General features: G+C 44.2%; 1 protein-coding gene and 1 long non-coding RNA gene across 2 annotated transcripts; one reads left to right on the top strand and one right to left on the bottom strand.

Moving 5' to 3' along the window:
* Positions 1-29,525: 29,525 nt before the first annotated feature.
* Positions 29,526-52,195, top strand: LOC133365840 (uncharacterized). Its single transcript, XR_009758324.1, has 3 exons — positions 29,526-29,597; positions 35,340-35,509; positions 51,249-52,195. It is a non-coding gene; the product is annotated as an uncharacterized LOC133365840 (long non-coding RNA).
* SH2B1 (SH2B adaptor protein 1) lies at positions 47,962-65,432 on the bottom strand. Its single transcript, XM_061588159.1, has 10 exons — positions 65,256-65,432; positions 61,865-62,793; positions 61,623-61,724; positions 58,955-59,046; positions 53,668-53,774; positions 51,911-52,099; positions 51,551-51,777; positions 51,272-51,443; positions 50,916-51,024; positions 47,962-48,062 (listed from the first exon to the last, which is right to left on the bottom strand). The coding sequence occupies exons 2-10, from the start codon at positions 62,714-62,716 to the stop codon at positions 48,044-48,046; spliced, it is 1,869 nt and encodes a 622-aa protein (XP_061444143.1). The 5' UTR covers positions 62,717-62,793; positions 65,256-65,432; the 3' UTR covers positions 47,962-48,043.
* Between the last annotated feature and the right edge of the window lie 566 nt (positions 65,433-65,998).

Raw genomic sequence — 65,998 nt, 5'->3', positions numbered from 1 at the left:
AACATCCCAGCAGGGCCCACCAGCAAGGGGTGCCCCAGGGACCTTTTAGAACCATCACTCCGATCATTGTCAGGAAGCTGCCATTTTAATTTCCTTCAGAGCCTCTGACAACTGGTCAGAGTGGTGTGCACCTTGGACAGCACCTTGAAAGTTCAAACTTAAATGTGGAGCAAATTCCACTCCCCCACTGACGTGGAACCACCATCTGCCACTGCTCCTGACATAATGTCACTCTGGAGCATTGTGGGAAATTAAAATGATATCTGCCTAGTACTGATCAGAGCACTGCTGTCACCAGTGCTTGCTAAGCAACCACCCACAGAGGAGGGTACCCCACCAGATAGCACATTGCTGTGATGGGACCCCCTCAAACCAGGGGACATGGGCAACTGCAAAACTACTGTGAATGAACCCCTTCTGGCTATCCTGCTGCTCCTTTTTGTTGGGGATGATTAACAGCTCAGCTACTGAAGATAGCTCACATCAAGAGCTTTTTCTTTAGCCCACTTCCACCCTCTGACTGACTCTTTGCTGCCGCCTCTGCACCCAAAAGATATGTGATTCCGCGGTCTCTCCCCGATGGGAACATTCAATCCTCCGGCCCACCGACACCAAATCCCAGCGTGTGCAGTGGTTTGTGGGCAATAGAGAAGAATATAGGGTTACATGACGGCTGCTGCAGTGACATTCTTTGCTTTAACCTGATGCTGACCCTTCACCGCATCCTTGCCCTGCCTGCAGACAGCTCAGCTCCCTGATCCCCTGTGGCCCTGAACACACCAGGTATTGTCTACCTGCAGAAACACCTAGCATTTCTGCAGGCTCAGGTTGAAAACCATTTGAGCCCACTGCCAAATTGTGTTGTTATTTTATTCATTAAAATGGTTGTAACCCATCTCTTGACTAAAAAGTCTCCAAGGTGCTTTGAAGATCTATTCAAAACAATATGAAATCGTAAAAGGTATAACATTTAAAAAAAAAAAAAAATCCTATGCATACTAACTAGTGCCAGCCGCCAATGCTGTGTATGCAGCCTAAAAGGAGCAGCAAGGCAAACTTCCCTAGAGAGGGTGCCATAGCTTCAGTGCCACTGAGAGAAGGCTCTATCCTCCATCACTATCTGTCATACTTCAGGCAATGGAAGTACATGAGGCATGGCCTCTGTACCTGCCTCAGCATACCAGTTACGGAGAAACCATAGTGGGAGAGGACTGTTGAGCTCATGTCATGCTTGTGGGCTTCCCATGGGCATCTGGTTGGCCACTGTGGGAAACAGGATGCTGGACTAGATAGGCCGGGAATGGGGAATCTTTTTCAGCCTGAAGGCAACCATACCTTCTTGGCAACCTTCCAGGGGCTACATGCCAGTGGTGGGAAAGGCCAGAGGCAAAAGTGGGTAGAGCAATGCATATCAATGTTACTTTTGTACAGTGAGCTAATTTCTACACACACATGCATGCCTCTCTTTATCCTCCATCCAGGCAAACAAGAGTTGCCATCAAAGTTCAAGGACACACTCATGAGGTTCCCTATCCCTGAGATAGGCCTTTGGTCTGATCTATCAGGACTCTTCTTGTGTTCTTCTGTACATGGGTAGATTTGCATCCACTATATATTTTCAAAAGGTTTTTGTTTGTCTGTTTGCTATGTATTTTGTAACAAATTTAGCATGATGGTTACTGAGATAAAGGAGCAGGTTTTTGTCTCTGTCTTGATTCAATTGGATTCAAGATGGTGGACTGAACCTTTCAAAACTGCCTTGTTTTTAACCACTGATTTGAAAACTGCATAGATTATTTGGTTTCTTAGAATTCCCAAGGAACTCTGGGTATGAAACTGCTAGTAGGAGCACACTGTACTGCACTGAATAGAAACTTGCAAGGTAAGCTTTGGGTGGATTGGATTGTGCAGACCCAAAACATTTTCCTGCCTGAAGTGAAGGACAACATTCTTCCCCCACTCCCATTCCACATACAGAAGCCAGTTGTGCTGTAAATTGAAGCCTACTTCAACAGTGGCAATTGGACAGCATCTTCCACTGCATCTAAGGAAAATAAGTTAGTTTAGGGAGTGCAGGACAAGCTGTGTGGGACACATGTAGCTCAATACTCCCACAGAGGGGAATGGCCTGGTGGCTCAGGAGAAATGGCTGGGGGGCTACTGCTGCAGCTGCCCCTGAGTATTTGTTGCCTGATGTTGTCACCTCACTCTGGCTAATGATAGGGCTGGTGCTGAGTTTACAGGATGCAAAGGAAAAAAGGCAGGAGTAACAGAGATGCTTAAAATTTTGTAGAGTAGGTAAGTCAGAATGGCCCCTTTTCTGAATCTATAATCATCGTCATCTGACCTTATTTATATTCATACAAAAACACATCTAAATATGTAGTGCCAAGTCTCACGCTCACCCTATTCCATCCTACCAACTCTTAAAATCTTCTGCAACACATGTTCCAAGGAAGACAGAGGACAAGGGGAGGCGGGCAGTTGACCCATTCAAGGCCCTGGCAGCTTATGTAGCCATTCCATCAGGCTATAGGAGATGGGACTGCAGGACCTCTGCAAACGCTCTGCTTGAAAGATCAGGAACATTTGGCTTGTCCTCTTCAAATCTTTCCATTCCAGCTGGTCATTACAAGAGCTCTGTAGCTAAGGCTGTGTACACACTCCTGTTTACTCTGTATCCAATGAGCTACTACCACTGGTTTGGGAAGTGGTGTACACACATTAGTCACAATCCCTATCTATCCTGTAGTGTCTTATGAAACACTGTATTTTGATGTGTTTTTCCCAAACCAGCTTAGATGCAAATTGAGAAAAAGAACGACCTAGCTGCATTTTAAGCTAGTAATATATATACAGTCATAAGAACTAATGCCTGAACTTGCTTTTTTCCTCCTGCCTGCCAGTCCCTTTTCTTTGCATACCAAGTATGTTAGATTGTAAGCAAGCTGGACTTCAGGGACTGTCTTATCAGTGATATTTGTAAGCTGCTCCGGGAACCTTTTTCAGCTGAATAGAAGGATAAAATGCAATCAATCAATCAATAAATTCTGAGGATTCAGCTAGCTGATCAGGTGAACAATATTATCACAAACACTCCAGTTCTCTGGGCAATGAGAATTCCAGGGGTGCAGTATGGACTCAGTTCCTGTTCCCTTTTAATAAGGTAAATAGAAGCTGACTAGCGTTTTTGTGAAACATGGTTTTATTTACACATACACATAGGTTGATTAAAGATGGTGATGTCTCAAATTCACTGCTTGTCTGCTCCCCATCAGATTTCCAGGGATACCGCTACCATAGGATTCTTGCAGAGAGCAACACAGGTCTTTCTGGGTCTTCCCCAATCTGAACTCAGTCTAAAACCTGCAGCTTCTTCATAGACAGCTTGATGACATCATCTTCTGCAGAGAGGAAGAAGCTGTGGGAAAGACAGACATGCCCCCTTCCAAAAAGAATATCTGGCCATTAATTTAGTTATGCAAAGGCCAACCATTAAGGCACAGTAGTGCCAATATTCCCAACAAAGGGAAATCTGCTAGACTAAGCTTGTTCAAGTTTGACCCAGGGCACTTCCAGCCTGTTCCTATTTTGGAGTGGGATTCAATCACATACCAGCAAATTCAGGATTTGCTAGGTTGTTTTTTTCTCAATTTGCATCTAACCTGGTTTTGGGGAAAACACACCAAAAAAACACAGGGTTTCATAAGAAAGCGAAGGATAGATATGGATTAAAGCAGATCTGGAGCTCTTGTATAATATACCCGCTTCCTTCCTCAAATCAGACTTTTGTGATAAGAAAAAAGAAGGGGAAATGCATTGGAAAATGTGGGATAACAATTGCTTGATGCAACTTGTATATTATCCCTGCAAAAAAAAAAAATGAATGCTTGATAAACAGCTTTCATCTAATGTCCCACAAACGTTGTGCTAACAAATCAGGATGAATGTTCAATAAATAAATGTTCAAGAACAGGTTGTCTGGAAGCACTCTAGCAAGTCTCTTTTTACAAGCAGAGTTACAGTGCTGGGGGGGAGAGGGCAGGGGAGGAGGGATCCTTGGGAGATCATTCATTCAGATCAACCAACCTTTTACAATATTGTTAACTCTCCTTCTGGCTGGTAACTTGGATGCTTTTTCCATCTTGCAAAAAGAGACACCATGCCCTAAATGGCAGGGAATTTCCAAGAAGCCCTGTGCCAGGAGAAGCAAGCTGGGCACTTTCCACATTGGGAAACACCAGATATTTAAACCACAGCTAGGGAGACTTATTTGGCAGGGGGCCTACGCTGTAAAATACTTTGCATCTTTGTTAATCCACTCCTGGTTTGTAATCTGGTCCCAAGTCTCTCCCATCCTGTCTTCTTGTCATTATGCATGCAAACACAGAATACATGCATACACAGTTACATGCAATTGTCATGACTGTGACAGCAGGACTGGCACAATTTCTACATGTAACTAGGTCTTTCTGTAGTTCTATTTCACACACTACTTCCATCAAATAAGGGCAAGCCCAAATCTTAGGACATTCATGTGAAGGAAATTTGGTGGCGGCACTTTGTCCATGTCCCAACACCCGGTTTATGATCAGAGGAAGAGGCCCTTCCCCAAGTAGCACTGCCATGTATGGCAATGAGGGTGCAAAGCAAATGCATGAGAGGGCTTTCTCTGTAGCGGCACCCCATCTCTGGAACCCCCTCCTGGAGGAGATCAAGCAGCTCCCTTCCATGAGCAAATTTCATGGTCTGGTGGAATTTGAAGGCATTTTATATGGCCAAACCTTTGAGGGGGGATGGGTACATATAAGCAATGTAACTTTTGGATAACCCTGGTTTTAATTATTGGATACTGGATATGGTTTCATTGGATTTTATGTTGTTAGCTGTCCTGAACACCTTCTCTAAGGCCCCATCTGCACTATACATATAAAGCAGTATTGTAACAAACAAAACGCCCTAGCCCCTTTTGGGGGTTCTAGTAGCTTGGATCCGCTCCCAATACTCACCCAATAGAGTCTCAGAAACGAACGAAACAAGATGGAGGATGGAGTATATTTATTTCTAACACGTGCACGTGGAGAAGGGCCAAGCCAGTTCTGGCAAAACTCTGCAGTGCTGGCCTTTTTATTAGCTTTGTTTTACTAATTTTGCATGCATCAATATCATAATAACTACATCATAACTACATCATTAGTCCATACCCATTTCCTCCTGGTAACCATATTAGGAGATTGTTTTTCACACTTGTTATCTTGTTATGTTCATTTTAGCCTTGTATATCTGCAACATAGTTTGATACTTTTCTACAGTACAGCTGCACGTTTGCAACAACAACTGATTTTCCCAGCTATAGCTATTTTGCAAACACAGCTTTAAACAAACAATGATAATGCATGTCAGCAAATTAACATTTCTCTTTACACACACACACGTGAATTAACTTGTCAGCAGATTAACACATAAGCAAGTTAACTGTCAATTTACTGTGCTACATTTCTAAACAGGCCCAGCACTTTTTACTTTAAGCAGCAAATAAGCAAAATACATCTTTAGTTTAAACAAATAAAGTCCAGTGTCACAATTCCCCCCTTAGAAGCTTTTTGATATTTATATCATATAGCTTCTTCATTCTGAATCACTTGCTGATACATAATTTTGCCATACATTTGCATGTTACTTTTAGTTACTGCATTATCTATTATGCTACGAATACCATTCATGATTATAGGCATCAAGCAAGGCAAAATCATACATCCCAATAAAATCAAAACAACTAATACAATCATTGTCTTCATTCCTCCTAACCAGTTGAACCAACTGCCCCAATTTCCAAGATTTATTCCTTTCCAGGTTTGCACTGGGACATGGGCAAGTACCTTAATCTTAATGCCAATCTCCTTTACTACTTCGCCATTGTCATCAATTTTCAAACAACATTCTGTCAAATTTAGGAGACCCCTCCTTCTTTGGCTAACAAATAATCCAAGGCCAGCCAGTTTTGGAGTATTGCTTCTCTCATTTGAGTTGACTGATCAGCAAGCAATATTAAAGCTTTAGCTGTTTGATTGGTTATTATCTCCAATACCGCCTGAAGTCTAATAAGACGATTCAAAATGTATATCGGGCCGCGGTATCCCGCTGAACCATCTTGTGCCCATGAAGCAGGATCATAATGTTCAATGATCCGTTCTGGAGGCCAAGTGTCTCTCCAACCATTGTCTTGGCCTTTTGTTAAAGAGGTATCAATGGCCCGCTTCTTTCTATCAGATTGTTCTTCATCAAATACTGGAATTAAAGGATTTAGATTTCTGCCTTTTATGGTATACATTGGCTGTATGATTCCAAGATAACAAATGCCAGTCCAATTTAAGGGGAGAATTGCATAAGCCTTTTGCCCACAAATCCAGTAATGTCCTTTTAGCGCTGGCATGGTACCGTCATGTAGAATTGAAGAATCTTTATTATAAGGAATATAATAAGTATCCTTTGAGCCAAGAGGGCCTGTGACAATGCGGTATCCTTGTCCCAGAACAAAATTACACTTCCATAATCAGGATTCATTTCTGTAAGTACATTTGGTATCATTACTGGTTTGGTTCCAGACTGCCCAATAATTCTGAAATCCCAATATGACAGTTCCATTAAGGTGCTTCCATAGCCAACCTTGATCTTTTAAGACTGTAGGAACCGTTAAATTTCTTTCTTGGCACTCATTCAATTGAATATCTGTGGGTTCACACTTGGACCTGCATGAACTCTGGTTACGTGCATCAGGGATACATGAACACCATGTTCCATTTGTAAGTTGGACATGTGTGTTATTCCATTGGGAGGCAAATGTAGTACAATTTGTGACTGGACAACCATTAACAGAACAATACTCTCACCATCCCAATGTCCAATTACATTTACTGGCTCCAACATATTTGCCTCTAGAAATATTTTGTTGGAGACAATATTTGCCAAGACTTGATCTATACAAATCCCACGTATGAGGCTCTGTCCAGGTGCTTAAATTAATATGCACCTCACTTTCGTTACTCAAGAGCCATCGGGGTGCAATAGGAAATCCAATCCATGGCCATTTTAAAAATCCTTTTGGACTTCCACAAATCCAACAATTTGTAAAATTAAATTCCTTGGCTACTTCTTGAGCGAGTTCAACAAACACATTTTCCCTTTTTTCCTCCTGGAATGAGCGCCTTTGACCTCTGCGTATTCTCGTTTCTTGCGTGGAAAAAGAAGTTGGGAAGCAGATATATACCACAAATAAAGAAATGAAACACAAAATAGTACCAAACATAGGCTTAAAGCCCAGACAGTTGATATCTGCAGAGTTTCTTCCCATTTTGACATAAGATACAATCTAAGTTAATACTTAAAAATGTCTTGAAAACAAAAAAGTCTTCACAACTATATACCACTGCTGAAGTATTTGTCCAGGAGGTACACGAGCTTGATGTACCACCACTGAGGCACCTGTGTTCAATCTTACTGCTGCAGGATTTATTGTAGCTCTAAGAGGAGAAGGACGTATTGAGCCACTCATTACCCTACTATGCTATTTTATGTAGCAATTAAGGGCCTTGGTCTAGAATATATCGATCTGCCCATCTACGCCATACACGTCGTCGGTATGTAAGATTTGCCCTTAAACCAGGATGATAATAATACTGTCTAGGATTATTTGGTATATTGGCAATCAACGGAACATGGGGCAAAGTAACATTTATTGAGACACGTCCCCAGGTTGCCAAAGATTCAAATCTCCAATCTCTAGGGTATGCTTCCGGTGGCAACGTTGGTGGAGACCCTCCCATCTACCACCTCAGGCGTACAGTCCTGAGATCAATATCGGGCGGAAGAACAGAGTTCAAAAAGGTTCAAGCGATGGTATGTAGGTGTTGTCTTTTATCCTTAATACACGTATCTACAAATTGGATTACTGTTATTGGAACCTTCCTTCTAGGATCTCCTGGCACTTGTACACTAACAGCCTGGATGGGAAAAGGTTTCTGTGAACCTCCCATACAATCTCAGTCTCTCTGTCTCTTCAACTTGAGCTTCAGGTTGAAACCCGGCACGGTTTCCGACAACCACTTTTCTTCAGGCGTCTGATCCTTTGCCTCTCCAGGTGGGGAGTCCTTGGCTACTCCCTTCTCTGGTTCCTGGGTAATTGTAGGTTCTGCTTTCTTTATCCTGCTGGCATGGACCCACCGCTTATGGCCTACGAGCTTTATGGAAGACTCAGTAATCAGAATGATCTGCTCCGGTGGTCCCCACGTGGGCTGCAAAGGCTCTTGCTTCCACTTCCGAACTCGTACCCAATCTCCTGGTTGGTATTGGTGGATGGCCACATCCAAAGGTAACCTCTGAAACTCACGATTATGCCTGTGAATAGAAGACAAGACACCCTGCAAGGCAGTAACATACTCCAATAACTGTCTGTTCCCCAATTCCCCATTAATCTCTGTCTGGGGCCCAGGCTCAATGGGAGGTCTGCCAAACAGTGACTCAAAAGGAGTCAATTTTGTTTTTCCCCTTGGAGTGTTTCTCATAATGGTCAAAGCCAATGGCAGTGCTGTTATCCAATTCAGCTTAGTCTCTTGGCAGAGTTTGGTCAACAAAGTCTTAACTGTTCGGTTAGCACGTTCAACTTGACCGGATGATTGTGGTCTCCATGGAGTATGAAGGTTCCACTTGAACCCCAAGGCCACACTTACAGCACAAATTATCTTACTCACAAAGTGTGGGCCTTGGTCTGACTCAAATGTCTCTGGCATAGAATATCTTGGAAAGATTTCCTTCAGTAGTATCTTTGCTACTGTAATTGCTGTCACCGTTCGCGTAGGAAAGGCCTCTATCCATCCTGTCAACTGATCTATTATAACTAGCAAGTACCTGTACCCTGCACATCTTGGCAATTCTGCAAAGTCTATTTGTAATCTCTGGAAAGGATAGTAGGCCCATGGTCTTCCTCCCATTGCTGGCGGTGGCTTTGGAGCAGGATTAGTTGCTGCGCAGATAGTACATCCATATACCGCTCGCTTGGTCTCTTCATATAATCCAGGTGCAACCACTTGTCTGATTAGAAGATCTCCTAAAGCGTTGCCTCCAAGATGAGTCTGTTTATGAGTCTCTAGTACAAGAGCTCGAAGCACTGCCCTTGGGACAAAAATTAATCCTGTAGGTAACTGCCACCAACCACTAGGTAATTTCTGAGCCCCATATTGTACTGCAACATCTTCTTCTTTCTTAGAATATTGAGGGACCAACTCCCTCCATGGAATCATAATGTTCATTAGATTCTTCTCCAATGGTCGTCCACTCAGCGCTGCTTCCTTTGTTGCCTCATCTGCTTGATGATTTCCCTTTCGCCGAACTGGATCCATTTCTCTTCCATGGGCCTTCACATGAATAATAGCTACTTTCTTTGGTAACTGGACACATTCCAGGAATTCCTTTATCATCTGTTGATGCTCAATCCTGTGTCCATCACTTTTAATAAAGCCTCTTTCCTTCCACAACATAGCGAAAGCATGTGCAGTTTGGAATACATACTTAGAATCAGTGTATATATTTCCCTCTTGTTGATCCAATTCTTTCAGGGCCTCTATGGCTGCGGCCAATTCCGCCATCTGGGCTGAATAGGTAGGCGGCAACTTAACACTCTTTACAGGCTTCAGGTCCTCACACACGGCGTAGCCTGCATACCGTTGTCCATCTATTACCTTCGAGCTTCCATCCACATATAAATGTCGTCCTGCTATTGGCTGATCAGTCAAATCTACTCGGGGTTTCAATGAGCATTCCAGTGTCTGGATGCAATCATGTACTAACTCTCCCGGTTGGGGCAGTAGTGTCGCTGGATTCAAGGTATTACAAGCTTTCAGATGTAAGCCTTGTCGTCCTAGCAGCTGCTGTTCATACTGGGTAAGCCTACTTGGGCTGAGAACCTTAGCTGCCTTCTCTCCCAGGATCCTTTTCAAATCATGAGGTCCTAGTACTTCTACAGGAGCTCCCATCATGATCTTTTCAGCTTTCTTCAAAAGAATTCCTGTAGCTGCCACAATTCACAGGCATGCTGGCCATCCTCTTGCTACAGGATCCAATTGAGAGGAATAATAATCTACAGGTAGGTGATCAGGACCCCACTGCTGTGTCAAGACTCCGCTGGCAGTTCCCTTGTTTTCTGAAACATATAATCTGTATGGCTTGAGTCCATCTGGCAGAGCCAAGGCTGGTGCCTCTTGTAAAGCTCGCTTAATGTTTACAAAAGCTTGATGACATTCTTTAGTCCATTTCCAATCAGTTTCCTTCTTCAGCATCTCATACAGGGAAGTGGCATAATTGCTATAATTTGGTATCCATTGTCGACAGAAACCAGCTAAACCCAAAAATGATCGTAGCTCCCTAACATTTGTTGGTGGTGGTAAACCACAGATCGCTGTCCGCCTTTCAGTTGACAACATTCGTCCTTCCCGTGACAATTGGTATCCAAGGTAAGTCACTTTCTCCTGATTCAATTGTACCTTATCTTTGGACACTCGATATCCACAGGCATGCAAATGGTTCAGAAGGCTCACAGCGTCTTGTTCATTACTCTTTTCATCTGGGCTACAAATCAGAAGATTATCCACATAGACCAGCAATGCTGACGTTGGTTGTCGTTTGTACCAAGGTCCCAAGTCCTTCTGTAATGCCTTAGTAAATTCAGATGGGGAACTGATAAACCCTTGAGGTAACACAGACCAGGTCAGCTGACACTGTCGGAGGTCAACCGGATCCTCCCATTGGAATGCAAAAAGATCTTGACTATCTTCATGAAGGGGTATTGAAAAGAATGCATCCTTTAGATCGATGACAGTAAATCGGGCAGTATCGCCAGGTACATGAACCAGCAGAGTATGTGGGTTTGGCACTACTGGAACATCTTCCAGGACCTTTTCATTAATTATTCTCAAGTCTTGTACTAATCTATACTGTCCTGGGCGGCCTTCCTTGAGAACTCCAAATATGGGGGTATTGTGTGGACTAGTGGTCTGATGTAGCCATTGATACTGGATGAAGTCCGTCACTAGTTCCTTCAAACTTAGGCGTACTTCTGGCTTCAAAGGAAATTGGCATACTGGGGTTGGGCCTACCCCAGGCTTCAATCTGACCTTCACTGGTTCAGCATTGACTGCACGAGCAGGATTATTCTTTCTGGCCCAAACATCAGGGTGAATTCCTTCCGGAGGCTCCCACTGTTGTTTCTCTTTAACTTCTGGCTCCCCCCTTAGGATCATTTGGAAAGCGCATTCTTGTTGCTTTGGTATCATCACTTCCAAGGTTTTTCCTCTAAATGTGATTTGGGCCTGAAGCTTTGCTAGAAGGTCCCTTCCAAATATTGCAATGGGACAACCATCCGAAACCAAAAACTGATGTGTAAAATATTGTTGGTTATCTTCTTTTCCTGGAAGGTGTACCTGGATGGGTTGGGACAAAGGGATTCGACTACGCTTTCCTTCTATTCCCATTACATCCTTGGTTTCTTTACTGAGGGTCAAGGGTAGACGGAACATTGCTCGTGGAATCATAGAGAAGGCCGCTCCTGTATCCACTAGTCCTCGGACTGCCGAATTATCCAGGGTAAGGGAAACATATGGTTCTTCCCACGAGCCGCCCTCATATCCCGTCCACCTTCATTCTGATTCCTCCTGTTGCCCCCTGGCAGCCACCATCTGAACATAGGGTGGATTCGGATCAGAACTTGAGACTGTCCTGGATTCCCTGTAGTCATCCCTAGAGCCAGGAACCTCTCTATAGCCATATGGGGCTCCTCGTCCATCTTGGTGGGACCTAGGTACCTTCTCATTTCTACTGTCCTTTGCCCAATGGCCTTTCTTCAAGCACTTAGCACACTGGTCCTTCTCTAATCTCCTCCTTGGCCCTCTTTCTTTGTCTCTTTGATTCACACCAACCACTACCGCAATCATGTCACATTGCTTCTCAATCATACTGTATTGCTTCTTCATCAACTTTCCTTCCTCTCTCTTGCTTGCTTCATCCCTATTTACATAGACCTTGAACGCTATGTCTATTATTTGTCCCAGTCCCATACCCATCACTCCTTCCACCTTCTGCAATTTCTTTCGAATATCTGTAGAACTTTGGCAAATAAACAAAGAAATTAGGAGCCTTTGATTTTCAGCACCCTCTGGATTAAGGGTAGTAAATCTCCGCATAGCTGTAATAAGGCGGTTAAGGAAAGCAGAGGGAGTTTCCTCCTTTTCCTGATGAATTTCATATAATTTTGCCACATTCATTGGTTTAGGAATGGCATGTCTAAGTCCATATAAAATCAATCGTCTATACGTGGTAATTTCAGGGGCCGCTGCTCCTGGGGTTTGAACCCACCTCTGAGGTTCTGCTGTTGGTAAAACACGTGCTGGGGCCAAACCAGGCGCATTGCCACCTTGTCTTTGCTCTTCTAATGCGAGAGCATTAGCTTGGGAAAGTACCAGTGACTTCTCCTCTGGACTAAGAAGGGTATTCATTAATGTCTGTATATCTGCCCAAGTGGGATGGTGGCTTGCAAAAATAGTCTCCCACAATTGACAATGCTTATCTTGGTCTTCTCTCAAACATGGCATCTGGTTTTTCCAATTAAACAAATCAGATGTAGTAAAAGGCACATGTACATAAGCAATCTGTCCATGGCCATCAAGCATTTGTCGCATCGGTCCCATAAAGGTACCATCAGCCAAAACATCTTCCATTTCAGGGTTATTTCTTCCTGCGTTATTGCCTATGGGAGTGGAACTATATGTCCGCCCACTCCGCAAGGTATGTCCGCTTACTCCTTGATTCTCCCTCCTAACTTCCTCAATCATCTGGAGACGTGGATGTATCATTTGGGGCGAAGCTCCCAAACCCTGACTTTGCAATACAGAATGGGTATAACGATCCAACATATCATATTCTTGACTCAGCCGCCCTAAGGATTGACTTAAATCCTGGAACGTTACTACAGCTCCAGACGGAGTTCCAGAACTAGTGGACTGGGTCTGCGGGGTAGTCGACTGTTGATACGTTGGGGGCTGATTTTGAGGTGGTGGCCTCTGAGCTGGTGGCTGAATTTGGGCTGGTGGCTGAATTTGAGCTGGTGGCTGTTGGACCACCTGTGGTAGCACTGGTAATGCGGGTGCTGGTAGAGGAATCACCGGACCCTGAGGTGGCGGTAGAGGAATCACGGGTGGGGCCGTAGGTGAAACTAAACATTCCTCTTCTTCTGCCTGGAGGACTGGGGGCTTAATTTTCAAATTCTTCCCCTCATTAATTTTACATTGAGCCAGTGCCATTTGGAGCACACAATCTTGTGGTGGGTCTAGACAGATGATTCTCCAACCCCTTGCATAATACCACGATGTTACCTCATCTGGTAATAACTCATAAAGGGTGGCTTCCAACTGTCTAGCCCTAGTGATATTGAATGTGCCTCCCTGTGGCCAGCCAATGCCCAGCCCCACCCACTCTTCATCACAAAACATTGACAATTGTTCTTCGTTCGGGACTGGCCCTCCGGAAGAAATAACATTTTTCTTAAATCTAGCAAATTTTTGCAAAACACATTCAAGGGGGGTCATTTTCCAGTCACCCTTTTTCTTTTGACTCTTTCTAGACCCTTTCTTAACTTCCCTGTGTACTGTCCCCTCTGTCCTTTCCTGTTTTGACGCACCCTGCCCCATTTTTCCCGTGCCTAGTCCCCTCTGCCCTCTGCAGATGACGTACGACACTTGGGGGTAGCCTCTCCGTCTAACCTGGGGGGTGTCTGAGACAAAACAATGGACAGATGACGTACAACACTCGCTTCCTGGTTTTCGCGGCCCTTCTCGCGGAGGTAGGGAAACGCGCTACTCACGGTCCACACTCGCTTCAGGGTAAACCGCTGCGGATAAGCCCTGTCTCATGCACACACACTTTCACACGTCACTCTCTTCACACTTAAGCCCACTGGGCTCCTTACCCCTGCCAAACAAAGACGTTGGAACATTCAATCCCCTGCTCCTCTCCAACCTTGTTTCGATTTAAAAGGGAGTCATTATGGCGATCCCTCGTCGCCCCGATCCGCTCTCACAGGCTTGGGCAGGCTGAAGATAACCTGGTGCGCACTTTTCCCAACTCCCTGTGGACCACGCCTGAGGCAAAGAGGAATCCCAGCAAGATGAGTCCCGGCGGAGTATCGCCAGTTGTAACAAACAAAACGCCCTAGCCCCTTTTGGGGGTTCTAGTAGCTTGGATCCGCTCCCAATACTCACCCAATAGAGTCTCAGAAACGAACGAAACAAGATGGAGGATGGAGTATATTTATTTCTAACACGTGCACGTGGAGAAGGGCCAAGCCAGTTCTGGCAAAACTCTGCAGTGCTGGCCTTTTTATTAGCTTTGTTTTACTAATTTTGCATGCATCAATATCATAATAACTACATCATAACTACATCATTAGTCCATACCCATTTCCTCCTGGTAACCATATTAGGAGATTGTTTTTCACACTTGTTATCTTGTTATGTTCATTTTAGCCTTGTATATCTGCAACATAGTTTGATACTTTTCTACAGTACAGCTGCACGTTTGCAACAACAACTGATTTTCCCAGCTATAGCTATTTTGCAAACACAGCTTTAAACAAACAATGATAATGCATGTCAGCAAATTAACATTTCTCTTTACACACACACACGTGAATTAACTTGTCAGCAGATTAACACATAAGCAAGTTAACTGTCAATTTACTGTGCTACATTTCTAAACAGGCCCAGCACTTTTTACTTTAAGCGGCAAATAAGCAAAATACATATTTAGTTTAAACAAATAAAGTCCAGTGTCACAGTATCATAAACAAATATGGCTTCCCCCCTCAAAATCCTGGAAACTATAGTTTGTTAAGGATGCTGAGAGCTACAATACCCAGAATTCCCTGGGAAGAGGGGTCAATTGTTAAACCACTAGGGGAACTGTAGCTCTGTGAAGGGGTCTCCTAACTCTCAGCACCCTTAACAAACTACACTTTCTAGGATTCTTTGGGGGAAGCCATGACTGTTTAAAGTGATATAAAACTGCTTTAAATGTATAGGGCAAGTGGGGCCTGATAGCCACACAAATAGTTCAGGGGAAAATGGAATATTATACATGCAGGTGGGAGTGAAGCATCACGTCAGCAGGCTTTGACACCCCCCTACTAGGGTTGCCAGGTTCATGGCCTGAGACTGATCCTGTATCTTTAGGAGAAGAGAAAGTCAGCCAAGTACAGGTGTTCTTGCAAGACTGTAATGGGAAAAACCACAAGGTGGAATTCTCCCTTCTCCTTGCACAACTTTTAAAGATACTAAAGACCTCTTGGTTGCCAGGCCTGGCCTCCAAGAGGTCTTCGTATCTTTAAAAGTTGTGGAGGGGGGAGGGAGAATTCCACCTTGTGGTTTTTCCCATTACAGTGTTGCAAGAATACCTGCACTTGGCTGACTTTCTCTTCTCCTAAAGACACAGGATCACTCTCAGGCCATGAACCTGGCAACCCTACCCCCTACACATACTCACTTCAATGTCTGAAGCAACCCTGCTTGAATACAGCTGTCTCCATGTTCCTACAACAGATGTTGAAGCAAATGTATGTAAATTAGAGCAGAGTCTGACACAGAAAGATGACACCCCCTGCTACATGCAGTCATTCTGCACATGAGCTGAGAGCAAGAAACCAGTCAAACAATACCAGCAGCCCACCATCTGGGGAAGAGTCAGACTACACATGACGTTATTCACAGTTTTTAGAAAGCTGCTTAAACTGCCCACTTTTATTTTGAAGAGAAAACAGCCACATGGCCCCCCCAAGCCATTTTCCTACTAAATATTTCCCAGGGCTATTTGCCAACAAAAGTGCTATTTGCAGTACATGTAGCAGCCAATGGCAATTTTTGGCAGGAAACTGGGCCACACCACAACTAGACCCCTTTTCCCCTCACAGAGCTACAATTCCCAGAGTTCCCTGAGGTTGGTTGTTAAACCATTCTGAGAACTGTAGCTCTGTGAAGGACTTCTCAGCACCCTTAACAAACTACAGTTCTCGGGATTCTTTGGGGGAAGCCATTATGGTTAAAATGGTATAAAAGTGCTTTAAATGCATGAGTGCAGATGTGGCCTAGTGCAGGATCCTTATCCTGAATTGGATCATGTCCCAGAAAAGGGGCCAACCAGCTGCTTTTCTTTCAAAATCAAAGCAACCAGGTTAACCATGTCTTTTAAAAGTCTGAATGGTGTCACATGTAGTTTGGCCCCTTTTAAAAAGAACAGTTTATGTTACCTCACAGAACTGATTTCAGACAGTCATCGTCAGCAGAACTCTGAGAAGGCCATGCTGGTTTAGAGCAGGCTGTTATGCTACCAATTGAATCTAAAGACTGCCTCTAGCTTAAGCAATCTAAGTGAAGGGGAACATAACATTATGGGTTTGGCTCTCTTGATTACCACCATTTAATGATTCTAACACACATAGTCTGGTTTTGCCTGAAAAGTTGCCTACTGGAAGTCAGGGATTTAACAAAATGATGTTACTGAGTCTTAGGGACTCTTCAGATGACCTATTTCTTGAGCATTCATCCTGATTTGCTTGTGCAACACTATATCCAGTCTTTACTGACCACTCATTCTGATTTGTTTACAGGACGGTTATATAACAATAAGCATTTGTCCTGCATTCATTCCGATTTCCTTGCAAGGGATTTACATGTCTTTCTGTTTGTAATGCCTTCATCCCACGCTTTTCAGTGTATTTCCTGTCACTTCTGAAATACAAAAAGTCATTTTTTTAAAAAAGTGGATTTGTTGTACTAGGGTGACAGATTGCTTTAATCCACTTTAATTGCACAAAATTAAGTATGCACTTGAAACCCTCCTGCAAAATAATGACAATCTGGAGGCACCTTTAATTACAATGGATGTTGTCCTGAACAGGCAATTTATCTGCAAGGCTGAAACCTGAAACCAAAACTCTGAAGTGGGGTGGGGAGAGTGAGAAGTTAGTAGTTTTGAAGTTCTTTAATTTGAGAGGGAGGGACACAGAAAGAGAAAGATCTGAGGCATCTTTGGTGTTCAGTTGTCCCTTTGGGTGAACTGATACAGGATTGCTTGAGAAACTTTTACCTTTGTACCTCACTTTTCCACTACAAGGACCTCAAAGTGCTTATTTTTATAAACTAAAAACAATATCCATAGAATAACATAAAGTATAACAAAAATCAACTCGACTCAAAACATTGAGCAGTGCTCTTTCCTCTATAGGAAACTAATGTACATTTAAAGCACATTCTCCATACACACATCCAAGAATCCTGGGAACGGTAGTTTACACCTCACAGAGCTACAATTCCTAGCATCCTTAACAAACTACAGTTCCCAGTATTATTGGGAGGGGACATGTTTTAAATGTACTTTGAATATATGGTGAGTAAGCCAAAATCCTGTGGTGCTGGAGCATCTTAAGGACCCTAAATCTGAAGGACCCACCACCCAGGGACCTTGTAATAGCAGAGGAGGACTCTGATGAGGACAAGGTTCAGGCTGCTTCTTTGGGGGAAACCATCAGTACCTTATTTGGCTTCCTCATGGCCAGAGGACACAGCTCTGCCACTATCCTCTGCGTCAGAGGATGAGCTTCCTGCAGTACTGCTATCTCCTCAAGCCTTGCAGAAGTCAAAGACTGCAAAATAAGGTGACAGCCTTTAACCAGCCAGCTAGTTGCTCCAGGGAGGCATAGCCTACAACAATTCAGGTCTTGTTAACCTATGATCTGAAGATCACTGATGAAAGAATGTTTTTAACTGTGTTTTAAAATGTTTTAACTATTACTGTATTTTAGAAAGTTTTGTTTTAGAATGCTTTTAGTTGTTTTTAGAATGCTTTTTCTTGTTGTTCAGTTGTTTTTGTTAATATATTTGCCACCATGGGCTCCTTTGGGAGGAAGGATGGGATATAAATTCAATAAATAACCATAATAAAACATAAGGCTTCAATTGGCCCTAGCTCCCTGCTGAGACAACATCTTCCTGTAGCTGCCTTAGGGAGAGAGTGCTTCAACCAGCAAGGCCCCTTTGGAGCTGTCCAAAGTCCTGTTATTGTCTGCTCCCTGACTTCACTGGACACAGCCTGTTTCTCCTATGAGGCTCAAGCTCCTATAGAACTGGACAGTAAAGGCTCTGAGGTAATGCTGCAGAATCTGGTAAATTAATCAGCTGAAGTTGCTAAATGCACAGGGAGGCAGCATTGTGATATATACATGGAGGCCCCAGGTTACAGTGAGAAAGAAAATAAGCAGAACTTATCTATATTCCTGGACCAGGAACAGTTGATGTTTTTAATAGTATGCAACTAAATCAAGTGAAAGGGACAATTATGATACAGTGAACTGGAATTCTGAACAGCTCTGTATGCCAAATAAAAGTGAGACAGTTGAGAAAGAAGTTTCACAAAAGGACTAGGAGGCAGGACGAAAAGTAATTGGGAGATTTTTAACAGATCTGAAGCTGACGAGTCTAATTGTAAAATACAAGTTCTAAGTTCCTTAGAACCTTAAGTTAGAATACATAGCTAGCAATCAAAACCAGTAGGCCAGGATCTTGTGGCCTTCAGACAGCTGGGGAAAAGCACGTGACACAGAGCAGGCAGCAGGAAAGAAAACAAGAAAAAGAATGGAACTCCTGCTACACAAAAAGAAACCATCATCATGAACCAACAGACATCACAAAAAGGTAATCTATACATCTTTCATATTGATCAAGAACTGGATGGGGGGGATGAACTTTTCCATCTTTTGCATCAATTTCATTACTCATGTGGACAGACACATATAAGACATAAACTATGAATGACCATAATCTATCTGGGAGGGGGAATAGTGTAATTGGGATTCCTGCTTTATCAGTGTTTCTCCATGCAGGGCACTCTGACACACTCCAGCACTGGCTTGCCAAAACATGTTAAGCTTTCACTTCTGCTTTGGCTTCATGGCCATTTTCTTCCTTCTAATCTTATTATCCCTCAGAATGCCAACGTATCACATAGCAAGCAGTAAAATCTAGCACAACGTTCCAAGCAGCTTGCACAGAAATGACATAGAGTTGCACATTTTATCCATTATGATAAATCATGGCCACTATACTGTATACTTTAAGCTTACTCTAGTTGCTGGTTCTGCAGGCCCAGCAAGGTCCAGATTAATGGCAAACTATCATTTGTGATTGCCCTCCAAACTAGGACTGGAAATTAGTTTCAAACTGTAGGTTGCAATCCTGATTTGGAGGTAAAACACAGTTTGTTGGTTTGTTTTTCAGAAGCCAGAAAGTAATTAGTTGAATTTGAGTTCACAAGGGCATGAAGGAAGGGGCATCATGCAAGCACAAGACTAATTCCCACAAACTCAAATAATGGTTTGGCATTATGTGTGAATTTGATCCAAATACTTGCCAAACACTTCTGTTTGAACAAGGTATATAATAAATTTACTGGTGACCTGTATCAGGAAAAATATTCTGGTATTTGCAGAAGCCAAAACAAATGGCACCATGCTCCTGTGAATAAATAGCTTTACTAGAAATTCTGACTATGCAGCATTTTATCATGCATTTAAAAGACGTATTTCAAGGGATAGCACACCTCATCTGTTAATGTCAGATAATGGCCTTCAATTTACTGTTTTGTTTTGAGTTTTTTATTGTCAGGGACCACGGTTTTCAACAGATCTGGCTGGCTGAAAAATTGTTCCACAGGAACTGAGATCAGGTTCCAAAGTTAGTAGAAATTGCTTAGAAATACATGAAAGATTTGGAATGAATATAAAAGGACAAAAATAAGCAAAAGCGTGCTATGAGAAAGTCACAAGTCTTGCAATGGCTATGACCTAATGATAAATTATGTAAGCATGATGGTACATGATGTAATGCTGATAGATGGCACAGCTAGGTACCTGTTGAGATTTCTCCAAGGCCATATCAGGTGATGGTCTTTTCATTTAGATGCAACAGAATGAGCTTATTTCAGGAGAGGGTAGAGGAACAGAGCTCCAAATACCATACACCAAAACAAAGTCAGAACATGTAGAACAACACTTTACTGAACACACTACATCAATGCTACAGTATCAACCAATGCAGAGTCTTAAGAGCCCATCAACCAGATTAAAAAGATTTGCAACATAACTAAATCTTTAAAATAATAAATAAGTAGAACTATATGTGTACATGTTTTTATTATTTCTTTTTATTATTTAGTACTGGTTTTCCTGATTATGTGCAAGCTCTTTAAGTCTTTATTTGAAATGGGAAATACTGGAAAAGCAAATTGTTCCTTTAACAAAGACAGCTTATTTTACCACACCAAACTAGTTCTAGCCAATCCTAGCCAGCAGAGCTAGGAAAAGCCTAGACTGATTTAGAGAAGACTGATACATTGAATATTGGAGGAAAAAATCTGTTTCGTTTTAAGATTGTTTAAGCTAGAGGCAATTTGAGAGGACAGAGAGCTGGTGTGGTGCAGTGGTTAGAGTGCTGGACTTGGGATCTGAGAGACCAGGGTTCAAATCCTTGGTTGACCTTGGGCCTAACCTACCTACTAAACTAGGGTTGCCAGGTCCATGACCTGAGACTGATCCTGTATCTTTAGGAGAAGAGAAGGTCAGCCAAGTGCAGGTGTTCTTGCAACTCTGTAATGGGAAAAACCACAAGGTGAAATTCTCCCTCTCCCCTCCACAACTTTTAAGGATACAGAAGACCTCTTGGAGGCTGGGTCTGGCAACCAAGAGGTCTTCTGTATCTTTAAAAGTTGTGGAGGGGGGAGGGAGAATTCCACCTAGTGGTTTTTCCCATTACAGAGTTGCAAGAACACCTGCACTTGGCTGACTTTCTCTTCTCCTAAAGATACAGGCTCAGTCTCAGGCCAAGAATCTGGCAACCCTATACTAAACCTACTAAAATCGCGAGGGAGAGAACCATGTTTGTATGCCAGCTTGACTTCCTTGGGGTAAAGGTGGAACATAAATAATAAACTAGAAGATGAGACAGTGGGAGATCAAAGATGGGATTGCACCTACATTTTATTTTAAGTGGCACATATAGCTGCAGGGGGGGATTCAGATCTGGACCGCAGCACTGCGAGAGGGGGTTATCTCGTTCCCTGCAACATTTTTTTTAAAAAATCCCCCCCCGCAAGCTGGTATTTGCCTCATGGGACTATTTATGAAAACTTGGAGGGGGAAGTCAACTTTGAAAATGACACAGTAGGAAAATATGTTCAAAACAAAACCATCTCCTCCAGTACTGCAGCATTAATCTGAAATGGGTGGCCCCCATGGCTGCTGCATTTTTCCTTTGAAGAAAAGGGAGATTTGATTGTAGGATTTCCTACCATAACATCTAATTTGTACCTGAATTAAGAGGAGCATTACATAGCCGCATTTACAGCAGCGTCAGCAGGTGCGAAGTCCCTGACAAGACAGAATTAGCATTCTCTGGGGCTCTCACCAGAGCTCAGGGCCAGAAATAAATATCCACAGGAAACCATCTTTCAGAGTTCATGTAGGGGCAGGCAGCTCAAGGGTGGGTGGGGTTGGGTACTGAGAGATGAGGGCAAGTCTGGTTTGGTCCTCCGTTCCACTCTTCTCTCTCCCGTGATCCCCTCCAGCCCTTTGCACATAATCCATGGTCGCTGCATTATCCTGAACCTATCCATCATCTTCTTACACCTGTTCCATGGCTATGCTCCACTTTCACCCACAGACCATCACCATTGCTGATCTGTTTGACTGTTTCTGACAGCTGTCACTCATGGGTGTAATGAACAGACCAGTAATGCTTCCAGACAACTTGTAATGGATGCTGTTGAAATCAGGGTTTAGTCTGCAGATTAGCTTTAAAAGCACTTGGAATATGAAATATTAAGTAACCAAGACAATGTCTGTTGTGACTTAACTAAAACAATCAGTCAAAGTTTGATTTAAGCAAATCCATCTTGGCCTCTAAGTCATTATCTCATTTTCCTTTTAGAAAGTTTAATACAAATTAAAGACCAAGAGGTCTTCTGTATCTTTAAAAGTTGTGCAGGGAGAAGGGAGAATTCCACCTTGTGATTTTTCCCATTACAGTGTTGCAAGAACACCTGCACTAGGCTGACTTTCTCTTCTCCTAAAGATACAGGATCAGTCTCACGCCCTGAGCCTGGCAACCCTAACTAGCAGTAGCTCTCCAGAGTTTCAGACATGCCGGGGACCCTGGCCCTTCGGCACACAAGGCAGATGCTCTACCACTGAACTACAAACCTTCACCCACAATAACTTACGCTTTTGTTCAAGTGATGCAAAATCATACTGGTTTAGAAGTATGATGCAGAAATTACTTTTGTGGTAAATTCATGAAGACTTTCAGGTGCCACCAAGTCTTTGATTGGTTTTTTTTCCTGCCTGCAATGGACTAACACACAGCTACCCCTTTGGCATGATTTATAATAACTTTTCCCATCCAGACTATACTTCCATTCCTCTTCCTCCTTCTTCAAAGAGGATGCATACACATTAGGGATGGGGGAGAAATTTGATTCAGTTTTCATTTTAAGGTAAAGTTACCTAACTCACACTTTCTGAAACAAGTTGTGAACACAGACATCCTTAAGAATGTGCACTTCTCTAAATTTTACAGGGCAGTTTGTAAAGTGTACAAAAACACATTATACACACATGCTTGTGTAAAGTGTGCATATAAAAGCATATATCTGTGAAAAAAACATAAAATGCATTACATTAGGGGAAATTGCTTTGCAAAAATGTCTGTATTAGGCAGTACAAAAATGTGTATATTAGGAGAAATTAGGAGAAAGACAAAAATGCTGATGAATATTCATGAGGACTGTTGTTTTTTTTAATTGCAAACTGATGTGGAAATATGGAGAACTGAATTTAAGACTGAAAAAATGAGAAACTAAGAGAAACATAAATTGATATATTCACCCTTCCACAATATAACACATACATATACCAACACTTCTTTTTTTTTGCTTCTGGTACCTTACCAGTCCTCCATGAGTTCTCAAATTTAATAGTTAATAAGAGCTTGGAAAAATTACTTATTTGAACTACAACTCCCATCAGCCCAATCCAGTGGCCATGCTGGCTGGGGCTGATGGGAATTATAGGTTAAAAAAGTAACTTTTCCAGGCTCTGTAATACCCATGAGATTTACCCAGCTATCTCCATCAGGCATCCCTTGGGTGAATGCCATCATACCCTGCTGATGATTTTTTGTATTTTTAAAAAAATTATTTTAATTAAATGTATATCCCGCCCTTCCTCCCAGAAGGAGCCCAGGGTGGCAAACAAAAACAATCAAAGCTCTCTAAAACATCTTAAAAGCAAAAGACTTTAAAACATATAAAAGCAAAACATCTTTTTAAAAAAACAACTTTAAGGATTCATTCAGATATCCCGTGTATTTGTTAACTGGTTCTTTTGTTATCTTAGCCTGTGTTCCCACCCATCCTATACATCCTGCCAATACTGTTAGTACTTAAACCATCATAATTTCACTTCTTTGTAAAGTCACAGCAACAAACAAGGCTGGGTGGGAAACTGAAAGCTAATGATGAAATAGCCAAGCTAACTGATATTGAGAAACAATTTATTGAAAAATAGATGTTGAAGTATTCCAGAATTCACAGTATTCCTCCTCAGCTGATAGCATATGCCAGTTATACCAAGTGAACCCTGGCCTACAGATGAAGTGATAATGACATGGAAAAGTCCTGAGGAAGCACAAGATGCCATTTCAGGCTGCAGTTTACAATGTAAAAATGCTGTGGAATCAGAAAAACAGCATAGTGGGGTGTGGGCTGAGGGGAAAAAGCTTTCTAATGTAGTTTTTTATTTGCAGGAAAGTTGGTATGGGGAGAGGAGTTTTAAAATGGTGTATACACACCACCCACACACCACCCTATCACCTCAGGTTTTGATCACCTTATTCTGTTGTGTGTGTTGAGGTATAAAAAACTTGGGCAGGCAAACTTGGAGAAAGCATCTTTTGTGTAACTAGTGTGCAATCTCTGCTGAGGAAGAATGGAGGTATTGGGAATTCTAGACAATTCTAAGCCCTATTTTTCATTACACCCTTTTCTATTACAGACTGGCTTCACTCTTTTGTGGTCTTTCTCTTGAGCAGTCTGGAGGTCCTGGATTTTCTCTCAGTAACTCTCTTTCAGAGCAGAGCAGTGATCCCAGAGGTTCCTGTCTTTTTTTCTGCCTCCAGTGTCCTTCTTAGGCCTGAAACTGATGTAACATTTTTGTTCTGGCATACTTGTGGAAATATTACATTGCACTGGATTAACCACATTTCCATTCCAGAACTGGATTTGTAAAGATATCTAAAGATATCTAGAGTCTTTTTCAGAGACGTGTCTCAAAACACTCACAGATCTCATAAATGGCATTGCTTCAAACTAGTAGTGCCATGAACAGAAAACATCCCCCACACCCACACTGAAAAAACCCCACAATCTCTTTTATAATTTATCCCCAGGGATTGGATACCAGCCCTTACAACACTTCTCAAAACTGCTTAGACTTACACATTGGAGCCCACCACTGAGTAATAGCCATAGAAAATGCTTTTCATGGCCTCATGAAACAGACTGGATGCACAGATGATATGGGCAACAGGCTACTGTCTATTACTCTTGAAAGCCACAATGGAACCTAAGTATACGTAGCAAAATGCTCTTCACATGGTGGGAAGGTGTACGGAATAGCTGCGCTGATGTTCTTCACTATTCATATTAATCTTTCCTTACTGTGAGGTATGTTAGTCGCTGGGCGTGCAAATAGGTGTGAGATGAAGATTCGGATTGGAGTAATAACCACTGTTGATGACACAAAGGCACTGATGTCTTCCTAAGGAAAGCAGCACTATTTCCTTATGTAGTTTATTTATTTATTTATTTATTTATTAAATTTATATACCGCCCGACTAGCAATAGCTCTCTGGGCGGTGAACATAAAACAGCATAAAAATACAATAAATAACAAAACAATACTAAAATACAAGCAACAATCCAACACAATAAACATTTTTAAAATTAAATCAGTGTAACTTAAAATGCTTCAGAGAATAGGAAGGTTTTGACCTGGCGCCGGAAGGAGAGCAGAGTCGGCGCCAGGCGTACTTCCTCAGGGAGACTGTTCCATAGTTCGGGGGCCACCACTGAGAAGGCCCTAGATCTTGTCATCACCCTCCGGGCCTCCCTGTGAGTTGGAACCCGGAGGAGGGCCTTCGTAGCAGAACGTAGTGCACGGGCCGGTTCATATCGGAAGAGGCGTTCCGCAAGGTATCGTGGTCCCGCACCGTATAAGGCTTTATAGGTTAATACCAACACTTTGAATCTAGCCCGGAAACATATTGGCAACCAGTGCAAGCTGGCCAGAACAGGTGTTATATGCTCGGACCGCTTGGTCCTTGTCAGCAATCTGGCCGCCGCATTTTGCACTAGTTGTAGCTTCCGAACTGTCTTCAAAGGTAGCCCTGCGTAAAGCGCATTACAGTAATCCAAACGTGAGGTTACCAGAGCATGTACCACTGATGTAAGGTCCTCTTTACTCAAATAGGGACGTAGCTGGGCTACCAACCGAAGTTGGTAAAACGCATTCCTAACCACCGAGGCTACTTGAGCCTCAAGTGAGAGGGAAGAGTCTAAAAAGACTCCCAGACTACGAACCCGGTCCTTTAGGGGGAGTGTAACCCCGTCCAGGACAGGGTATATATCCACCATCCGATCAGAGAACCCGTCCACCAACAGCATCTCAGTCTTGTCTGGATTGAGCTTCAGTTTGTTAACTCTCATCCAGTCCATTGTCGAGGCCAGGCAACGGTTCAGCAAATCGACAGCCTCACCTGAAGAAGATGAAAAGGAGAAGTAGAGCTGCGTGTCATCAGCATACTGATGACAACGCACTCCAAAACTCCTGATGACCTCTCCCAACGGCTTCATGTAGATATTAAAAAGCAGGGGGGACAAAACTGACCCCTGCGGGACCCCATATTGGAGAGCCCGCGGTGTCGAGCAATGTTCCCCAAGCACTACCTTCTGGAGACGACCCGCCAAGTAGGAGCGGAACCACTGCCAAGCAGTACCTCCGACTCCCAACTCCGCGAGCCTCTCCAGAAGGATACCATGGTCGATGGTATCAAAAGCCGCTGAGAGATCAAGGAGAATCAACAGAGTTACACTCCCTCTGTCTTTTTCCCGACATAGGTCATCGTACAGGGCGACCAAGGCTGTCTCAGTGCCAAAACCGGGCCTAAAACCCAATTGAAATGGATCTAGATAATCGGTTTCATCCAATAGCTCCTGGAGCTGGCCAGCAACCACCCGTTCCAAGACCTTGCCCAGGAAAGGAACATTAAGAAGGGGGGTTCTCTCCAAAGTAAAAGGTTACATATTCTTCCATTTATATAGTTTTTAACAGTTTTTTTTTTAAATAGTATCAGTAGTACTTCAGATGTGGGAAGGTGGACCTTCAGCTAAGGAAATCTAGTGAGTTCATAGGTTGAGGGAAGTTTTAATGGGAGAGACTTGCATTTTTAGCTGCTACATTCTACACCAGCTCTGAGGGGCTTATACGAGAAGGCAGCCATGTATGTAAAAGCCCACCTAGCTACTACGGATTGGCAGGTTAAAATAAGTTTTTGGATTGTGTTCAAAGGTGGAAAGGGAACCTGAGAAAATTGCTGGAGTGCTAGTAATATGTGCACTTGGAGACTCATACATTACAGGTGATGGCAGGAGGATGAATGGATGGTTTCTGCTCCTGGTGTGCAAGAGAAGGACTTTTGTGCCTGAAGCAGTTTCAAGGCTTCACGGGGAAGGGACAGGGAGACACTCCTGTGACCCAGAATTATTACCTTCAGTCCTCAGGGGCTGAAATACCTCTCAGATGTGGGGCAGAACACACAGACCACTGTTGCCTAATGCACAGCAGGGCAGGGCCTCTGAGGCTGGGTCACTCGGAACAGGAACAACAGAGAGTCCATTGGCAGAGGGCTCAGGGTCAAGTTATGCAACGAGCCAGCCTGGGAAACCCGTGAATTTTATGTGCTGCAAAGAGAGGGTGTTGAGTTCCCTGGGCCCAATAGCAAGCCCAGCAGCTGCATCCCACTTGGGTCTGGTTACTGCTGCAACCTTTCAGGACTGGCAAAGTCAGTGGCCACAAGAGAGAAAGGAAAGGGGTGGGGGAGGAGAGGGAAGGTTAAAGAAAGGAGGACTTGGCAGGAAGATGGGGGGGTCTTCAGGCTCACATTCTCAAGGGCTGAGAGTGGGATGCATTGGTAAACAATGCCAGTCCTGAATGGGAGCAACATTTGGCTGGTGCGGCCTGGCTGACGCTAGGGATGGGATCCATTGGCCGGTGCAGATTCAAAAGCATTCCTTCAAGCAAGCAGACCAGTATTGATTTGAGTTTATTCTTTGTCCACGAGCCATTGCTTTTACTGATATGTTTTTTCCCTCACAAAAAATATTGATATTAATATCGATATTTTGAAATGAAATATCAGTCGATGAAAGGAAATATCAATAAATTAAAGGAAATATTTATAAAATTATTGTTCTTAATATCAATAGTTTAGAGGCAGAATTTTTTTAAAAAAAAAAACGTTTTCAAAAATAGCTGTGGAAAATCACTACATAAAACTCCATTTCACAATGAAAGAAAATAAGCGAATTAATGGAAAATTTGGTACCAAATCCAAACAGGGCAAAATTCTAGCACATCCCTGGCTGATACCAATGGTTATTTAAATCCCTAAGGATGTGAAAAGTAAGCAATGGATAGGAAAATGTGGAAGAGAGATAAGATGAAGAGACAAAATCCTTCAGTTCTGGCTGCCAGACTCTATGCCCCTTCTCACTGAGAACCCTGAAGTTCTAGCACCCAGGCCCAACTGCCCAAATCTAAAACCCACTTCATCTCTTAGGCTGTGTACACACATTTAAAACACATTTCCTCCCCCTGGTGCAAAAAAGAATCCTGAGAACTGTTGTTGGTTAAGAGTGATGGGAACTGTAGCCCTGTGAGGGATAAACTACAGTACCCAGAATTCTTTGGGGGAAGCCATATGCTTTAAATGCATGGTGTGTAATGCAGCCCTAATATGTTTTCACAGGTGACACTAAAAAGTGCACTGGTGCTCCTATTGTTCAAGTTGATGTGGGACTATTGCTGATGCAGGACAGGAAGCAGAAGAGAGTACAGTTGCTGAATACAACCAGGAAACATTAAAAATAATTAGACACTGTGTGTGATGGAAAAACAACAACAAACAAAAAGGCCTTAGTTCTTTCATGGTAGAGAGTGTAACAGCGTTTACCTGTCATCAGAATGGATTCTTCACCTTGTGCATCCATCACCACACCTCTAAGTACATGGGCTCTGCTTGTATGGGGCACGTTCCCCACCCTGTCCTTGCTTCACCTTGCTGTGCCAGGCGCTGCAGCTGGTGAGGTCAGTTACCCCACCCCATCCTCAACTTATCACCTTCCCAAGGGCCTCTCCACAGAGAGATAGGGTTATCTCAGGCCAAGTGTCCAATCCCTCCGGCGACTGTGGAACCAACTGAAGCTGAGCAGGGCCTCTGAATGATGGGATTGAGACCTCACTGTCAGTGTCAATGGAGGCCAGATATGCCCTTATAGGACTTTTTTCTTTTTTTTTATTTTCTAATACATGTATTTAAATATATTTGTATCCCGCCCTTCATTGTGAGATCTTAGGGTGGTTGCAACACAATTAAAAAAAAATGTGTTCTACTACATCTAGGGATGGGCAAGAATTTAGATTCTGTTCATATTTGAAGCCGAATATCTCAGATTCGCACTTTCCAAAACAATATGAGAACCGAAACACAGCCATTCTTCAAAATGCACACTTATTCGAATTTGGTGATGCAGTTTGCCAACCAAACAATGTTTACAAAATTGCATATATTAAGGGAAAGTGTGCATAAAAATGAATATATGAGGGAAAATACAGTAACATGAGAAAATAGATTAAATTATGAGAAATGGCTTGCAAAAATGTGTACATGAGTCAAAATGCCCTACAAAAAATTAGTTTATTAGGAGCAATTTGCACTAAAATGCTGGAGAATTTTCATGAGGATTTTTTTTTAATTGCAAATTGCTGCAGAAATGTGAAGAATTAAGATTGGTAAAATGAGAGACTGAGAGAACTGAAATTGACAGATCTTTCCATCTGAGATTGGAGCCCTCACCCCCAAATCTGGGCAGAAGGTTGATCAGGATCTAGATTTGCTGTAGGTCAACAAAGGTTTCTAATTCCTTGCATCTTGGCTCCTTTTGGGAGGAGACAGGATATAAATTTAATAATCAACCAACCAATCAATCTCAATCAAATAAATAATTGAGGCTGGACCAAGATCTTTTGCTTCCTGAGGCAGATCATTAACTGCAGGCGCAGAGTACCCTACGGCAGCCAAGTGATTTTTGCACCCAGGATGCCTCTCTCCCATCTGGTAGGAAAAATACAATTATAATAAATTAAGTAACTAACAATTTGCTGCCTTTTTAACTGCCTCCACATTACTTCACCTAATGTAATGATAGGGTTAGCCTTGTTGTGTGTTTCTTCTAAATTAGGCTGCTAGAATACTTCATCTGAAATAACTCAGATATTGTTTTGTGCTGACTTCCGGGAAGGGTGACTTAGCCTGTGCCTGCTTTTGAGACGGGCTCCTGCCTCAAAAGAAGCTTATTCAGATATATCAGTCAGTTTTTTCTTTTTTTTTTGACTGATTAAACTTCTCCCGGGTAGGGAGAAACGAAGAGATTAACCTCAAAGCCTATTTTTGTTGGGACGACCAGATCTCATTAATTTATGGGACGAGGTCCAGCCGACGAAGGTGGGACGGATTTTTAACAGCAAGCTCTATCTGATAAAGCGAACGTTCACCTTATCTTCTAAGAGAGAACGCACTAACAGGCAAGCACCCTTCTTTCTATATTTTTCTTTTACTTGACTTAAATTGTTGCTGTTTAAAAGAGATTTGCCAGATTGATCAGTATTTGACATCTCACTGGGGAGCCATAACTTCTCTCTGCTACGCACTAATTAATAGCTTATCTCTGTTTTTGTTGCAAAAAGCTGTCCTGGATTTGCATTCTAAAGATATACACAGAAGAGGGATTTCTATTCCAGATTTTTATTTTGAAAAATATTATACTGTTTTGAGACTACTCTCTTTTTGGTCTATTTTATTTTGACGAATCTGTTTCTTGACGATTGCCATTAATTGTTTCGATCCTGGGAACTGCATTTTGTTTACTTAACTATTGGAGAGATAAGGCTGTCTGCTCTGTTTATACTGTGATGTCACCAAGTTTGGAGTATTAACCCAATTGTTGCTGAAATAAGAAGTGGTTTTCCTATATTTTTCTTTTAAAATGGCAATTAAGAAAGTGGCTGAAAATCTGGAAATAACTATGTTTCAGAAAATAATGGATGAGATTGAGATAATGAAAATTGAATTGAGTAAAATGAAGCAGGAGATTAAAGATATAAGGGTCCCTGTGAGAGAGGTGACCCTGGAAGGGGTCCCTGTGAGAGAGGAGACCCCGGAGATTGGAACAGGGGTCCCTGTGAGAGAGGCGACCCTGGAGACTGGAATAGGGGTCCCTGTGAGAGAGGAGATCCCGGAGATTGGAACCAACGTGGAACAGGAACAAGATTTGGAGTCTATGGACTTTAGAAATAAAATCTATTGTTTGGAACTCAATGTTATCTCTGAAGAAATGAATGAAGATTCTAGAGATAAAGTTATCAATGGCATGGATAATCTTCTGGACTGGAATGATGTGATGGAGCCCAATATAGAGAAAATCTATGGAATTATCTGCAGCCATGTGACAATGGAAAAACTTTTAAGAGATGACCCAGTGTATTTTGAAAAAAAGAACAGAGATATGATTTTACAGCAGTATTTCAGCAACCTATTCAGAATGGATGGCAAGAAAATATTTGGGATAGAGGTAATCCCCATCAGACTCTTACTATATGACTATGGCTTTGACAGCAAGATTATTATGGAATACTGATAATGGAAGATTGGATATTGAAATTACTGGACTTAACAAGATTACTGAAGATGGAAGATGGAAAATGGAACTAATAGAGATAATAGAACAATGGCTACTGAAATTATTGAACCTAACAGATTCTGATGTGATGGATTAATTGAAATGTTTATTTTGACTATGGTTATGACAATAAGATTATCATAATTAGTAATGAGATGGATTAATCGATATGCTTATCTGGAAAAAAAAATTGATAGATATATTTCTTAAAGAATTGAAACCTCTCTTTGACTTTTTGTGGAAAGAATAAAGTAATGTTTATGAGATTTGATGATTAAGTAAGATAATTACTGGAGGAAAGTGATTTTATAATATGACTTAAGAGACAGGATTGTTATATATTATAGACTTATAACTGATTTGATCTTTGACAAATGGGAAGTCAATATTTTACTCTTTATTTTTTATTTTTGTTTTTTTTTTCTTTTTTTCTTTTTGTTTAACTATTTTTGATTTTGTTTTTTGTCTTTGAATGTTTTATGATTTTGTTTTGTATGTTTTATGAAAATCTGAATAAAAATTATTGAAAAAAAAAAAAAAAAAAAAGATATTGTTTTGTGCTTATATATGGAGGACATATCCAGTATATTGCTTAAGAGACAAAGTAAGTAGTTAGCTCAATTTGCCACTTGAGCCACCAGTTTTTATCTGGCTCAACATATGCTTTTGCACCTGGTTCTGTTAGTGGACCTCAGGGGTTCTCATAAAAATCCCAAAGCAGATCCCTCAAGCTTGAAATCTGTCCATGTCTGCCAAAGATACTGGCACGATGGAAATCCACTGACAATAATACAAAGAAACCCTTTAGAACAGGGTAAAGGAACCTCAGCCCCAGGGGTCAAATGTGGCCCTCCAGACCTGTCTATCTGGCCCTTGGGTGTCTTGACAGGCTCCACACCCTCACCAGCCCTGCCTTGCTCCCTCCTTGGGTGTTTTTGCCTGACTGGAATGTATTCTCGAACTCTGATCATACTTCTTGCTTGCCTGGATGGAAGTGGATAGAGAGGGACGTGTGAGTGTGAAGAAACTAGCTTACTGTACAAAGGTAAAATTCACATTTATTGACCTGCCCACTTCTCCCTGTGGTCCCACCCAATTCTGGCATGCGGCCCCTGGAAGGTTGCTCAGAATAGAATGTGACCCTTGTCCTTGGCCTGAAAAAGGTTCCCCACTCCTGCTTTAGAAGAAGCAGTTAAATCATTTGTAAAGACATCACTGAAGCGCCTCTCCCTTCACTACCATTTATGCCCTCTGCCATGCCCTGTAGCCAGTCCTGCTGGCCCAGCTAGGAATATGATGTATGACATCAGTTATGAGCTGCCTCCTTTTCCGGGATTAAGAAGTTCCTTTGCACCCAAATATCCAACAGCTGTCTAGCACTTCACAAAGCCATCCCACCACCTAAACAGCTTTGAGGTCCTTGAGACAGGAGGAAAATCTCATGAGAGCCCATTCAGTGTGCGTAATGGATAGAGAGTTGGACTGGGCCCAGGGAGTCCTGGAGTCACAGCCCTGTTCCGCTTTGAAGTTTACAGTGTGATCTTGCGCCAGTTGCGACCTCTCAGCCTAAACAACATCATAGTGTACTTGAGGAGGGGTGGGGGATAAAATGGCATAACCTTCCCTGAGCTCCTTAATAGAAGAGATAGTTAACGAATATATGTTTTTCTTGCATAGACAGAAAAATACTCCTTCTGTCCTTCCTTTCTTTTAAAATGCTTTAAAAAAAAAATGCATAAATCCCATTAAGAAACACATTTCTCCCCCAACATGGAAAAATCTACATGTTGGAAGCGGCCTTCAGAGATCCTGCAATGAAAACCTTCAGTGATCACATGCTCACACAGATACAATAATTGGGACCAGGATACGTGAAAGACCATCTTATCCCTTATATACCCAGTCGATCACTGTGCTCTGCAGGTGAGGGCCTCCTGCAGATATCATCTTATCAGGAGGTCTGTTCTGCACAACATAGGAAATGTTTAGTGTGGTGGCACCTGCCCTGTGGAACTCCCTACCCTTACATATTAGACAGGCGTCATCTCTGTTATCTTTTGGGCACCTATTGAAGACCTTCCTCTTTCCACAAGCCTTTTAAGTTGGGACCTTATCCCAGTCTGTGTCTGTGTTGGAATTGCTTTTTAATATGCTTTTAAACCTTTTTTAAAAAAACAATATGTTTTTTAACCTTTTTTAAAAAAATCTTCAAAGCTTTTGAAGTGTTTTTAGTGCTTTTGTTTGCCGCCCTGGGCTCCTGCTGGGAGGAAGGGTGGGATATCAATCAATCAATCAATCGATCGATTGATTGATTGATTGATTAATAATAACTGCAATGTATCTTCTTTTCAAAGGGACCGACTGGCTCATTTCCATTATCTTCACATGATAAGAAAGTCCCAGATTTTATTTCTGAGGATCCAAATGCCCTCAAAAGAACTCTTCCAGTGCTTCCAAGAAGATATGAGCCTAGGGCTCAAGCCAGACTGGTAGGCCTACTCTCTGCTTTGTAAGCCTCATCACAGATTGGTAGAGGCTGATAACGGGCACTTTTGGGGATTGAAGAATGGATTCTGCATATGCTCAGAGATGTTTTCATCTATAATACTGATGCCACAGGTTCCAGGGCTCTGGATTTGGTGATCTAGGTCTCAAATTAAGCCTTGGATTTACTCCAGTCTCCTGCATCTCACATCAACCTAATTTTAAGACTAGATGATTTATAACCCTTTCCTTAATCACTGGCTTACAGGCCACACCAGGCCCTTCAAGGCTATCTATTCAGTCTGCCAAGTCTCTGCTTCAAGCGCATGTGCAATTGTAATATAAGGACATGCACTGGGCATTAGATGGTGGCTACTGCGAATCAGTGGCAGCTGGTGACTCTATATGTCAGTGAGCCAGTGTAATCCGCTCTGCTTCAGCACCTTAGACAGCTCCTTGAACGTTTGGACTAAAACCCTAAGTGAATTCCACTGCCCCACTGAGATGGAGCCACCAGCCTCCATTGCTGGGAGCAGGAGGTAAACCCTTTTTCCCCGGTGGAAGTTAAGTGGCTGCAGCTTTTCATGCCACAGAGATGTAATGCTGAGGGACATTGAGCCTGCCCATAATGTGGCTCTTAGTGGTGTAGAACTCTTGTCAGAAGTAAAGGTGACAAGCCTACCAGCAGGTGTGTGGGGCAGGTGGCAGTAGCTGGGACACCTTCACCGGCAAATGGAATATTTGATGATTAATTTATTACATTTTCATGTCCTTCCTCCAAGAAGCTCAAGGGTACATACGTTATTCTTCCCTCTCTCTCCCCCTCCATGCTTTATTCTCATATCACCCCTGTGAGGTAGGTTAGGCTGATAGTGGGTGCCTCCAGGCTGTCACTGTTTTGCAGGAGGGATTCAAGTGCATACAGAAATTTAGCTTTGCACAATTAAAGTGGATTAAAGGGCCCTGTGGCCCTAGTGCAACAAATTTACTTTAAAAAAGAAGAAGTGGACTTGGAAAGTGACATGAAATTTGGAAAATGACAGGAAAATGCATTGAAAAGTGTGGGATGGATGAATGACAAACAGGAAGACGTATACACACCCCACAGGCAAATGAACATGAATGCAGGGTGAATGCTTATTGTTGTATAACTGTCCCACAAACAAAGAAGAACGAATGCTCATTAAATACTGGATATAGTCTAACCTCCATTTGAGTTTTGTGCAAGCAAATTAGAATGAATACTCAATAAATAGATCATCTAGAGTAGTCCAAGGCCCAGGTCCACTCAGTGAGCTTCATAGATGAGGGGAAATTTGAGCCCAGGTTTCCCCATTCTTAGTTCAACACTCATTCTGTTCTACACTGACTCTCCATATATAACACTTTCCTATAATTTTCTTGAGTCTGACTCTGACAGGATGAACTGCTCTAGTTTGGGATGGATGGTGAGTGTATATTTCCAGGTGACTATGGACCCACCTGGTCCTTTCTCAGAATAAGGTTCAATTTCAGATCATACAACCCCAGCTTATGGTGATGAATCCCACATACAGGTAAAATAGTGTGAAGATGCTTTCCCTCCCAAACTTCTTGGGGAGAGTCAATGTACTAAACTCTGTCTCTCTCTTTTACAGTAGCTGCCCATCCACCAAAGGTTGAAAACGAAACGACCTTGCACCTCGGCATGCCTGGAGTGAAGCCTTCTGGGTCAAGGGGCAGAGCAAAGAGCAAGCCTGGGGGCAGAATACAACTTATTATTTATTTTTAAAATTTCTATCCTTCCTTCTTCCCAGAAGGAGCTCAGGTCAGTAAACTAGGAACAAAACACGAAAAGCATCTTAAAAACAAAACATCTTAAGAACAAATCTTAAACACTAAACATTTTTTTTAAAAAAATTAAATCTTAAAAAGCAATTCCAACCCAGATGCAGGCTGGGATAAGGTCTCTACTTAAAAGGCTTGTTGAAAGAGGAAGGTCTTCAGTAGGCACCAAAAAGATAACAGAGAAGGTGCCTGTCTAATATTTAAGGGGAGGGAATTCCAAAGGGTCGGTGCGGTGTTGTGAGGAACATGGTATCTGCAGGAGGCCCTCACCCACCGAGCACAGTGACCAACTGGGTATATAAGGGGTAGGTCCAGGGGTGGAGCTTGACAGCTTTCAGTATGTCCAGGGATGGAGGGAGATTAATTCAAAAGCTGCCTATTTGCCTATGGAACTGCTTAGGGAAAGCAGGCAGCTGATTTTGTGGGTCATGGAAGGGCAGGGAATGATTACCTATTTCTTATCTTACTATACAATATTTTTCTAAGTGTCACACTATCCATGAATGCTTATGTGCAGATGCGCACCTGTTCCAACGCATTCATAAGTAGTGTGATGCTGTGAGGCGAAGCGGGCAGTGGTGGTGATGGCAGCAGCCTGTGAGGTGTCCGGTGGCAGTGGTGCATGAGGTACCTGGTGGCGGCATGTGTGGGATGCTCTGCTTCAAGGGCCAAAATAACTTGGCCAGTCTTGAGTACTATGGGGTGAGCCATTTATCCCAGGTGTGGGGAACCTTTGGCCAACCAGATGTTGCTGAATTACAACTCCCATCAGCCCCAGCAAGTATGGCCAATGGCCAAGGATTATGGGAGTTGCAGTTCAGTAACATCTGGAGGACCAAAGCTTCCTCAAATCTGATTTAACCCTTGGTTTTCTGGCATCTCTTTTAAAAAGAAATCAACCAAGTCATTTATTTTTGTGGTTATCTGTCCATCCTGTCTCATATTTCCATTATAAGAGCTGGTATGAAGCACTGGCTAATGTACTGACAATGTACGGAGGGGACTGACATAGCTGTTCAACCGTGAAGCTTGCGGTGGACAACCTCCCCTTGGAAGAATCTCAGCTTAGCCCACTGCACAAGGTTGTTGTGAGGAGAAGATGAGAGAAAAGCCTATGCATACCACTTTGAGCTATTTAAAGGTTACACAAATGAAATGAATGAAATATTTCTCCTCTTATCATGAGACATTTCCCAGCCATCTATGATAGTGGCTATCACAACATTCCATACGTAAATTACACACTGCATGAAGGAACACTTTACTCTTCTGTTGTGAACCAAGCACCACTTAAATGCCCCCTGGTTCTAGTGTTTTCAGAGAGAATAATTTCTCTCTATTCATGCTGTTTGTACCATGCATAACTGTATCATGTTGCACCACAGTTGCCTTTACTAAAAAATTTAAAGCATTAACTTGTTACACCTTTTTTCATCAAGGCAGTGCAAATGTCATTGCCCTTTCCCACACTTTCTAAAGTGCTCATCAACACAGTTTCTGGACTCAATCCATAGTGACAGTGCAATCCTAGGAATGTCTACTCAGGAGTAAGTGCGATTGAGTTCCATGGGACTTACTTCTGAGTAGACATGTTTATCTACTTTGAAACCTGGAATGATTGTGCTGTTAGTGTAATCTCAGTCCATGATGGCTAAAAGAAGCTTCCATTTTCAGGGCCAGCATGCTACTGGCTACTTAGTAGTAGAGGGTTGGGGTGCCTGTGGCCCTCCAGATGTTGCTGGACTCCACCTCCCATAATCCCTAACCATTGGCCATGTAGGCTGGAGCTGATAGGTGTTGGAGTCCATCTGGAGGACCACAGGTTCTCCTCCCTATGCACATTAATAAGTGGCACCTCCAGGAAGGTGCAATGGCCTTTATGCTGGTGCTGGACTTGTGAGCTTCCCAGTGGCATCTTGCTGGCTGTTGTGGGGGATGAGATGCTGGAAGAACATAGGAAGCTGCCGTACCATGTCAGATCATTGGTAAATCTAGCTCAGTCAGTATTGTCTACACTGCAGTGGCTCGCCAGGGTTTCAGGCAGGGGATCTCCCAGCCCTACCTGGAGATGCTGGGGTTTGAACCTGGGATCTTCTGCATGCAAAATAGAGTTATGGCCCTTCCTGTAATGGGCCTTTGGTCTGATCCAGCAGGTTCGTATCTTCTTGTGAGTGTGAAGTATTACATGGAAAACACCTCTCTCTTTTTCACTGGGGGCCCAGTTCAAAGGCCCTCTGTTGGACCAGGACAATGGTTTATGCTTTGTTCACCCATGTGTGCTTGATGATGACCACAGAAAGCATCTCTGTATTTCCTTGTGCTGATTTTGCACAAAATGGGTGTTTTGGGGCATACACATGGTCCAGGGTGGTGGTGGTGGCACAATCACACACGCATGTGCAGGGACAGGGTTCGCTGAGGTCCCTTACCCCGGCATCACTCCCCTAACTCCCTCCCCCACCCCACCCCCTGCCTGAATGACAGGTCTTTCTTCCCTCTACACCTTTCCCAGCCACAAGATATGTCTTGAAGGAGGTGGTGTCCGTGTGTGTCCCCTGCTGGGGCAGCGGCTTTTACCCTATAAGGGGAGCAGCTGCGAGCTCCTTGGGCTCAAAATAGATGCAGCTGCCGCCTCTGGATTAGGGAGCTCAAGAGAAGACTTTCAGAGGGAAAGGGAAACTAAGATGTGGGGGCAGGGGAGCAAGAGAGATTCTGGAGGATAGACAGGCTGATTTGGGTGGGCTGATTGGCTTGGGTTCAGATCAAGACATGTAATATGAATGGACAAAAAGATGGTCAGATCACTCCTGTTTACCTGTTATTACGAAATAAAACACACACACACACTTGTGTTTGGTATGGCCTCTTGCAGGAGGGACTATTTGCATGGTGGCCTGCAACTGTGTTTAGTTTTTAAACCAAAAGGAAAGCAAGCCAGCAGAGCTTAGACAAGAGTTGTGAGCATTCCACAATCACATTCTGCAAATTTGGTGCCAAGCACTGAAGTTAACATCCCAATAATTGTTTTCTTTTAATAGACAATTTTCTAGCCCTTATGGCTGCAAAACTAGACTTCAAACTGGGTGGGCAATGCCTGATGAAGTTTCAGAAGAGGCCGAGTAGGACTTACAGCATCCAGTGGTTGGCTTCGATAGGCTGCATAGTTATTTGCTCTCTGCCCTTGAATAGAAGTGGAATAAATTTGGCAAAATAAGGACATATATGCAAATATGCTTCATTATAGAAGACAATTTGTATTACTCTGGCACACATCTGTGAGTTTTAGCAGAGTATACACACAACATTAATTTAGGCTATTAGACAATCAATATATATCATTTAAAGCACAATCCTATACATATTTACTCAGATCAGAAGTCCCATTGAATTAAATTGACTTATTCCAGGTAAGTGTGTATAGGATTGCAGCTTTAGTACTGGAGTGGGCACACTTATGTGATCTTTTTTTTTTTTTTACGAGAACCCCAGTGGCTGCCAACTAGGGCCAGATGTAAAATAAGGAAAGAGAGGAGATGGACTCCTAGGGTTGTATTCATCTAAGTGCTGTTCAGACCCACTGAAATTAATGAACCTGTTAGTCGTGTCTATTAACTTAAATGGCTCTACTTTGAGTAAGATTAGCACTGAATACCACTCTTAAAAGGAAATCATAGGTTGACTGAGTGCATTTTCAGCAGTGCAGCGTGCATCAGTGTTCCCCAAGTGTCGTTGGACTACAACTCTCATCATACCCACCAGTTTAATCAATGGTCAAGGATGATGGGAGTTGTAGTCCAAGAACATCGGGGGGGACAGGTTGAAGAACTCTGGTTCAGATAGAGAAGGCAAAGAGAAAGTCAAGGAATCTCATTCAACCAGAGATAATTTGCAAGCACAGAGTGTTGTGAGATGGGCATAAAATTAATCATCCTGAGAAACTCACCTCTCTTGCTTCATCTTTAAACAAGCCCCTATGACTACCACGATCAGTTTGAAATTATAGTCACACTGCCTGGTGAAATCTCAAAGCTCCCTCTCTCCCTCTCTGTGTTAAATGGGGATTCCAGCAGCCAAGAAGAGGCCTTTAGTGATGCTTTCCTGAATTGCACCTTTATTTTGCTCCTGCTAATTACAGGGATGAAAACAAACAGATTTGTACAACATATGCTGTGGAGACTGGTCCATTAGGACAAATGGGACACTGCCCAATTTACCCTCACCCAGTCCTCATTTTCCTCATTTGAATCAGACCATTTGTCCATCTAGCTCAACACTGTCTACACTGACTGGCAGCAGCTCTCCAGGGTGTCTGTTAGGGAATGTTTCCCAGCCCTACCTGGAGATTGAACCAGGGACCTTCTGCATGCAAAGCAAATGCTAGCTTGACCACTGAACTATGGCCCTTTAAGAACTTAGCAACACCTCTGGCAGCCAGGATTGCTTGATGTTACTGTTAGCATTTATCTTCTATCCCAGCTTGGGATCTTGATGATGGAAGGAAAGGGAGGGATGTATCCAATGTTGTTGTTCTGCTTGTGCAATGGAAGTCCCCTGCCCATCCTCAAAATCTGCCCCAGAGGGTTGGGAGGGTGTGCAGCAAGGGAGGGGAGAGGAAAGGAAGGAGAAGGGGAAGTTCTGTTGCATAAGTAGAACTTTGCATGCACAGCGTTGGATATTCAACCCTAAATAAGTAACTCAGGGTATTCCTATGACAAAGGCAGCATCACCGCAACATGCTTTCATCACATTTCCCAGGCAACAGGACCAGAAGGGTATGAAAGGGGACAATTGAGGCAGCCTTGTTGGGCCAGATGGGAGCATGGTAAACTAAACTCATAAGGAAAACCAAGCAGTTCACCCAAATCTGGGAGCTAGTGTAAGAATAGTGGACTGAGTGCCAGACTTTATTTAAAGTTTTATTTATATTCAAAAGCAATACAACCATATAAACAACATGGTTAACAATAAAAAAAATAGGTAAAGACAATAATTCAAACCCTGTGGTGCTTGGGTATATTTCACAAGTGTACCCAGTGGTATAATCATATTGGAGTGCCAGATTTGAAGCAAGAAGGCCAATCACCTTCTTTTGATCTATCTGTCCTGCAGGGTGGTTGTGTGTGGTGTATAATTCCAGGAATATCACTTTGATCTCTTATAAAGAATGATCGTCAGTTTTTAAAATCATTGTAACATAAACAAATAATTCAGATGAAGGACAGCTATTAAGATCACAACCAGTAAGTAGCCGAAATCCAAGAAATAAGATATCCTTCACCATTCTAACACCCCTCAGACGTTGTGGGCTGCCCAGCGCATGGTGGCTGGGGCGAATGGGAGCTATATTCCAAAACATCAGGTGGGTGGCAAGTTGGTGAAGGCTGCAACAAGATCAAAACACCTAACTGAAGCTTGGTCAACCTATGGATATAGAACCCTCCCAGGGCAATCTGTCTGAAGGGTTATGGGAATATAGGAAGCTGCTTTATTTTGAGTCAGACCATTGGTCCATCTAGCTCAGCATTGGCTACACTGATTGGCAGCAGCTCTCCAGAGTTTCAGACAGACGTTTTCCCAAGCCCTACCTGGTGATGCCAGGGAAGGGCCTTTGGTGTGCAAAACAGATGCTCTGCCGCTGAGCGATAGTCCTTCCCCTGCTGATGAATCCTCCCCCCTGCTAAAACCAGCAGTGCCGTTTTTAACTCCCATTTGGCTGGCTTTTGTTCTGCCTCTTTGCAGTACACATTTTTTCATCTTTTAGATTTCCAACTCTTATCCACTTGGCCTAGAGGCAGGTAACAATGTTGCTGTGTGAAAATCTTACAAAACATTAATATAAACATACATATTTTCAAAAGATACTACTAAAATAACCCCAGCTACTAAATATGTGTCCAATTTAAAAGGGGTGGGGGATCTACTAAATTTACATTTTGTAAACAAGAAATATTGAAGGGGAAATTCATAATAAAGCATCAAAACACGAAAGTGTGACAATGGGAGCAACTGTAGTATTTGATATGGGGGGGCTGATCCTTAACACATCAACATTACCATTAAAAGGACATGTAATTGATACTCATTTTATCGGCTTGTCTGGATACAGGAACCTTTTTCACATCTGGTTAGTATGGATCATTAGCCCTTTTTGCATTGGGGTAGTGCACAGTTACAGACACAGATTGTTACAAACCATGTGTAAATATCTATATCAGCATTCCTTTGTTCTGTGTGATCCCTCCCTTGGTGGTAAGGTTGCCAACCTTTTTAATCAACATGTGCTCCTGTGCCTTAATAGCAGCTTAATATGCAGACATTAGCCGGTAACTATGTTTATTTGCAGGCTGAAAAAAGAGCTTCACCTGCTGATTTCTACATATCAATGAGGTCCTAAAGCCCAAGAGCAGGTCAGGTCAGTTTTTTGTGGTCAGTTGACAACTCTGCTTGGGGGCAAAGGAGTCAGATATTGTTATTGGTCTCTGAACATACACCCCTTCCAGGGCTAAGAGCAACCAATCTGTGGGGAAGTTGTGGGAGGGGCAGTAGCCAACTCAGGCCAACAATACTATGCAGGAATAAAAGGATTAATGCCAAAAAGGGTTTTGAAAAACACACAAAACTTTATGCTTCAGCACCTGGTTTACTATTTCTCCTGCCAATAGGATACAGGAATGACTGCAGGGGCCTGAATGGTATATGTCTCACAGAGGAACCAAAAGCAGTGCAGAAATGGGGGGAGGGGGAAGGGAGAGAGAGAGAAAAAAGGAAACTACACAAGGGTCAATTTATTTCATCCATCCAAATTAATCAAAATAGGTACTTCAGTTCAAATGCCATTCAAGTGTCATTGATGACATGCTGGTTTCAGCTGAGCCAAAGCTCAAATTCTTCATAGGAAACTACCAGAGAGGTGCATTCCAACAAATCTCAAAGTTAGCACTTCAAAGCAGGGTCAAGATTTAACTGAAGTGAAGCAGGCACAGAGAGGAGGCAGCATGAGTGGTGGTGGAGGGGAGCCCGTTGCTCTGGATTGCTCATACAGGAATACTGGGCTTCTGCCCAACACTGCCCAACATTTCCAAGAGCAGCAGTGCTCCCTTCTGGCAGAAGGCTCAACAACACCTTCCAGCCAGCTTGTATCATCTTTACTCCCTCCCATTGCAGCAATTTAAAATCATCTTCCACTCTGCCCCCTCCACTTCATAATAATATCTCAGGCGTGAAACCTAGCCAACAGAAGCAAGCAATGGGGCACCCTGTGATTAGTGAGAGTTGATCTCTAATACCACTCACAGGCCTGTTACTATGGTTTTTGCCTTCCAAGTGGTGCCTGATTAGATACCAGGGCACTGACAAAATAATGTTAATGTTTGCTAATGGACATGTATAGTCCTCTAAACAAGAACATTACCTCTCACAGAGCTACAATTCCCCTTAACAAACGAGTTGCTAGGATTCTCTGGGGAAAACCAATATGCTTTAAATGCATGGTGTGCATGCAGACCAAGGTAAGATCTTTGCTGGAGTTACCTAGAACTAGGGGTGTAGAACTGGGGGCAATCTAACCTGTTTTCTGAAGGATTGTCTGCTCTACAGCAGTACCTGTTTAACTGATGTTCTGCTTGTATAGTCGTAAATAACAAAAATGACAATGCTGTGACCAGTCTCCAGTGTTCTCTTATCCAAAGGAAACTGAACTGTGTAGTGCTGTCCCTGCATGCCATTATCACTCCTCCTAAAAGTAAACTCACAAGCTTAGTGAGTGCTACCAGGATTCTAGCCAAAAGTGGGGCCACTGAAAAACAAGAGGGAAATGCCCAAGTAAAAAAAAACTTACTTCCATCAAAAGGAAAACAAAACCCATTGATGACTAAGCACACGCAGTAGCCATGGCTGCACCAGAGCACACATTTTAGGAGGAAGGATGCAGTGTAATGTTTGGTTGCAGTTCCCACTTGTTACTACAACTATACAACTAGCAGGTGAAATATACTATATCGGAAAGAATCCGTCTGTTGCAAAGAGCCCTGGGATGTGCATTACAGCTCTTGAGATATTGACATCACAGCATTCTGTGAGATCACAATTAGGGCCAGGCCAACCAGGGTCAAGGATGATGGGAAGGTTTGGGTCCCATTGTGACACTGTACTCAAGTGCAGAATTGTACTTTTCTTTGTAGGAATAAACATCAACCATTCACTTATAGAGAAGATAAAATGGATACTGATTTACCTTGGTTGATGCTTTCATTGCTTATTTTTAAGTTTGAATTTTGTTTTAAAACGTGTTCTTAGCTTTTGGGACCTATGTACTTTGTGTGTGTGCAATATCCAACATTAGTCAGAATTCTATTTATTTTGATAGGCCTAGACAGGCTGTGACCAATGTTGGATATCACTTGTGGTTCACACTGAAATAACAGAATTTAAAACACTACATAAAGCCAACAAGTCAGGAAACACCAGTAGCTGCCGATTGCTCTGTGTGGCCCAGTTGTGCCTGCCTGTACCCTAAGCGCTGTAGAACACCAACACCAATTGCAAGTTGATGGAACACAAACCTCTGCATATAATATGAGGTGTAGGGTGTGTGCAAATAACATCCCTTAGGCTTAGACCTTAATTTAACTGTGGGGAAAAGATTTGCCCCCCCAACACTGGTATTTTCTTGTATCTTGAGAAATGCCTTTTCTTGCCAGAAAGTGCAGCTCCCATCTTACCTTTGGCCACTGTTTGCCATTGACAACTTAACAGTCTTTTGTTTTTCTTACCACACAACCACATTTGATCTATTGCAGGCCCTTGAGATTAGCATGGTGCAAAATTAACCAGATGGGGATCTTTTATATATATTTTTCAAGAGAAAGCAAAATTTCTAGTCCTTATAACTGCATTGATAGGTTTAAAATGGGGGGGGGGGGTTTTGCAAACGTTGGAAGGTAAAAGTCCAGCAAGTAGGATTTTCAACTGGAAGATGTTCAGTAGCACACACAATCCTTTCTCCCTCTTGAGAGGCAGAAGCAAAACAAACAATTGAATATTGTCAGAATTTTGCCCTGGGTGCAGAATTCTGCCCCGGGTGCAGAATTCTGCCCCAGCATATACAGCCCTCGCCTGAACTTTGCCAGAAATCTATTGACTCCTAAAAGCCTGTCAAATCATAAACAGCCTAGGATTACAATATCTGAAAAACAGCCTCCTCTTGTGTAAACCTGCCCATTTTCTGTGGTTTTCATCAGAGACATGACTCCGGCTATCCTCCCTCTTCAGAGGCTAGGCAGGGAGCCATCAGCAGCAGAGCCTTGTTTGCGATAGCAGCCAGGCGCTGGAACACCCCCACATTAATGTTCAGTATACGTCTCCCCTTCCCCAACACCAAGTTAAATTTGTTTTGTTTAAATAAGCTTTTGACAAGAGATACCAGGTCAAACATTTCCTAGCTTTCTTTGCTCACTAAAAATTCTGCCATTAATTCCCCCCCCCCAATCTTTTGGTACCATCTCATGTGTGTTTTTAAGAAACTGACATTAGGCGCCTTAAGAAATGTACTGTCAAAAGGCAGGATAGAATGATTTTAAATGAAATAAAAAAATGTAACCAGTCATCGCAGACGTTGGCTATCAGGTAGTATTATTTGCATGTACAGCTGACTGGTATGAACCAAATGGCATCTACTCTTACAGTTTAAATGGAGTTGGGGGAGAGGCCAGCCAGATTCTTCTCATCACCCCACCCACTTTTTGGGTCAACCTACACACGGTGGAGAATAGCGGTCCCGATATCAGTGGGGCAGCGAGTCTGCTCTGGGCTTTAGTCAGAACTTTCAAGGAGCTGTCCAAGGTGCTGAAAGCCAGAGCTGATTGACTGCTCTACTGACATCAGAGCCACCAGCCTCCACAGGGTACAGATTCCTTCCCATGAAACATTTCCACTTCAGACCAAGTTGCCAGTTTACCAAAGGCCGCTTCTGCATTCTGCCATTTCTGGTTGCCTTTGTTTAACCCATCATAGGATGACTGTTGAGCCAACAAAGTTTCCCAGCCCCCGCTTCAGCCAAAGCTACTGGTAAAGTTCTGGTGTGATCCACTTCCTACCGGTCATCTATCCCAAGAGACTTTGGGACAAGCCTCCACCCCCATTATCCACCCTCTGTCCAAGTCTCCTAGGCTATAGCTTTCAAGAAGCTTCCCTTCTATCTACATACGCTTGTAGGTAACTTTTAGTTACATCACAACAGCAAAAAGAAAAAAGGGGATCTGCCCTGAATAAATACTACTTTACATGCCAACTATCTTAAGCCTGCTGCTTTTTACTCTTTGGGTAATGACACATTCATCTTCCCACCTCTAACCCAGAGGAACAGCTCACTCGAAAAGAATCAGCAGCTGTAGACGAGGAAGGCACGTGCAGACTGGATTGTTTTCCCACCCCACCCGCCAGCTGTTGATATGCTACAAACACAGGTCCACACGGACAAGGTGGACTAATAAATGTAGACTCATTGGTAAGGTGGACTCCTTCCTTGCTCCCCCTCATGTGAACACAAAGCCACCCATTTCTGTGTCATTCCGATAGTTCCATTCTAGCGGAGAACTAGTGGCTAAGCTATGAACCAGAAAGTGCTCCATTCTCATCTGGCCTCTGCCACAACTTCACTAAGCAAATCTTGTTAAGCCACTGCTCTGTCAGTCCCACAATCTTCGCCCCCACCCCAGCGGCAATATGAGTTGCTGACCTACCTGACATGCTTCCTGCTAAGAGGCCTGGTCTACATGTGCAACTAGTGAAGTGGCAGACTGCGCCGCTTCTCACTGCAGGCGGTTGCCGTTGTTGAATGCTTTTCCCCCTCCCTCAAAATACCTGAAAGTAAAATCAAACCCTAAGCATCTTAAGAGGCAGGTTTTAGCTCAAGCTTATTTCTTGTTCCGGTAGCTTTCTACTTGGTATTGCTGTGCTTTTGCTTTTTTTAATTAAAAAAAAACAGCACGGGAGAGCATTAGAAAATACTCTTAAGTTGCAGCCTGAAGTACAGTCCATTCTACCCCTTTATGCTGCCACATGGGTAGGTTCAAACCTGAGATGTCTGCAAAGCACTCTGAGCACACCCGGACAATATTCAAATGCTAAGAATCAACCCCATCCCAGCCCACATTTGCTGAATAAGGCCAGGAAAATGTCATCAAAACAGCTCTTCCCCATTTCTTTTAAGTTTATGTTAAGAAAGTTCTAAAGAGGTTATCCAAAAGCACAAGGAAAGAGTTTACCCCCTCCCACTTTAAGGTCCAGCAGTTTGTGTGCTTGTTTTAATCATTTTTCTTTGAAAAGGTAAAATGATGTTTCCTTTATTTTCATACAAACTCCCCAAAAATTAAACAAAAGGGGGGGGGGAAAGACACAGATGAACAAACAGTACCTCAGCGCAAATTTTAAAAAAAGAGAATTGAAGAGACAGAGAGGGCTTGAGCTGTCCAACTAGTCCACAGTAGAAAAATAAATCTTAAGGTGGTGGGGGAGGGAGGGAGTGCAGCAGGAACAAGAGGAGGGGACAGTACCTGTGAAGGTGTATATTCATAATTTAAAAAAAAATACCTGGGGTAGTGGAGGCTTTACAATGTGTGGCCAGTCCCCAAGCTGGGGACGGGGTGTGAGGAAGAGGAAGGAAGGAGAGACAATAGAATATAAATATATTTCTGACCAGGGAAGGGGGAAGCTAACCTTCCCGTCCCCGTTGCCTCAAAAGAGGAGATGGGGAGAGGGCATTACATTCGGAGACCCCATACATTCAGTAAGAAGGGCAGGGGTGCCAAAGACTGTGTCTGGAGTCACAGAGTTTATCCTGGGCATACCATCTTTCTAACCAGCATCCCCTCCATGTAGTGTTTATAGTGAGCTAACACAGCAACTGCAGAGATTTGGGCACAGGAGGGGGGAGGAGGGAGGGGGGAGGAGGAAGGGGGGAAGAGCAGGCCCATTCCTTAAGTAACCAAAATAGGACTGAAAGTAGTGCGTACCAAACTGTTGCAAGCTGGGATCACGAAACCTGGAGGTGGGTCTCGAACCTATGTCTTTGGGGCAAGCAGAAGTGATGTTTAATCCACACCCAAGGGAAAGGGCACAGGGTGGGGGGACTGTGGGGGTAAGGCCAGTCCTCACGCCAAAAGGTTATTGAGGAAAGTCTAGAAGTCTTTTTGAGTATTCAAGCCCATCTTGCACCTGTGGGTCAAGGGAAGATCTCGACCTGATGATGGGGGTAATAAGGGCTTGCATCCCTTCTCTAGCTCATACTCATGGGGCTCAGACAAACGAGTACTGGTTGTTCACAGCCCTGGCTCGTCCTTCCGATTCCTCCGGGAGGGGAAGGGATCCCCCTCCTCTTGCGGCTGCTCCCTCATCCACCTCTGGCTCCATCACCCGGCCCTCCTCCTCAACCTGCCCCTCAGGCTCCGGCAATCCACAATCGGGGGGAGCATGAAGCGGCCGAGCTGGGGGGAGTGGAGGTGGCAGGGGCGGCACATTATGAGAGGTGCTCGGTTCTGTGGAGAGAACAGAAAAGAGACAGACAGACAAAGAGAAACAAGATGGCCTGGCGTTAAGAAAAAAAGTGAGATGGAGGATACAGAGAATCATCCAAGGACCCCCAATGTTAAACAGTGTCTAGTTCTAAACAAGGGGGCCTCCCCACTACAGTTCTCTAAGATGAGCAACTCCAGTGTTATCTATATGCAGTAGCTAGAGCACTTCAAGCACCATCATTTGGGCACTACGCTACCTGGGAATGGGCAATGAATACATCAGAACTTAACTGACACCATTCTACTGGATATGGTTTATTTAGAGGTTTTTCAACCTGCTGCCCTCCAGATGTTGCTGGATTACAACTCCCGTAATGCCTGACCACTGGCCATGCTGGCAAGGTTGATGGAAGCTGGGAGTCCACTAATATCTGAAGGACACCATATCAGGGAAGGCTGGCTTAGAACAACTGCCTTCTATTATACCAGTTGTAGGGAACCTTTGGCCCTCCAAAACTACAGTTCCCATCAGCCCCAGCAAGCATGGCCAATGGGCAGGGATAATAGGAGTTGTAGTTCAACATCTAGAGGGCCAAAGCTTTTCCACACCTGTATTATGTGTACAGTAGTAGTTGCCTGATGAAACCACAGGGGCTACTGCTGTACAACTGTGTGGTGATGAGGCAGGCTGGTATTCCTTAAGACTGTACATATCCTCTGTGCTTCAAAAAACATTAAAATCTAAACTCTGCCATGCACCAAGAAAGCTGATTTCTAGGACTGTTGAAAATTACCAAAAACCACATAGAGACATCCATTTGTTTACTTGGCATAACTTACTCCAGTTTTATATAATACTAAGCTCAAAACGTTAATTGTGGTGAAAGTCTATTACTTAGTATTTGTAGCAACAACAGCAACAACTTTCACCCGTTCAAGAAATCTTAGCCAGTTAATCTTGTGAGTTTTAATTTATTTAAATTCGGCATAAATTTGCCTATGTTGGCCAAAGGGCCTGGCCTGGCCCCTGGAGTCCTGCCTTAAGAGTCTCAGGGCTGTCCTGGCTGGGGCTGATAGGAGCTGTAGTCTGAAACATCTGGAGGGGACCAGGTTGGTAAAGACTGCTCTACATCCTGGCCAATGACTCCTATCAACTGTACACCTTTTTCACCAGGCACTGCCCAGACGCTCATGCTGACCTTCACAGCCATATTACTACAAAGGATCTTTTAAAAAGCGAGAATCTCACCTTCAAAGATCCCTGGCTCTGCAACCATTATCAAAGTTTACATTTTGAGTGGAATCTCCACATACTCATCATTCTGGGATTACTTGGTGACCTGGGGCTGTACACAATATAGCGCTATGGGAACGTTCTGTCAGCGTAAGGATTTCTGCTTCCCCAATGGAACATTCTCCCGCTGCCCGCACGCCCCCAAATCTGTACTAAGGCTTCCCCCACTCCTCTGGAGCAGGTTTGGGGAGGGTATGGGGCATGCATGGGGGGGGTGAGGGGAAAGTCCTATGGCACAAGTGGAAATCCTTATACTGACAGGACGTGTTAGCTGAATACTGCCTAATATTCACACAATTGTTGCAATGAGGCCAAGTGTGCGTGTGCTGAATTCTGAATATCCCATCAGCCTAGGATTTTTTCCTTCTTCTTTCCCTAAGACCAGGGATGGGAACATTGTTGGAGTCCAGTTCTCATCAGCCCCAGCCAACTTGGCCAATGGCTATATATGATGGGAGTTGTAGTCCAACAACATAAAGAGGGCCATAGGTTTCCCATCCCTGTCTCAGACCTACTTCAAGCCTAAACTGGTCATGAAAGAGCTAAAAACCTGACAGTAGGCTTTATCAGAGACGTTTGTTGAGTTGCCAGAATCAATTATTTTATTTTAGTTGAAACTGTTTGAGCCTCATTATAAACATAAGATATGCATTTCAAAAAAGTGTGCAATGGCTTCTTCTCACTCTTCTTCCACAAGACAATAACTGAATGGATTGGGCTTAACTGACAGCACACCTACCTCATTTCATGTTTCTCCTGCTTGGTAGGCAGGTGGCCTCTCAGTTCTGTAGAGTCCTTTTAGTTGCTTCATTGCACAGAACAGAATTAAGGTTACCATGTTGGATCACAGAAGGCTGGAATTGCTCAGGTCTGCATTTCCTTGGCCCTAAATTGTCCTAATGTACTAAAATGTGTGTGGGGAGATTGGCCATCGAATTCCAGAATCACAGCCACACTTGGTTGTTAGATTGCTGGGAAATGGGGGTGGGGAAATAGGGAGTGAGAAGCAGAAGAGACAGCAACACTATATTCTGTAGGGTCCTGTTACTGTGTGCTGTTGATATATTATTAATTACAAATTGAGCTATTTTGCCCAATGCAGTCAGATTGTAAGGGGATGTCATGTTAATTGCAAACTGGGGCTGTAATTAGGCAGAGAGAGACTTTGGAGGCCACAGGGCATGCTGTCTTAAAGATGAGAATGGCAGCACATCCTGCAACATCTGAAGTTACCCAGAGTCACCACCGTTAAGGCCCAGCTCCAGAGAAGAAACGTGAGAGGCTGCCTTATACCATGTCAGACCATTGGTTCATCTATTTCAACAATGTTAACGTCGTCTCGCAGCAGCTCCCCAGGGTTTCAGACAGAAATGTTTCCCAGCTCTATCTGGAGATGCTAAAAGGAGCCTCTTCACTCCGAAATCTCTTCCCTGTCTTGTGTCACAGACACACAGTGGATGGTATGGGCATTGCACACTTGCATGACCCATGGATAGCGATGAGCTATGGCTTGGGGCTGTGACACACACACACGCTCACATATCTCTGCCTTTCTCCTGTGGTAGCTATTGCACACTTACACGCAGTCACCCGCAGAGGCGGCAGCAAGGATGGAGATGAGGTTGGGGGGCGAGTCGGGGTCCCCACTGAACCCAGATACCAGCGCTCGGCTCCCAGCCCGGTCCCGGCCTGTGACAGAGATGCCCACATCAGAAACAGGGATTGGGGGGGGGAGAGAGGGAGCAGTGGACATGAAGAGGGATGGGGTTATCTCCCCACGTGGCATGGAGCAGAAGACTCGGATGGGGAATGGGGGGTGGGGAGAGAGGGGGACATGTTTGGAGCCACAATGGAAGGTGGGAGATGGAGCATGACATGGATTGGCAACGGTGTCTATGCTCTTTCCAACCCAGAACCCCGCTCTTCCTAGGCTCACCGTGCAGCCTTTGTGAAGCAACCACATAGCTGACAAGCGTCACATCACTGGAGCCACCTGACTCAAGGGGGATGGGATGGACCCGGAAGTGCTCCAGCATGTCGAAGATGGTCTGGAACCAAAGATGCTGAACCCGGCATTGCCCATCTTCATTAAGGGAGAGGCGCAGGTGCTAGCGGTGGTAGAAGAAGGCTGCTATGAGAGAACCGTCGTGAGCCACAGACCCCTGCTGGATCCTCCCTCACCCTGCCCCACAACCTGGCACCATCTTGCACTCACCTTCGCTTTCCCCTGGAAGTTAAAAGTCAGGACATATTCGCCACGTCGCGTCTCACTTTGCCGCACTAAGAAGACACCATGGCTGCTAGCTCCCCCTGCCAATACCAGCTGGGCCGCTTTGAGACGGGACAGAGTACCATGGAACCAAGGATATTCAGAGAGGGGGTGTTCTGTGTCGCCAAGGCTTCCCCCACCTGGGTCGGGCTCCCCTTGGAAGAGGAAGGAACCTGAAGCAGGGAGAAAGGCAGCAGAAGTCTCCCCAAGCCCATTCAGACAATTCTGGAACCTTGCTTGCACATCAGGACTGTCCCAGAATCAAGGAAGAGAACCAGGAATCCTGGTTCTATCTCAAGCCGTTACCTGTGGTGTCAGGGGTTTCAGGGAAGGTCGAGTGGAGGAGCCCCGTGGGAAATGGCCCTTCATCAATCGGCACTCGAGGTGGCAGCTCAGGAGGCAGCAACTCCATTGAGTCAAAGTGGGAGGCAGCGATGGAGACCGAGCTGGGAGACATGGAAGCTGAGGGGCGTTCCATCAGTCCGCCATAGGCACCTGCAGATGGGGAGAAAGGCCAGGTCACAGGTCATGTGCAAATGCAGCTTCTAAATATCTTGGCTACATTTTGTGTATGATACACTGTAGAAAGAATAGTCACCTCTCATTGCCTTCTAACTATGGCGTGACACCTTTGTGTGTGTGTGTGTGTGTGTGTGTGTGTGTGTCTCACTCACTCTCTCTCTCTCACACACACACTCAGAGAGAGAGAGAGAGAGAGAGAGAGAGAGAGAGAGAGAGAGAGCGCTAACCAATGGGCCAAAACCAAGGATGACAAAGAAAATGCATTCTTACAAATCAGTAAACCAGAAGCAAGACTTAAAATGTAAAACTGCGAAAGGGGGGTGGGGGGAATTATAGGAAGTCACATTCTCCCAAGCCTCTTTTCCTATGAATACAGAATACAGAACAGAATAGAATAGTATTGAATTAGTTCATAGACCGTATCAAAGAGAACAAAATAAAATATTGTTAGACTCCACATAAAAATATACATAAAACAGAATTTCATTTTTTTTTAAACAAACTAAAAATCAAACATTTCAAACAAAATTAAGATAAATAGTGATCATATATCATTACATCCTACAAGACATATTGTAAATATCATATATTAAGCTAGTACCATATATTAATACCATATATTAACTGCTGGAAGAGCTGGACACACAAAAAGGGTAAGAGAAGGGAAGAATCCGTTTCTAGATTATTTCTGATTAGTATATAGAAACCAGAATTTAGAGGAGGCCTTTCTTTTTTTATATTTTTATCCCATTCTTCCTCTCAAGGAACTCACAACAGTGTATATAGTCAATGTCCATTCCTATTTTAATCCCAATTCCTATGAGAAAAAGACTATGGTTGAAAAGGCATGAAAAGTTGGTAATACAGTCTCTCCTCCTTTTCAGACCATAGATGGGGAACCTGTGGCCCTCCAGATGCTGTGGGACTCCAACTCCCATCTGCCCTGGCCAGCACAGCTAATAGTCAGGGTTGATGGAAATTGTAATCCAATGATACTGGGAGGTTGACAGACTCCCCATTGCTGGATTAGACATTAATTCCAAAATGAGATTTCATTATCTAATTGTAACAGGTGTTTTTTAATGTTAATAGTGGGAGAAGACTGAATATTGATTAACTACATCTGTTCAGGTTCAGGAAAACCTGGGGGGAGGGGGAGCAAGCGGGCAGGCAGGGAGGGCGAGCGGGCGGGCGAGTGGACGGGCAGGAGGGAGGGAGGGCAAGGTTATCAGAATGGCAAAGCTTGCCCCCAAAGGGGCAGACTTCAACTTCATGGCATAGGAAGCTGTCTTATACTATGTCAGACTATTGGTCCATCTAACTGAGTATTGCAACACTGACTGGCAGTGGTTCTCCAGGATTTCAGGTACGAGTCTTTACCAACCCTACCTGGAAAACCGGGGACTGAACCTGGGACCTTTTGCATGCCAAGGATGTGCTCTGCTACTGACGTAGAGCCCTTCCCTGATGAGGTAGTTGAAAATTTTGCCAAGGGACTGATGGTGGCACTCTACTTTGGGGTGGGGGGGAAGGCCACAGACCTTGGCTGAGCTGTTCGCTGCTCTCACTCGGCACCATGGGAAGCTCCCGGCTGGGCATGCTCTCTGAGTGGTTCATACAGGGCTGCTCCAAGCTATCAGTGCTCTCTCTATGGAGATAAGTAACATTAACCAAAACAGCTAAAATCAAACATCGTTCAAGAGCAATCTGCTTCTAAGTACCAGATGCAGGGGGCAAACAGGGGGAGGATATCACATTCATGCCCTATTTGTGAACTTCCCAAAGACATCTGGCTGGCTGCCACTGGAAACAGAAATGCTGAATTATTATTGTTATTTGTTAGGTTTATTAATCGCTTGATACTCGAAGGTCTCCAAGCAACTTACAACAATATTAAAAACAAATATAATACTATAAAAACCAAACAATAAAACACCACCACGCCATACAGCCACAGGAAGCTTTGGCAGCTTACTAACAACATCATCTCAGTCTATCAAATGCCTGGGAGAAAAGATAAGTCTTTACCTGGTGCCAAAGAGATGTCAATGAGGGTGCCAAGGAGACCTCACTGGGGAATGTATTCCACTGATGGGAAGCCACAACTGAAAAGGCCCTCTCTCTTGTCACCACCCTCCAAGCCTCCCTCAGAGGAGGGATCTGGAGAAGGGCCTCAGAAGATCTAAGGGTCCAGGTAGGTTCATATTGGGAGAGGTGTCGCAGAGGATATTTGGGTACTGAGCCATAAAGAGCTTTATAGGTCAAAACCACACTTTGGATTCGGAAGTGTACAGATAGGCAGACGGGTAAGCTAGAGCAGCAGTGGGGAACCTCTGGCCCTGCAAATGTTGCTGAACTACCACTCCCATCAGCCCTAGCAGGCATGGCCAATGACCAAGGATGATGGGAGTAGGAGCTCAGCAACATCCTGAGAGCCAAAGGTTCCCCACACTTGAGCTACATCTTTGGTCTGACTGCTTGTGTCAGGGGTGGGCAATCTGTGCCCCTCTAGATGCTGCTGGACTACAACTCCCATCATTCATTCATTCATTCGATTTAGATCCCACCTTTCCTCCCAGCAGGAGCCCAGGATAGCAAATAAAAGCATTAAAACACTTTAAAACATCATAAAAACAGCCTTTAAAATATATTAAAACAAAACATCTTTAAAAACATTTTTAAAAAGCATTAAAAATCTTTTAAAAAAAGGTTTAAACACTTCTATTTAAAAAAAAAGAAAGTTAAAAAATATATTAAAAAGCAATTCCAACACAGACGCAGACTGGGATAAGGTCTCAACTTAAAAGGCTTGTGGAAAGAGGAAGGTTTTCAGTAGGCGCCAAAAAGATAACAGAGATGGCGCCTGTCTAATATTTAAGGGGAGGGAATTCCACAGAGTAGGTGCCACTACACTAAAGGTCCGTTTCGTATGTTGTGCAGAACAGACCTCCTGATAAGAAAGTATCCGCAGGAGACCCTCGCCTGCAGAGTGCAGTGATTGGCTGGGTATATAAGGGATAAGTCGGTCTTTCAGGTATCCTGGTCCCAAGCTGTATAGGGCTTTTTACACCAAAACTAGAACCCTGAACTTAGCCCGGAAGCTAATAGGTAGCAATTCTTTCAGCAGTGGGGTGACATGTTGGCGATACCCTGCTCCAGTGATCAGTCGCGCAGCCGCATTTTGCACCAGCTGCAGCTTCCGGACCAACCTCAAGACCAACCAGCCCAATACAGAGCGCAATACAGTAATCCAGCCTGGATGTTACCAGAGCATGGACAACAGTGGTCAGGCTATCCCGGTCCAGAAACAGCAGCAGCTGTCTTACCAGCCAAAGCTGGTAAAAGGCATTCTTAGCCACTGAGGTCACTTGGGCCTCTAGTGACAAAGATGGATCCAGGAGCACCCCTAGACTATGGACCTGCTCTTTCAGAGGGAGTACGACCCCACCCAAAGCAGGCAACTGAGCAATTATCTGAACTTGGGAACCACCAACCCACAGTGTATCCATCTTGCTAGGATTCAGACTCAGTTTATTGGCCCTCATCCAGCCCACCACCGAGTCCAGGCAGCGGTCCATGGCTTGCAGGGCCTCTCATGATTTAGATGTTACAGAGAAATAGAGCGGGGCGTCGTCAGTGTATCTCCTGATGACTGCTTCCAAGGGTTTCATATAGATGTTAAACAGCATGGGGGACAAGATGGTACCCTGCAGCACCCCACAGCACAACTGCCAGGGGGCCAAAGGACAATCACCCAATGCTATTCTCTGAAAACGACCTTGGAGATAGGATCGGAACCACTCTGATACCTCCGATACCCATCTCACCAAGTTGGCCCAGAAGGATACCATGGTCAATGGTATCAAAAGACGCTGAGAGATGAAATAAAAATAACAGGGTCACACTCCCCCGTCCTTCTTCTGATAAAGGTCATGCATCAGGGCGACCAAGGCCAATTCAGTCTCATAACCAGGCCTGAACCCAGACTGGAATGGGTCAAGATAATCTGTTTCATCCAAGAGTACTTGCAATTGCTGTGCCACAACCCTCTCAATCACCTTCCCTAAGAAGGGGTTATTTGCAGCCAGGCGGTAACTGTCGCAAACCAATGGGTCCAGGGTGGGTTTTGTTGGATAACCGCTTCTTTCAGGGTAGTTGGAACCACTCCCTCTCACAACATGCATTGACCACACCCTGGATCCACTCAGTCAAGCCCCCTTGGCAAACTTTCATAAGCCAAGAAGGGCAAGGGTCGAGAGGACATGTTGCTGGCTGCATCATTGCAAGCACCTTGTCCATGTCATCAGGCCACATCAACTGAAACTATTCCCAAGAAGTTGCAGCAGATGCTGCACTAGACACCTCACTGGGGACTATAGTAGGTGTGGATGGGGCATCAAGATTGCTAAGGAGGCTAGCAACTTTACCCTCAAAGTGCCTTGCAACAATTCATAGTGGGCCTCCGAAGGGTCTAAATCTCCATTTCCTGGAGTTGATGTCAACAGATCCCTGACAATATGGAAAAGATCCACTGGAGGGCTCCTTGAGGATGTGATGGTGGTAGAGAAGTGAGTCTTCTTCACCGCCCTCACCATCACACAGTAGGCACGGTTGTTTTACTTGTGCCTGATCAGCCTCACCGCACATCTTTCGCCACTTGCGCTCTAGCTGTCATCCAGCCTGTTTCATTGCCCTTAACTCACTGGTGTACCAAGGTGCAAACCGGGCTCCACAATGCCAGAGGCTCAGGGGCAAAAATGTCAGGAGCTTGATGTGCCTCGCTCTTCCACATTGTGACAAAGGCTTCAACAGGGTCACCTGCTCTATCTACTGGGAACTCCCCCAGGGCATTCAGGAATCCATTGGGTTCCATTAGTCTCTGGGGGCAGACCATCTTAATCTGTCCACTACTCCTGCAGGGGAGGATCAGAGCCATAAGTCTAAACTTCACCAGGAAGTGGTCTGACCATGACAGTGGAGTGACATCCACCACCCCTATCTCCAGACCACCCCTTCCTCCATCTCGAACAAAAACCAAGTCGAGGGTGTGCCCTGCCCTATGCGTTGGGCCAGTGACAACTTGAGACAGCCTCATGGTCGTCATGGAGGCCATGAGATCCTGAGCCGGAACACTAGAGGCAGCCTCAGCATGGACAATGAAATGAGCCAGGACTATTGTTCTGGGCTCCTCCAATACCACAGCTGAGACGGCCTCCGCCAGCTTGGTCAGAGACGCTGCCAGGCAGCAGGGTGGATGGTACACCTGCAGCAACCCTAGTTTCCTGTCTCCTTGGCCCGACACCAGGTACAGGCCCACATAACCAGCTCCAGGACAGAGTGGTTTCCTGGTGAGAGATGAAAGTTATGTAGACCACAGCAACTCCTCCCCCCACATCCCTGCAGTCTGTGCTGGTGTTGCAGCGGGTATCCAGCTGGGCAAAGCTGGGTCAGATCAACTCTTCCCAGCTCACCCACCCAGGTCTCAGTAATGCACACCAAACTGGCATCTTCATCCACGATCAAATCATGGATGAGAGTGGTCTTTTTTGTACCGTTCTGGCGTTAAACAACAACACACAGGCCAGTGGGCACAGCAGATGAACGACGAGGAATCCATCCATGAGAGGAGTGGGAGGGAGGAACAAGGCGTAGATAGCCTTGCCCTCGTCTTCCACGGTAATTCACCCCCCTCATAGCTATACTTCCCTCTACCCATGATCACTGAAATTGAGGTGGCATCACCCATGTTCCTTCTTACTAAGACTCCTCCTAAAAACCTGATATGGACCCAACAAGAGCCCACTAACAAAACCTACCTGAACCAGTTATCCCAGTAGGCCTCTGAAGAGAACTGGGAGCAGTAAGATCCACTCAATATCTTTCACACAGGGCACATCTACTCCTCCTCTGTCTCACACCCAGGGAGGGCCAGCCTTCTGCTAGTTGCAAGCTCTCACTCTGAAGGCATCTGGAGACTTTCTCCTATCATTTGGTTCACTGCACAGGCTCTCACCCTATGCAGAAACTACACATGGGCCATATGCCCTCCCCATTACCAACCTCCTCTAGATTGGTTAAAAAAAAAGAAATTGAAGGGGGTAATGCCCTCACCCTCGGGACTTCCTAAGGGGCTCCCCAAGGGATGACCCCCTTCAGTGTCGACCCCACCGGTGGCAGACCTGCTGCCCAATGGCAGCTAGGATCTTATGCCCCCTGACACAGCCAGTGGCTGATACAAGAGGCTGCAATATTTACTGCAGCCTCTCTCTGGAGCCAGGGTCAGGCGGGGGTCCTAGTCCTTGCAGCACTTACCAGGGACTTCAGCTGTCTCAAGAGACAGCAACCTAGAGCAGCGAGCAAGGAAGCACTCAGATGCTCAGATACTCACTTCCAGGGCAGGTCTTCTCCAGTTCCCCAGTGCTGCAGCTGTTCCCCTGACCATTGGCCAGGCTAGCTGGGGCTGATGACAGCTGCAGTACAATAGCGTCTGGAGGGCCACACAAGGCCTACCCCTGATTTATGCTTTTAGCAAGGGTCACAACACATGCATATTCACTTCCCATTCTTACCAGTGTCTGTCTACATACTCTCTTATAGCATATGAAGCTGCCTTATATAAAATCAGACATCTGGTCCACACAGGCTAGGGCTGTCTGTTCTGACAAGCAGCAGCTATTCCAGGGTCTTGGGGGGAGGGGGGAAGCCTTTCCTAGTCTTACTGCTTATAATCCCTTTAACTGGAGTTGCTAAGGACCAAACTGGACCTTCTACATGCCCAGTATATGTTCTACCACTGAGCTATGAACCTCCCAGTCTGCTGTAACTTACCCGAGGCCCATGCATTCCTGAATGTCTGCCAACCACGAGCGCATTTGCAGTGAGTCGACCGTCTCAAGGATGTATTCTAAGGAGCTTGATAGCTACAGTATGGGGGGAAAACAACAGTCATAGATACATTATACTTTTGGGGGGCTTCCTATTCATAGACTCCCCTCATGTGCCCCTCAAAAGTTAAAAAAAAAACAAAGGAAACAAGTTGCAGTGCAAAAGGCAATAAAGTGCTTCCTGGCTCTTTCTTACAAGAATCGTTATTGCTGTACAACTGAGCTATGGCTCCCTCCCTATATCACACACACACATACTGTGAGGAAATCCTGCTTATATGAATTAAGATTTAACAGCTATTAGGTAATGTGTTCTGATGTTTGTATTGTAATGTACATTGTAATGTATTTGATGTGAGAACTTTTTTTTGTGGTCCAGTGATAGTATAACTATTGTCTGGGGCCTTAACTGACACCTGTGAATTAGAATTCTCAGCATGCAAAAGAAGGATAGAAGGTATGTATATTTCGATTGGTTGGTGGAGGTTTAGAACTTTCAGTTAGATAGTGTGATTGGCTGGGGCTGGACTAGAGGGGGCAGAAGAAGTGTGCCGGTCAGCAGAAAGTTAGTTAGCCAGTGTTACTTGATCGGAGTTATTGGTGCTTGGTGATCATGAAGTCAGCAAGAAGAGGACAACAGCAGAGAAAGAGGATCAGGGGAGAAGGAGGAAGACCTGAGAGGCAGGTGGAGTGGCTTGGTGGCCAAAGAGTTGCTGGGGGTAGCTGAATCACTTGGCTTAGGCTGATGAGGCAAGGGAAGGACCTGTCTGCAGCATCAGCGAGAAGCAGCTTGGAAAGTTGGTCTCTTGTGGCTGGTAGGGGTACCAGAGGGAAGAAATCCTGAGCAGTATACCAACACAAACCTACACTTCAACAGATTGGTAAAGGGTTGGAAAAAGACGTTTCTAGCAGAGTCCTCAGATATAGTGTTGGTGAGGCTTAACTGGGGTGGAGAGAATAAAAGGGCAATTTGGCAAAAAGGTTTTGATAGGGCAGCTAACTTTTTTCCTGAAGCTGTTTTAGTTGAATATAAAGTAACAGTAACAAGTTAACAAAGTGTACACTCATTTAAAGATACAATAGTATTTTTAAAGTAACCAGATAAGCTTGTGCACTTAATCATCTTGTAATAAATAAACGTTAGCTATCTTTAATTAATTAACTAACTAACTAATTAATCATCTTTAATTGATTACCTTTGCTAAATATACTATCTGTATACGACTGGCTTTATACTACACCTGTACCCTACAGTTAACAGGTTATTGGCAAGTTAAGGATACAGAGGGAATAAGTGAAACTGAATGGGGCAGCACCACGGGCTTAGGAGAGCCATTGGAATGGGAGTTGGGTTTTGTTATTATACAATAAGTATATGCCCTCCTTCCCTTCGCATATAAGTAAAGTAAATGCCCTCCTTCCCTTCACACATACAATTAAAAAACAAAAGGGTAATCCATATAGTAATAAAGCATTCATAATAAGAGAATCAAGCCCCCCCCCCCGTTTTGGGATTCAACAGAAAGCTCTTTTATCAGCCTTTTACATTTCGTCACACATTCTTTGTCAGCTTGCTTAGCTGTTCATCTACACCACAATGGCTGAATTCCTCATTACTGTGCTTTTACCATACAAAAAAAAAAAAATCACAAAGCACCTATATGCTCCTCTCACTCACGGAGCACACACACATATAGTTGTCTGGCTACAAACACTAATATAACATATGAAGCTGCCTCATAGAGCTTCTGCCTTACATGCAGAAGGTCCCAGGTTCAATCTCCAACATCTCCAGGGAGGGCTCAGACAGGCTCTAGCCTGAAGCCCTGGAGAGCCCCTACCAGTCAGTGTAGACAGTTCTTAAGCTAGATGGACCAATGATCTGACTCAGTATAAGGCAGCTTCCTATGTTCCTAATGGTGGGCTCCTCTCCTCCTGAAGGCATGGGAAACTGCTGGAAGATGAGAAGTCAGTCTGCTCAGGAACAGTGCCACTGGGACTGCTGGAGAGGAACTGTGCAGCTGCAGACTTCATCTTCCCAGAAGAGAGGCAAGGAGAAAAGCAGGTAATTGCTAAAAGCACACTCTAGCCAGCCTGTATTGCAGGAGTGGGGAGCCTTTTTCATCCCAAGGGCCACATTCCCTCATGAACAGACTTCTGGGGTCACCAGTGACGGGAGGGGCCAGAAGCAAAAAGTGGGTGCACAACAGATGCAACTTTTACCTTTGGAATGTAGGGTACATTCCAACCTACTGGGGAGAGTCTCAAAGGCCAGACAGAGGCACCTGGAAGACTGCACTTGCCCCCTGAACCCGAGGTCCTCCACCCCTGTTGCTGTCTTGGCTGCTGCTAGAAGGGACTTTCTCTGCGAAGCCAGGACAAGCAGAGGAGGGGGGCTGATTCCATGCGTTCTCTCACTGAGAAAGTAATGTGCAGATTAACTCAAAGGCTATGGTCACTGGGCATGTAAGCATTATGCTTCCAATTATTACTGAAGAGGTTTCAAATGTGTGTTTTGGTACCTCCTTGAATAGCTTTTTTCTTTTTAACCAGACCTGCAAAGTGAAGCCACTAACGTTCTGCCCCATCCAACCTTAATTTTTTTCCCCCACCTTGAGCACAAAGGTGTTCTCCTTATCGGGCATTTCCAGGGGGGTTGTTGTCCGCACATCCACTACGCAAGAGCAGGCAATGCTGACCCGTGGCTTGGATGCCTGGGGGGTTAAAGTTAAGGAAAGAGACAGTTATGCTAATACCCCCTCAGTCCCAGACCAGGAATCTTGTGAAGTCCTAAGCCTCTGGCACTCCTCCCCAACTCTCTCCATCCACCCTGATCCAATGATCCATTGCTCACCTTTGGGGGGATGTAGAACTCCAAAAGGTAACCCTCCCCTTCCCCTTTCCCTGCTTTGCGCAGGAGAAGACGGCATTTCTGCCAGCGTGTCCGGCTGCCTCCGCCTGCCCCATCATCAGCTACAATGTAGTTCAGTAGGCCCTCACGCCGCACACTGGCCAGTTCTACTCGGAGGGTGGCTGGGGAGGCTTTATTGAGCCGAAGGCGTTCAAATCTGTGAGTCCAGCGCTCAGAGTCACCGCCCCCTGAAGAGTTGGAATTACTGTTGGCTCCGGTGGCTGCGCTGTCTGCACCACCAGGGGATGACTCGGCCGAGGTCTTCCACTGCAGGATGCCGCGTACGCTACCTCGGACACTGCGGCTAACGTTGCGTAAAGAGAAGCGCTTCTTCAGCTTTGGTTTGGTGGCAGTAACTGCTGCCACAGTAGAAACGTCTTCAGAGCTACGGGACTGGCTGCTAGAAAGGCCAGAGGGTGGCCCCAGCGGAGGCTCCACAGGAGAGGCGACAGAGGAGTCGCTGCATGTCTCAGAAAGGTCACGCGCAGAGGAGCAGCCAGTGAAGGGGGCAATGTCACAGCGGGGCGGCGAGTCACTGGCATAGGCTCGGCTCACTTCTGCCTCAAAATGTTCCAGGAAGTGCTCAGCAAAGTGGCGTGAGAAGGCAGCTTCAGCTCCTGGTGTGGCAAACTGGGGGTTCTCACCAAGAAAGGCTCGAAAACGACGAGCAAAGTCCGCTGCAGCAGCACGGGCATGTGCCTCGCAGAATTCCCGCCAACCCGGAGAGGGAAGAGAGGCAGGTTCTCCTACCATCCCTCCCCCCGTTGGTGACAGGGGCACTGCGCTCCCATTCATGTTTGCCCAGGTGGGGCCAGGTAACAACACACCCAGTGCCAGGACTGGGCTGCTGTTGAAACTAGCAGCTTCGTGACCTGCAGAAGGAGAAATTGAGAGGTTCTTATGAAAATGCAAGAAGCAAACAACCTTGTTAGGCTGCTATCATTGTTCATGATGCAGGGAAGAGAAGAGAGATTCTGGGAGGGGGGAAGCCACTTATACTGAGCAATAAGTAACAGCACAATGATGCCATTATACATCTGAACATTTCACACAAGCTGGGATGCAACTCTATAGCCATTACCTCAATCTATATTATAGAAAACTCTTGTAAAAAGGCATCCCTCTAAATGTACAAGGCTGCTTTCAAATTGAACCAAGAATCCTGGAATCACAAGGGAAACCAGGCTGCAGCACAGCAAATGGAATTAGAAAAAAATGGAAATTATCATAAGAGCCAGATCTGCAGTTGTGTGCATGGTTCTTGTCTTTAGCTAGGGCAAGAACCAATGCTTTCATGGAGGTTCAATGTTAAGCTCAGAAATAAGCATCTCCCCCACCCTCGAAGACAGGAAGCGGAAGCGTGTACAGACAGAATTAGAAGTCAGGGTGAATCTCTAACCTCAAAGTAGCATTCAAAAATTGTTTCATGCAGGAAGGAACAATTAAGTCATGACAGTCTGACAAACCTCATTGTTAGCAACATTCAACAACACTATTTTAGCTGAGCTACTTTATAGCCCAGTTGTGACATGAATGTCCAGAGGAAGAACACCTGGGTGGCCATAAAGAAGATTGCAGCCCAGTAACAGACTGCTGGCAAACTTCTGGATGAGATACCACCTGCTGATTACTAAGACTCTTGCAAAGAATACTGGATGACCTTGGTCTGAACTTGCAAGGCACTACTTGACCAAGAGTGCATATTCAGGATCATTGCAAAAACTCTTGCTTTGGAAATTTAACACACATTTGTAGACCATGGGGATTCTTTAAAAAAAAAAACATTAACAGATCATGCAAGACTAAAGTTATTTCGCCCCTGGAATAAGAGCCAAAGGCTTTGTTCCACCTCATATCACTGAGAGTCAAATCAACTGTGCTCACACAGTACAGGCCTCTTGCTGTACTACTTCAGAGTGTCAGGGGAAAATACTAATACAGAAAGCCTTCAACCTTTCCAAATGGAAGGTGCTTTTAACCTAAAGGTGTACTTTCAAACCAGAGGTCTCACATGCATTCCAAGATAATAATACTATATAAAAGGACTCTATCACACAAGTATCTGCATGTTTCAGTAAGCTCTCGGTCAAAGTCATACACCTCAGTCTAACAACTGCAAAGGTTTCATGGGGTAACCTAGTCCCTTCCAAAGCAGGATTAACTCTCAAAAGTGAATCCAGTCCCTGCTGAGAAGCAAACTCTTTGTTCTGTATAGGCCTTTGCCCATAGACCCCTTCTAAAGTTTCCCCTCTTACAATGTTGGAAAAGAACAAGTCATTTCCAGTACCTGTTTGTTTTTTTGCTCTTTCCTGCAGCTATGTCTGCTTTTTACACTAAATGCTATTCAATTTGCCTATTCCAATATGCTAATTCCTCTGAATGTGAAATTCCATGAATATAAGACACTCAAAATGGAGAAAGAATGGCATCATGATCTAACTGGTGGGGAACAGGACACAAGACTTAGGGAAGTTGTAAGTGGAAAACCTCATAACCTTAGACTGGGAAGGAAAGTTTTGCAGGGGTAGGATGTCATACGGGGATTAAGAGCATGAAAGGAAAGAAAAACTCTGGCATAATAAATATGACTCTATTCATACTGACAATATTTCTCCGGGGTCTCAGGCACAGGTCTTTCAGCCTTTCCACCAAAGATCCAATTAGAGATGCCAGAGATAAAACCTGGGAGCTTCTGAATTCAAAACATGCTCTACTGGTCCATTCTCTAACTCAGGAATTAAAGGAGTGATAAGAAGAGTGGGCACTATTGGGAGATGGACATACAGCACAACCAAGGTGGCAGTGGAGGAAGAGAGCAAAGGACCCTCCCCCCTATATATATGTACAAACTAGGAAAGGCTAACAGAGAGAAGGGGAGCATGAGTTCATACATCTCTAAGCTGACCAACTCCCTATTTTTAAGTGCTCCTGTGCCTTTTAAGTGCGTCACAAAATAGTCTATTTTACAAAAGATGGCTTCACCCCTTGCTACACCAAGGCGATAGGGAAAGCCACAACCTGGTTAACTTCTCAGTATTATTCAAGTCTTGCCACACGATCCTATGCATGCTTCATCATCAGAACTAAGCCCCAAACAATTCAATTGGTTTTCCTTCCAAATAAGCGTGCGCAAGACTGCAGCCTAAAAAATGCAGGAATCCCTTCAGGTTCTGGACCTGGTAGCCTTATCTATCCCTCTTTGGGAAGTAGGTGGAGGAGAGAAAACAAGTGGCTCCTCTTCAACAAGGGAAGGCGAGAAAAGAGCGCCTCTGCGATGAGGGGCAAGAAAGGGGGGGAAGGGAGCTCTATTCGCCTTCGTGTGTCTGTCACTTACCATCTCGGCCTCGAGTCCCTTCCAGGAGGAAGGGTTTGCCTCTCTCCCTGTCTCTCTCCCTGTCCCCTTTATGTCACTTCCGCTTCCGGGTTTCCTTCGGTCAGGTGACAATATTCTCTTCCTTTCCCTTCCGTCTTCGTCATCAACTCAGGGGAAGAAAGGGGCCTGGGGTAAAAATAGTGTTAAAGTTATCATAGAGAGTCAGCGTATTTAGGGCTAGAAAAGTCGCGGAAGAATCACGGAGCGTCTGTTAACGTAGCCTCCCTTCTCCGTTGGTTCAGGTGTTCAAGTTGTTGCCATGACAACACGTGACATGGCTCTACGGAGGGTCCAGGGTCCCTGTAGGGAGCGAGCGAACAAGCGAGTTCTTCGGCGTAAGATGTTTCCGCCCGGTTCCTCAGGCAACGACACAGTAACATCACAGTTGCTCTTCCAGTCCGCAACTCTATGCGTATTTACTTGGAAGTAAATTCCACTGTGCTCGGTGGGGCTTATTCCTAGATAAGTGTGCACGGGATTGCAGAGTTAGGACCCTACCTCTGAGCAAGTGTAAAGTACTTTCCCTTCACCACTGAAAATCCACAATCAACTCCACATTTGTAGAATCACCATAATCATCGGTCTTCTTATTCGCAGTTTATGGCTTTCCACTGCTCTCTCAAATCCATTTAAGAAAGGGGACCATAGCACAGAGTGCCAAGCCAAAACAACAAAAAATGAAATTAGTTGTAAAGAAAAGTTGC

Source organism: Rhineura floridana, chromosome 11, assembly GCF_030035675.1.
Source record: "Rhineura floridana isolate rRhiFlo1 chromosome 11, rRhiFlo1.hap2, whole genome shotgun sequence".
NCBI lineage: Eukaryota > Metazoa > Chordata > Lepidosauria > Squamata > Rhineuridae > Rhineura > Rhineura floridana.
Note: the sequence above shows the minus strand (reverse complement) of the source record. Positions and strands in the feature narration are given on the sequence as shown.

Coding starts and splice junctions, on each gene's coding strand:
- SH2B1 (XM_061588159.1), bottom strand. CDS start 62,716: ATGAATGGGAGCGCAGTGCCCCTGTCACCAACGGGGGGAGGGATGGTA. Junction 59,047..61,622: donor AGAACACCTTTGTGCTCAAG/GTGGGGGAAAAA, acceptor CCCATACTGTAG/CTATCAAGCTCCTTAGAATA. Junction 51,025..51,271: donor TGCTTCACAAAGGCTGCACG/GTGAGCCTAGGA, acceptor TCTCTGTCACAG/GCCGGGACCGGGCTGGGAGC.